Raw genomic sequence first — 72,089 nt, 5'->3', positions numbered from 1 at the left:
GAAGTATGGTCAGTACACATTGACCAGGGTGTTGAAGTATGGTCAGTACACATTGACCAGCGTGGTGAAGTATGGTCAGTCCACATTGACCAGCGTGGTGAAGTATGGTCAGTACACATTGACCAGAGTGGTGAAGTATGGTCAGTACACATTGACCAGCGTGGTGAAGTATGGTTAGTACACATTGACCAGCGTGGTGAAGTATGGTCAGGTCACATTGACCAGAGTGGTGAAGTATGGTCAGTACACATTGACCAGCGTGGTGAAGTATGGTCAGTACACATTGACCAGCGTGGTGAAGTATGGTCAGTACACATTGACCAGCGTGGTGAAGTATGGTCAGGTCACATTGACCAGCGTGGTGAAGTATGGTCAGGTCACATTGACCAGTGTGGTGAAGTATGGTCAGTACACATTGACCAGCGTGGTGAAGTATGGTCAGTACACATTGACCAGCGTGGTGAATTATGGTCAGTACACATTGACCAGCGTGGTGAAGTATGGTCAGTACACATTGACCAGCGTGGTGAAGTATGGTCAGTCCACATTGACCAGCGTGGTGAAGTATGGTCAGTACACATTGACCAGAGTGGTGAAGTATGGTCAGTACACATTGACCAGCGTGGTGAAGTATGGTCAGTACACATTGACCAGCGTGGTGAAGTATGGTCAGGTCACATTGACCAGAGTGGTGAAGTATGGTCAGTACACATTGACCAGCGTGGTGAAGTATGGTCAGTACACATTGACCAGCGTGGTGAAGTATGGTCAGTACACATTGACCAGCGTGGTGAAGTATGGTCAGGTCACATTGACCAGCGTGGTGAAGTATGGTCAGGTCACATTGACCAGTGTGGTGAAGTATGGTCAGTACACATTGACCAGCGTGGTGAAGTATGGTCAGTACACATTGACCAGCGTGGTGAATTATGGTCAGTACACATTGACCAGCGTGGTGAAGTATGGTCAGTACACATTGACCAGCGTGGTGAAGTATGGTCAGTACACATTGACCAGCGTGGTGAAGTATGATCAGTACACATTGACCAGAGTGGTGAAGTATGGTCAGTACACATTGACCAGGGTGGTGAAGTATGGTCAGTCCACATTGACCAGCGTGGTGAAGTATGGTCAGTCCACATTGACCAGCGTGGTGAAGTATGGTCAGTCCACATTAACCAGAGTGGTGAAGTATGGTCAGGTCACATTGACCAGCGTGGTGAAGTATGGTCAGTCCACATTGACCAGCGTGGTGAAGTATGGTCAGGTCACATTGACCAGCGTGGTGAAGTATGGTCAGTACACATTGACCAGCGTGGTGAAGTATGGTCAGTACACATTGACCAGCGTGGTGAAGTATGGTCAGGTCACATTGACCAGCGTGGTGAAGTATGGTCAGTACACATTGACCAGCGTGGTGAAGTATGGTCAGTACACATTGACCAGAGTGGTGAAGTATGGTCAGTACACATTGACCAGAGTGGTGAAGTATGGTCAGGTCACATTGACCAGGGTGGTGAAGTATGGTCAGTACACATTGACCAGCGTGGTGAAGTATGGTCAGTACACATTGACCAGGGTGGTGAAGTATGGTCAGTACACATTGACCAGAGTGGTGAAGTATGGTCAGGTCACATTGACCAGGGTGGTGAAGTATGGTCAGTACACATTGACCAGCGTGGTGACGTATGGTCAGTAAGCATTGACCAGCGTGGTGAAGTATGGTCAGTACACATTGACCAGCGTGGTGAAGTATGGTCAGTACACATTGACCAGGGTGGTGAAGTATGGTCAGTACACATTGACCAGGGTGGTGAAGTATGGTCAGTACACATTGACCAGAGTGGTGAAGTATGGTCAGTACACATTGACCAGCGTGGTGAATTATGGTCAGTACACATTGACCAGCGTGGTGAAGTATGGTCAGTACACATTGACCAGCGTGGTGAAGTATGGTCAGTACACATTGACCAGCGTGGTGAAGTATGATCAGTACACATTGACCAGAGTGGTGAAGTATGGTCAGTACACATTGACCAGGGTGGTGAAGTATGGTCAGTCCACATTGACCAGCGTGGTGAAGTATGGTCAGTCCACATTGACCAGCGTGGTGAAGTATGGTCAGTACACATTGACCAGCGTGGTGAAGTATGGTCAGTACACATTGACCAGGGTGGTGAAGTATGGTCAGTCCACATTGACCAGTGTGGTGAAGCATGGTCAGTACACATTGACCAGAGTGGTGAAGTATGGTCAGTACACATTGACCAGCGTGGTGAAGTATGGTCAGTACACATTGACCAGCGTGGTGAAGTATGGTCAGGTCACATTGACCAGTGTGGTGAAGTATGGTCAGTACACATTGACCAGCGTGGTGAAGTATGGTCAGTACACATTGACCAGCGTGGTGAAGTATGGTCAGTACACATTGACCAGCGTGGTGAAGTATGGTCAGGTCACATTGATCAGCGTGGTGAAGTATGGTCAGTACACATTGATCAGCGTGGTGAAGTATTGTCAGTTCACATTGACCAGAGTGGTGAAGTATGGTCAGTCCACATTGACCAGCGTGGTGAAGTATGGTCAGTACACATTGACCAGCGTGGTGAAGTATGGTCAGTACACATTGACCAGGGTGGTGAAGTATGGTCAGTACACATTGACCAGCGTGGTGAAGTATGGTCAGTACACATTGACCAGGGTGGTGAAGTATGGTCAGTACACATTGACCAGCGTGGTGAAGTATGGTCAGGTCACATTGACCAGGGTGGTGAAGTATGGTCAGTACACATTGACCAGCGTGGTGAAGTATGGTCAGTACACATTGACCAGCGTGGTGAAGTATGGTCATTACACATTGACCAGGGTGGTGAAGTATGGTCAGTACACATTGACCAGGGTGGTGAAGTATGGTCAGTACACATTGACCAGCGTGGTGAAGTATGGTCAGTACACATTGACCAGCGTGGTGAAGTATGGTCAGTACACATTGACCAGCGTGGTGAAGTATGGTCAGTACACATTGACCAGCGTGGTGAAGTATGGTCAGTACACATTGACCAGCGTGGTGAAGTATGGTCAGTACACATTGACCAGCGTGGTGAAGTATGGTCAGTACACATTGACCAGCGTGGTGAAGTATGGTCAGGTCACATTGACCAGGGTGGTGAAGTATCGTCAGTACACATTGACCAGCGTGGTGAAGTATGGTCAGTACACATTGACCAGCGTGGTGAAGTATGGTCATTACACATTGACCAGCGTGGTGAAGTATGGTCAGTACACATTGACCAGCGTGGTGAAGTATGGTCAGGTCACATTGACCAGGGTGGTGAAATATGGTCAGTACACATTGACCAGAGTGGTGAAGTATGGTCAGTACACATTGACCAGGGTGGTGAAGTATGGTCAGGTCACATTGACCAGCGTGATGAAGTATGGTCAGGTCACATTGACCAGCGTGGTGAAGTATGGTCAGGTCACATTGACCAGCGTGGTGAATTGTGGTCAGGTCGCATTGACCAGAGTGGTGAAGTATGGTCAGGTCGCATTGACCAGAGTGGTGAAGTATGGTCAGTCCACATTGACCAGCGTGGTGAAGTATGGTCAGGTCGCATTGACCAGCGTGGTGAAGTATGGTCAGTACACATTGACCTGCGTGGTGAAGCATGGTCAGTACACATTGACCAGGGTGGTGAAGTATGGTCAGTCCACATTGACCAGCGTGGTGAAGTATGGTCAGTACACATTGACCAGGGTGGTGAAGTATGGTCAGTACACATTGACCAGCGTGGTGAAGTATGGTCAGGTCACATTGACCAGGGTGGTGAAGTATGGTCAGTACACATTGACCAGCGTGGTGAAGTATGGTCAGTACACATTGACCAGCGTGGTGAAGTATGGTCATTACACATTGACCAGGGTGGTGAAGTATGGTCAGTACACATTGACCAGGGTGGTGAAGTATGGTCAGTACACATTGACCAGCGTGGTGAAGTATGGTCAGTACACATTGACCAGCGTGGTGAAGTATGGTCAGTACACATTGACCAGCGTGGTGAAGTATGGTCAGTACACATTGACCAGCATGGTGAAGTATGGTCAGTACACATTGACCAGCGTGGTGAAGTATGGTCAGTACACATTGACCAGCGTGGTGAAGTATGGTCAGTACACATTGACCAGCGTGGTGAAGTATGGTCAGGTCACATTGACCAGGGTGGTGAAGTATCGTCAGTACACATTGACCAGCGTGGTGAAGTATGGTCAGTACACATTGACCAGCGTGGTGAAGTATGGTCATTACACATTGACCAGCGTGGTGAAGTATGGTCAGTACACATTGACCAGCGTGGTGAAGTATGGTCAGGTCACATTGACCAGGGTGGTGAAGTATGGTCAGTACACATTGACCAGAGTGGTGAAGTATGGTCAGTACACATTGACCAGGGTGGTGAAGTATGGTCAGGTCACATTGACCAGCGTGATGAAGTATGGTCAGGTCACATTGACCAGCGTGGTGAAGTATGGTCAGGTCACATTGACCAGCGTGGTGAATTGTGGTCAGGTCGCATTGACCAGAGTGGTGAAGTATGGTCAGGTCGCATTGACCAGAGTGGTGAAGTATGGTCAGTCCACATTGACCAGCGTGGTGAAGTATGGTCAGGTCGCATTGACCAGCGTGGTGAAGTATGGTCAGTACACATTGACCTGCGTGGTGAAGTATGGTCAGTACACATTGACCAGCGTGGTGAAGTATGGTCAACCCACATTGACCAGCGTGGTGAAGTATGGTCAGGTCGCATTGATCAGGGTGGTGAAGTATGGTCAAGCAAATCCCTCAACCTCTCACTGGGAGACTAGCATGATGTTTTGTGTTTCTCACTCGTGAAGAAATACAATAAAATTACATTAAAACAAAAAAACAATCACGACGTTTCGATCACAACGCAAGCGATCTTCATCAGGTGTCAAGAACAAATCACGGAGGTAAATACAGCAAAAGATGAGAGACGAGAATTCAACAAACCTGAAACAACATTACGTGAAGCACATCCAGTCAGGCCAACAACACAGTTAGACACTTCCTGGCGGACCACGAATTTCAGAAGAGTGTTACATTTCGTGTTCAACCTTTGGATTGCACATAGCAGCATAGACAGAATGAAAAAATACGAGGTACACGGTCGGTATAAATACATATACAAGTCCACCAAGAGGTAAGGAGAATTCAACAAACCTGAAAAAACATTACGTGAAGCACATCCAGTCAGGCCAACAACACAGTTAGACACTTCCTGGCGGACCACGAATTTCAGAAGAGTGTTACATTTCGTGTTCAACCTTTGGATTGCACATAGCAGCATAGATAGAATGAAAAATACGAGGTACACGGTGAGTAGAAATACATATACAAGTCCACCAAGAGGTAAGGAGAATTCAACAAACCTGAAACAACATTACGTGAAGCACATCCAGTCAGGCCAACAACACAGTTAGACACTTCCTGGCAGACCACGAATTTCCGAAGAGTGTTAAATTTCGTGTTCAACCTTTGGATTGCACATACCACCTGATGAAGATCGCTTGCGTTGTGATCGAAACGTCGTGATTGTTTATTGTTTTAATATAATTTTATTGTATTTCTACATACGTGACTTTACCGAAGAAACCAATGAGTAATTTCATGCAGTCACGAAAGCTTTAATACTTTATTAAGTTCTGAATTGGCCCGTAGTAAGGTAGGGGCAACTGATGAGGGGTTGACAGCTGCGCCATCGAGAGGGAATCTTGATGGTGACGGTGTTTGTCTTTGTGGGTGAAGGACGCCAGTGGGAGAGCCTCGCCATGGACACGTCAGGTGACGAACTTGGCCGTGGTGGCAGCAGCAGCAAGGCCGCTTCTGACAGCCGGTGATGGCTCTGTGGTGATCGTGATGGGGTTGGTGGTGGTGATTGTGAGGGTGGTAGTGATGGGTGGTGATCGTAATGATTGTGGTAATGGTGGTGATCGTGAGGGTGGTTATCGTGATGGGGTTGGTGGTGATCATGATGATGGTAGTGATGGTTGGGGATCGTTATGGTGAATGTGAGGATGGTAGTAATGGTGGTGATCGTGAGGGTGGTTATTGTGAGGGTGGTTATCGTGATGGGGTTGGTGGTGATCATGATGATGGTAGTGATGGTTGGAGGTCTTTATGGTGATTGTGAGGGTGGTAGTGATGGTGGTGATCGTGAGGGTGGTTATTGTGAGGGTGGTTATCGTGATGGGGTTGGTGGTGATCATGATGATGGTAGTGATGGTTGGAGATCTTTATGGTGATTGTGAGGGTGGTAGTGATGGTGGTGATCGTGAGGGTCGTGGTGATGGTGGTGATTGTGAGGGTGATGGTGGTGATCGTGATGATGGTGGTGATCGTGATGATGGTGGTGATCGTGATGGCGATGATGTTCATGACGATGGTGCACGTGATGGGGAGGGTTATGATCCCGATCGTGGTCATCAGGGCCATAGAAAGTCATAGACGACAGTTAGGCAATACAAAAAAAAGATGTATTCCTGACCAGGGAGTATACATTTTGTGAAGTATAATTACCTTCTCAGGGAGTATAATTTCCAACAGTTTTGCACTATTGGACATTGTGCTCCCTAGTTGGATCGTATTCTCCCCGTACAGAAATTCACGATCACATTGTGTCTCGTACATTTTGTCTCCCACCTGTCACAATCCCAACACCAGGTACGATTCCAACACCAACTATGACCCTTCCACCCAATTATCTTCATCCGCCGAGGAAGCCTCGACCCTGCTCTCAACCCCCTTGGGCAGGCCCACCTCTGACGATCTGACAAACGAGCTGGAAGCACTGGTGCAGGAGATTAACGATAAACGCGCCAGGGACTTGGAGATGTTGAACGAGTTCCAGAATTCACTATTATTCGAGGTGAGAGGATGTTACTACGACCCAGGGTCGCCTTAATCTGGCTCTCTTGAGCCTCTGGGGCTTAACACCTGGGTCCTTAGGCGCCCTCATTCTGGCTTTGAAACTGTGCGAAGGATTTATGAAACAAGCCTCAGAGTTGTAACACTGAACCTGACGGGGAGCCTTCAGACCAAATTGAACGAGGGCCATTTTCAGGAAACGGTTGGCAAAAATCATCAATGATGATTGCATGTGAAAGAAATGCTGTGTCTTTAAAAAAAAAACTGACTCAAATCTGATGACTTGATCTCCCTTTTGTACATTTGGGTAAGCAACTTCCGTTGAGATCTTAGAAGTCACCTTTCTTGAGGTGCGCTCTTCAGATACCCAGTGGTCGCTCATGTAACCCACGTAGCAACAAACTCGTTTTTTTACCAGCTAGACCAGGGGTGGGCAAATTTGTTGACTCGCGGGCCACAGTGGGTTCTAAAATTTGACAGAGAGGCCGGGCCAGGAACAGATGGAGTGTTTGTGTGAACTAAATATAAATGACGTGTTAAAATCATTACGTGAAAGGATTTGGCCTTTAACAGGTAGCAAAGCATTCGTTTGCAAGGCAATTTAACAAGTTGCACGAATATAAACAATACAAAAACATAAATTTTGATTTAAAGCTTTCGTGACTGCAGTAATTCATATTCTTAGCTCTTTCGGTAAAGTCACGTTGAAGGGAAACAATAAAATAATAAAATATATATAAAACAATAAAAATTCTCACGACGTTTCGACCATAACACAAACGGTCGTCATCAGGTGCGTCGGTTTGCAGTAATTTACTTATTTTGAAATATATATATTTCATTATTTTATTGTTTCCCTTCAACGTGACTTTACCGAAAGAGCTAAGATTATGAAATACAAAAACGTGTCGTAACTCGCGGTCAAAGTGCGCCATCTAGTGGGAAAATGGAGGCATTACAGGAGAAGGAAAATTTAATATAATAATAATATTTGGACAAGTTCGGCGGACCGGATTAAAAAGCCCGTTGGGCCGTACACGGCCCACGTCTGAGCTAAACACAACTCTTTCACCATACGGCAGGATTCCTCACGTTGGCTATTAGGCCACGTGACATCACGCACGTTATCTCTGTCTTGGGGGAGCTTGGCTGCAATCTCGCTTTATCTCTTATCTCCAGCTATTTAACAACAAAAAAACACTCAGTGGGACACTCCAAGAGCATTTGACTTACAGCCCACCGGTTGCGCATTTACTTACTGTGACAATGTGTGTTTCCCTCAAGTTTAGTTCAAATAAATGTTTAACGAGGTGAGAACTCAAGGGACCAGGATAGTCTCATTATTCAAAATCGATCCCCCGAGTCCAAGGTTGACAAAAGAGTAAGCAACAAAGAAAGTACAGAAATTATCAAATAAAAAATCGGAAGAAAAAACAACAACAGCCGCCATTCACCGCTCCGCCACTAACTGGTGGTAATGTCACCAAATAGCTTACGCCTTTGAATCCATGGTGCCCGTTTCGAAGGCAAGAGGTCATTGGACAGGCCCAGATCATTGTGGGTTAACTGACAGAGGTAAATGGCAGATGCACGGCCTGTGAGCCCCACTGTGCCAACTTGTGTGTTTTAGCCGCCCACTGCTCCACTCTTGAGCGTCGCTCCTCCACCCTATGTTGATGCTTGCAGAGCGACTGCCTCCAACTGCCCAGTAGCATCCTTCATGAGCCTCCTCCACAGAGGCCGATCTTGACAACGCTGGTACCAATCCTTGGCAAGTCCAATCAGCTTTATATTCTCCTGTACCACAGCAGCCCCTGTGTTCTGTAGCTTGTACCATGACCATTCAGTCCCTTCTATCTGGCTAGACAGAAACTGATTGGGCATGCGGTGGCTGGGCATGTGGGCTATGTGACCCAGCTAACACACAGTCTAGCCTCATTGAGGAAGTCACTGGTGTGACTTTGTCCAGATCTTTCAAGAACATGTGAGTTCCTCACAACACAGCAGGGTGGATTGGAGGCAGGCCAGCCTGAATGTTTCAAACCGATGCAAAATGTTCCTTTAAATGTGTTCAGTTCCACGAAAACAAAACACGATCATATGAGGAATTGAAAACATTTCCCTCCATTATTGCTTGTAAAATTGCCCTTTCGCCCCCCCCTCCCCCCACTGTAGGTGTCTCAGGTGTGCGATGCTATCCGCTCCTCCATCATGTCACGTCACGAAGGCTACAATATCCGCTTGACCATGCAGTTTGGGGAAATGGCGACGGTGCTGCAACAAGCTCGACAACAAGAGGTAGCCCTCGCCACCTCGTGGCAAGCCCTGGACTCAATCATGCAGTTACAACAGAGGCCCTAGAGGGCATCAGTAATGGTCGTGTCAGACATGAGCCCTGGGGTGTTTATTTACAGAGAGAAAAAGCAACGTTGGAAGTTCACAACGCCCATGGCGGATTAACAACGGATTTGTTGGTTAAGTCACGTAAAATAGAAATAATAATAAAAGGAAATGAATAAAAATAAAACCTACGACGTTTCAATCGCAGCACAAGCGGCGATCGTCATCAGGGTTCATATTGGCCATGCCATGTTCTGACTGAGTTCGTACCAGATTGAGGCTTCACTTGAGCCTAATGAGGTGCAGAGTAATGGGAGAAAACTGGCAGAGGAAAAAAACCCTATAGAGGAATCGAGCCGGAGGACTCCACCATTTGTGGAGGTGCAGATGTGCGTGTTTGGCAGGGGGATTACACGAGGCCAGTACTTAAAAACATTCATATGCCAGGTTCCAAAACTTAAATACAAATTGTTGGCTAATCCTTCACGCACAACGCTCCTCCACACATGGAATTATATCACATTTGTATAACATCTAAACATGATCCTGGCCCACTTATTTTTTTAAATTATCAAGTCAAAGCTGATTTCCTGCTCAAATGTGCAATGGTGTTGTGTTTACAGCTCTTAGCCAGTGTTAGAAATGTCACATTTCAATGATGGGTGTGAGTCGACCCATAGGACAACCACTGTTTACTTCCGTACTTAGTGGTACTAATTGTATTGGCCCTTGAGGGCTCATAGGCTGAGTCAACCCCCAACCTTAGGATTTTATTGGTTTTTAATAAGCTATTAATTCCATAATTGGATGTTATAAATTTGAGCGCTTTTCAGATTTGTTGCATAGATAGTATGAGTTTTCAGATTTTAGTTAGACCTTTTCGGCAATGTTAATTGTAAAATGTTGTGAAATGTATTCTAATATATTCTTAGCTGTTACTGCAACCGCTTTTAAAATTGCTTTGTACTCTGGGCTTACACTTGGTTATAAAGTTAATACTGGTAGGAACCTCCTGGTTATTACACCACCAGCCCACAGGGGATTATTGTTGTGTCAGTCCGTCGTGCATCCAAAAATGGGAGGGGTGTGGCTGGGTGGAGATGGGAGGGTGGGGAGGGGCTGGGTGGGGAGGGGAGGGTGGGGAGGGGAGGGTGGGGCTGGGTGGGGTGGGTAGTGGAGGGGCTGAGTGGGGTGGGTGTGGCGGGGTGGGGAGGGGAGGGAGGGGAGGGTGGGGCTGAGTGGGGATGGGTGGGGCTGGGTGGGGAGGGGCTGGTCACCCCGTGGTGCCCTTATAAAACTCAACGTGTAACCTACTCACGCCGGCTCATGCCCGCCCTCACAGAATCAGGCCAGCAGCAGATGGGAAGAAACTGTTTTTATGGCGTGAGGTTTTGGTCCTGATGGACCGAAGCCTTCTGCCGGAGGGGAGTAGCTGAAACAGAGAGTGTCCAGGGTGGGAGGAATCGGCCATAATCTTCCTCGCTCGCCTCATGGTCCTTGTCGTGTGCAGGTCCTCGAGGGTTGGTAGATTGCAGGCAATTACCTTCTCAGCAGTGTGGATGATACGCTGCAGTCTGCTCTTGTCCTTGGCAGTGGCAGCAGCGTACCAGACGGTTATGGAGGAGGTGAGGATGGATTCAATGATCGCTGTATAGAATTGCACCATCATTGTCTTTGGCAGGTTGAATTTCTTCAGCTGCCGTAGAAAGTACATCCTCTGTTGAGCTCTCTTGGTGAGGGAGCTGATGTTCAGTTCCCACTTGAGGTCCCGGGAGAGAATAGTGCCCAGGAAGCGGAAGGACTCTACAATTTTGACTGGGGAGTCTAACTGGGTGATGGGGGGGGGCTGTATTCTTCCTGAAGTCCACAACCATCTCAACTGTCTTTAGAGCATTTAGCTCTAAGTTGTTCTGGCTACACCAGGTCACCAGGTTGTCAGCTTCCCACCTATAGTCAGACTCATCCCCACCAGAGATCAGCCCAATGAGGGTGGTGTCGTCCGCAAACTTCAAGAGTTTGACGGACAGATGATTGGAGGTGCAGCTGTTGGTATACAGGGAGAAAAGCAGTGGGGAAAGGACGCAGCCCTGAGGAGTTCCGGTGCTGATGGACCTGGAGTCAGAGATTTGTGTTCCCAGCTTAACGCACTGCTTCCTGTCAGACAGGAAGTCTGTGATCCATTTACAGGTGGTGTAGGGCAAGTTCAGCTGGAAGAGCTTGTCCTGAAGCAGGGCAGGGATGATGGTGTTGAAGACAGAGCTGAAGTCCACAAACAGGATCCTGGCGTAGGATGCTGGGGCGTCCAGATGCTGTAGGGTGAAGTGGAGGGCCATGTTAACTGCGTCGTCCACAGACCTGTTGGCTCTGTAGGCGAACTGAAGGGGGTCCAAGAGAGGCTCTGTGATGGCTTTGAGGTGTGCCAGGACCAGGCGCTCAAAAGACTTCATTACCACAGATGTAAGGGCGACCGGTCTGTAATCATTTAGTCCTGTTGGCCTTAGCTTTTTGGGCACAGGGATGATGGTGGAGGACTTGAGACAGGCTGGTACATGGCATGTCTCCAGGGAGGTGTTAAAGATGTTGGTGAACACCGGAGACAGCTGGTCAGCGCAGTGTCTAAGGGTCGCTGGAGAGACAGAGTCCGACCCGGCTGCTTTGCGTGGATTCTGCCTCTTGAAAAGTCTATTAACTTCTCCCTCCTGAAAGGAGAGAATCGTCTCTGTAGTATGGGTGGGGGGTGGGGCCTCTCGGGTGGGAAGGGGTGGTTCAGGATAGTCCAATTGTCTTTCAAATCTACAGTAGAACTCGTTCAGGTCGTTGGCTAGGCGGGAGTCGTTAGTGGTGTGGGGGGCTCTGGGTTTGTAGTTGGTGATCTGCCTGAGCCCTCTCCAGACAGAAGCAGCGTCGTTTGTAGAGAACTGGTGTTTTAGTCTGAGTACAGTCGTTTAGCCTCTCTCACCGCTTTGCTAAACCTGTTCTTCGACTCCTTGAATCTGTCTCTATCCCCACTCCTAAACGCTTCCTCCTTCTCCAACCTCAACCTTCTGAGCTTTGCTGAGAACAAGGGCTTATTGTTGTTAAAGTTCACCCTGGTACGTGTTGGGATACAGCAGTCCTCACAGAAGCTGATGTCGAGCATATTTACGGAATACACCACGTGGTGGTGCCGCCGTTGACCCTGGCCATTGACCGAGCAGCCCAACGTTCCTACTACCAGCTCCCTCCGCAGGAGAATGTGTTATGTTATCTTATCTCACACCACGGTTAATGGTATGGTTTACAAAATGGAGTATAATAGCGCCTCGCAGCTGTCTCTCACCCCTCCTCTGTTCCGACCATGGATGAACTCGTCCGTCTGAACGGGGCCCGTAGCTATCCGTGGTGCTAAAGTTGAGGGTAAGAATCCACCCATTTTTTCGCCATATAGCATTGTGATATATAACGACTTATTGTTGGTAGCTTAGCTGATTGGAGAATATAGAGTTTATTGATAACATTAAGGTAATTTATATTTTAGTTTTTTATTGGTTCACTATATAGTACTGTGAATAGCTCGGATGTGTAGGCCTTGACTTCAACATAGTCATTTCTGTGACCAGTCACTAGCTAATCACTCAGTTATTTCAATGCTAAATTCGCCTAGTTATTTCAATGCTAAATTCTCCTGTTTGATTTGTACTAAGTGCCTCGGTGAATGTGTATGCTCTGACTTTAATGTAGCTATTTCTGTGACCAGTTACAAGCTAATCACTCAGCTATTTCAATGCTAAATTCTATGCTAATTCCTTTGTCAAGAGGTGCCTCTGCGGATGTGTATGCTTTAACTTAGATATTTCAATGCTAAATTCTATGCTAATTCCTTTATCAAGGGGTGCCTCTGCGGATGTGTATGCTTTAACTTTTAACATAGCTATTTCTGTGACCAGTCACAAGCTAATCATTCAGCCATTTCAATGCTAAATTCTATGCTAATTCCTTTGTCAAGGCGCTTTGTTTCCTCTCACACAGCTTAAAGGTCGTGATCTGAACGTGGCTCTTTCACTCCAGCGCTGTCCTACCAGACAGTCTCGTCCCTTCACCTGATGAAGGCCGCTTGTGTTGTGGCCGAAACGTCGTGAGAATATTATTGTTATTTTATTTTATCAATTTATTATTTTATTCTCATTCTACGTGACTTTACCGAAAGAACCAAAGAAGAAGTATGTGTTAGCTAGAGTAGGTCGGTGGTCACCACCTTATGTGCAGTGTTATATTACTTACCGTTCTAATAAATCAGCGTTGCCTCCCAAGGAGTCGTGTGTGCACCTAATTCGAACCCACTACAAATGCAATACTACTGTAGAATTCAGTGGTAAATGCAATACTACTGTAGAATTCAGTGGTAAATGCAATACTACTGTAGAATTCAGTGGTAAATGCAATACTACTGTAGAATTCAGTGGTAAATGCAATGCAACTGTAGAATTCAGTGGTAAATGCAATAATACTGTAGAATTCAGTGGTAAATGCAATACTATTGTAGAATTAAGTGGTAAATGCAATAATACTGTAGAATCCAGTGGTAAATGCAATAAAACTGTAGAATTCAGTGGTAAATGCAATACTACTGTAGAATTCAGTGGTAAATGCAATACTACTGTAGAATTCAGTGGTAAATGCAATACTACTGTAGAATTCAGTGGTAAATGCAATACTACTGTAGAATTCAGTGGTAAATGCAATACTAATGTAGATTTCAGTGGTAAATGCAATACAACTGTAGAATTCAGTGGTAAATACAATAAAACTGTAGAATTCAGTGGTAAATACAATACTACTGTAGAATTCAGTGGTAAATACAATAAAACTGTAGAATTCAGCGGTAAATGTAATAAAACTGTAGAATTCAGTGGTAAATGTAATACTACTGTAGAATTCAGTGGTAAATACAATAAAACTGTAGAATTCAGTTGTAAATACAATACTACTGTAGAATTCAGTGGTAAATACAATAAAACTGTAGAATTCAGTGGTAAATGCAATAAAACTGTAGAATTCAGTGGTAAATGTAATACTACTGTAGAATTCAGTGGTAAATGCAATACCACTGTAGAATTCAGTGGTAAATGTAATACTACTGTAGAATTCAGTGGTAAATGCAATAAAACTGTAGAATTCAGTGGTAAATGCAATACTATTGTAGATTTCAGTGGTAAATGCAATACTGTAGAATTCAGTGGTAAATGCAATACTATTGTAGAATTCAGTGGTAAATGCAATAAAACTGTAGAATTCAGTGGTAAATGCAATACTACTGTAGAATTCAGTGGTAAATGCAATACTGTAGAATTCAGTGGTAAATGCAATACTATAGAATTCAGTGGTAAATGCAATACTACTGTAGAATTCAGTGGTAAATGCAATAATACTGTAGACTTCAGTGGTAAATGCAATACTATTGTAGAATTCAGTGGTAAATGCAATACTATTGTAGAATTCAGTGGTAAATGCAATACTGTAGAATTCAGTGGTAAATGCAATACTACTGTAGAATTCAGTGGTAAATGCAACACTACTGTAGAATTCAGTGGTAAATGCAATACTGTAGAATTCAGTGGTAAATGCAATACTACTGTAGAATTCAGTGGTAAATGCAATACTATTGTAGAATTCAGTGGTAAATGCAATAATACTGTAGAATTCAGTGGTAAATGCAATACTACTGTAGAATTCAGTGGTAAATGCAATACTACTGTAGAATTCAGTGGTAAATACAATAATACTGTAGAATTCAGTGGTAAATGCAATACTACTGTAGAATTCAGTGGTAAATGCAATACTACTGTACAATTCAGTGGTAAATGCAATACTACTGTAGAATACAGTGGTAAATGCAATACAACTGTAGAATTCAGTGGTAAATGCAATAAAACTGTAGAATTCAGTGGTGAATGTAATACCACTTTAGAATTCAGTGGTAAATGTAATACTACTGTAGAATTCAGTGGTAAATGCAATACAACTGTAGAATTCAATGGTAAATACAATAAAACTGTAGAATTCAGTGGTAAATGCAATACTACTGTAGAATTCAGTGGTAAATGCAATACTACTGTAGAATTCAGTGGTAAATGCAATAATACTGTATAATTCAGTGGTAAATGCAATAATACTGTATAATTCAGTGGTAAATGCAATAATACTGTAGAATTCAGTGGTAAATGCAATACTACTGTAGAATTCAGTGGTAAATGCAATAATACTGTATCATTCAGTGGTAAATGCAATAATACTGTATAATTCAGTGGTAAATGCAATAATACTGTATAATTCAGTGGTAAATGCAATACTGTAGAATTCAGTGGTAAATGCAATACTACTGTAGAATTCAGTGGTAAATGCAATAATACTGTATAATTCAGTGGTAAATGCAATAATACTGTATAATTCAGTGGTAAATGCAATAATACTGTATAATTCAGTGGTAAATGCAATAATACTGTAGAATTCAGTGGTAAATGCAATACTACTGTAGAATTCAGTGGTAAATGCAATAAAACTGTATAATTCAGTGGTAAATACAATACTACTGTAGAATTCAGTGGTAAATACAATAAACCTGTAGAACTGCACACGCTCTTGTGTGCCGGTTACCTAACATTTACAAACGGAAGCACAGTTAAATAAACATCCCCAATATCTGCATTACCGTATATGTTCAACAGTATGAACATGCAACTCTTTGTCGCTTAATGCAGATACTCTGCAATGGGTATACGGCACAGCGCTCGTACGTGCTGGTTTCTGTATGCACCGACACACAGGGCATAAAACGAAACAGGCTGCATCAAGTGTTTATTCGTATATCAACACGAAACGCATCATTAAACCTCCAAAATGTAAAAAGGGACAAACGCTCCCAACATTTTCTATTGAACACATGAGTACAGTATAACGTAATGGACACATCTTCCATTTTCTTTGGTTCTTTCGGTAAAGTCACCACCACGTAGAATGAGAATAATAAAATAATAAAATAACACGATAAAATTCTCACGACGTTTCGGCCACAACGCAAGCGGCCGTCTTCAGGTGAAAGGAACAGACCCGTCGGGACGACAGAGCTTCAATGAACGTTGTTAAGATTCGAAGCGACTTTTTAGCTGGTTGGGGGAAGTGAGGCACCTTGACAAAGGGGTTTACATATCAAACAGGAGAATTTAGCATTGATATGTAAACCCCTTTGTCAAGGTGCCTCTCTTCTCTAAACCAGCTTAAAAGACGCCTCGAATCTTAACAACGTTCGTTGAAGCTCTGTCGTCCCGACAGGTCTGTTCCTTTCACCTGAAGGCCACTTGTGTTGTGGCCGAAACGTCGTGAGAATTTGTTATTTTATTTTGTTAATTTATTATTTTATTCTCATTCTACGTGGTGGTGACTTTACCGAAAGAACCAAAGAAGATGAATCCTTGCAGTCACGAAAGCTTTAAATAGAAACATCTTCCATTCTTTCTTAGCTTTCTTCTTTTATATACGCGAGGGATTTGCCTCTCGAACGGTGGGGTTCACGTCGAAAAATATTTGACGCCTGGCACGCCCTAAGCCCTGCGGTGGGAATAGGCTATTCCTTTTTCACGTCCGTCACATTAAACTTTGGTTTTTGCACCACAGGTTTTGACTTCAGCATCGGTCCAAACGGACAGCTGTCTTCACCTGATGGTTTCCTCTGCTCGTGAATGAGACTGGGACTTCCCGGTGCAGTTCCAGTGGTATTTGAAACTGTGGGAGGCTGATGGAAAGGACTTGCGACCGCGGATTTTGGAGAACTGAGAACGGACTGAATTTGAGACGAGTTAGACGCTGATTTTACATTAAAAGGGTTTCCACTACTTGGTTTAGGACTCACCGGAGGTGGTGACTTGACAGAAAAAACGGCGTTCTTAGTCTCTGAATGACTCGACGCCACACTCACGCTAGATGGCTCGTCATCTTTGAACAAGACGCTTGGGAAACTGACTGGTCTGAATGGTTTCGGCTTCCACTGGTGAACTCGTGGTGGCTCAGTTACAATCACCTTCTTAGGCATGCCAGCACAACTGCCGGATCGGATGGCATCAAGCATGGCCAGACGTGCATCCTCGGGCCTACGCTCTGTACCTGTGGCCCCGTTACCCACAAGGATGACAGGAGGTGGTGGGGCTATGGGGACTGGAGGAGAATGCACAGGTGCAAGCCGTGGCCGCACTGTGGCTGAGTCGCCCAAGTCGGCTTCTCTCAACTGCTGAGACACCAGTTCTTCGTCTTCTGCTGCTGCCGCTGCTGCTGCAGATGGGGTCTATGGAAACCAGAAGACAGTAGAACACAGCAGTCAACGAGACACCAAGACTTGTGCTACCTGGGGTAACAACACTTCAAGTTCAGACAAATCACGCCATTGTTCGATGCCGTGCAAACGTACATCCTCAAGCTCAAAGAAAATTATGTTGAAGGACGTTTTTGTTAATGTATTAATGGGAGCAAGACAAATAGGCCCTAATATGCGTGATTCGTGTAATTTGCAACAGCTGTCAGGTTCACAAAAGTTCCATTATCCACGGCCCTATTCTTCCTATTATCCTCGATTATCCCCGACTTTCTCATTAGTCATTGCGGAATGGCTTCCTATGATCTGAGATTTTTGAAGGTAAGTGTCCCACGCGGGCACATACATCCCTATCGTAACTTTACCAAAAGAACTAAGAATATGAATTACTGCAGTCACGAAAGCTTTAAATCTAAATTTAATGTTTTTTTATTTTTTTCAACGAGTGACGTGAATCCATTTTCTCTGACAAAATCGTTAAAGTTCGCGCAAACTATCACGCTGTGTAAGAGCACTTGGGGGGTGAAAAAAAAATCGGGTTCTTTTCATTTACATCTTCAACACCACAAAGATGTCTTATTAAAATCCACAAAACGCAAAGCGTAGAGTAATTTTTGAACGCGGACGAATGGCACTCTTTCGCCGTGCTGTTCGGCATCTCCACGAGCAAGCAATTTGCAAACCAACGGATTTTCTCCGACGTGAACGTGTCATCAGTGCGCGGGTTGCTTCGAATAAAGGCAAACAGCGGGGCAGCGTTTACACTATGAGACCTCCTTTGCCAGGAACAAGATATAGCAATAGGTTTTACCCTTTTAACTGGCACAAAAAACTGACACCTGTATTCAAGGCATCGTGTCTGCAATAACCACAACACAAGCAGTCAAAATGCAAACAAAAAAGACAACTCTGAAAATAATATTGGCACTGTCCTTGAAGTTGATTGGTCCACACCCGAGACGGCTTTCTTTAGAGCCTAGTCTCCACTGGTATTGTACGCCTTTTGGCGTCTTCTGGTCCAACACCAGTGGAGACTAGGCTCTAAGAAAAGCCGTCTCAGGTGTGGACCAATCAAATTCAAGGACAGTGCCAATATTATTATCAGAGTTGTCTTTTTGTTTGCATTTTGACTGCTTGTGTTGTGGTTATTGTAAACATGATGCCTTGAATAAAGGTGTCAGTTTTTTTGTGCCCGTTAAAAGGGTAAAACCTATTTCTATAGCGAGGCAGTATTTATACTGCGAGGCCGTGGGGCTCCATGAATGAGGAGGCATAAAAGGCGTTCCCATCGTGATCTCAGGGCATCTGCTCTGGGGGTTTCGTGTGAAGTTTTTGTTCAACAAAAAGAGCTTTTGGCCAAGTGTGCTGTACAACAACCAGAATAAACACCGTGGCCAATGATGACATCTGGTCACCGTTACATTGCATTTATGGCTTTTATTTTGGTGATTTCGAAAAGTGTTTTTTTGTTTTGGTCATGTTTTTGTTTATTGTAGTACGGAGTTAGACTGATGGCCTTAATCTAAGTTGTCTTGTGGTTGTTGTTGTTGTTTGACTTGCATCCCACTGGGATTTTTGCACACAGCGTTGGTGGTGTACGGTGCTATTTCAGGAATATTTTGATGTTTTTTTCCTGGATTTTCTGTTTGCAAAGTCACACACAAAGTCACTTTAAGATGTTTTCTTGTTCATGTTTTTGTTTGTTGCGGTTGCACCCGATTCAAGAGCCGGATGGCTCACAGGGCTATACCACATAAATGAAACTATGGAACTAAATGAACTATGGAGAACAGACTTGCTGAAATGTACAAATTGTGCATGAAAAGAGTCAACTTACACGAACGGTAAGCAAAAGTACGAGTCCAACATTGGCAGAAGAAATTGCTTGTGAGTTTTTTTGACGTAATAAACATCAACTTGTATGCGCATTTGAAATTTAAATTTGTGCAAGCTTTCAGAATTTACGTGTATTTTAAATCAATAATGCTTCCATCAAAAGCGCAATTGATTAGCACCTCACATTATCACGTCTGGCTACGTACGGTGCGAAATAATTGCAACATACATACATTAAATATTGTTTGGATTCAAACAGAACGTCACGTTAATGTCAATCACGTATGGCTACGTACGGTGTGAAATAATTTCAACATACATAGATTAAATATTGTTTGGATTCAAACAGAACGTCACGTTAATGTCAATCACGTCTGGCTACGTACGGTGTGAAATAATTGCAACATACATACATTAAATATTGTTTGGATTCAAACAGAACGTCACGTTAATGTCAATCACGTCTGGCTACGTACGGTGTGAAATAATTTCTACATACATACGTTAAATATTGTTTGGATTCAAACAGAACGTCACGTTAATGTCAAACATACAATGCTTGACCTGTTTGTCCATTGGAAATCCAAATTCCAGTTTTACAAAACATCATCAACAACCAAACAATAAGGTAATGGTGTCGTTTAGAACATAGGTAGCCAATGAAATAAAAAATAGAGCACTTGGTGGAGTATCCAAGAGCTTTCATTCCGAAATCTATAACGTACACTCACACTACCACTTTAAACGAGTTGAATATGTTACGTTACAAGCACCACAACTGCCCTTTAAACAAAGATTCACAGCTCAAACACAGGTTGAAAACATAACATACGTACGTGTTCAACATATGTATGAGCAGTTGTGTAAGATGATATATCTTATGAGATTCCACAAGAGATGTTTGACAGCCAGTTATATGTGCCAGCCAAATAAAAGATTTTTAAAAAATCCAATTGGTTGTCCTTGTTAAAGAGCCGCTGAGCTCAATTGGCTTTGCCAGCTGGAATAAAGTTAGTCTGAAATTGCATGGAACATATGTAAATTAACAATATGTAAATCACTAATTCGAATGTTTTTTTTGTTGGTATTTTGGCAGGCTGTTTGCTCCACAGCCTGTCAACATTTTCGTGGAAAAATGAGGACCGGGAAGGTTAAAGGACTTTCAAAAGATCCTTCAATTAATCCACACACTTTCAAAGGAAATGGTGCCCCTGCTGCAAGGTTATGCAGTTGTTTTACCTTGTAAGCATTATTCTGCAGTATGAAAGTCAATTTTATATCTGAATTAACATGCCCTAAAAAAACTCTTAATAAATTACATATTTTATCAAAGTAGCGTAATAATTAGCCAATTGTCGGAACACGATTACAATTTTGATCACAAGATATCTAAATGAACAACCATTTAAAGAAACAGTTTATTGGATTAAAATTACTTCTGGCCTCCATACTGCTTATACAGAGCCATCTATTCCAATGAAGCCGTGCATTTTACAATATTTACCTTCTTCATTTTCATCCTTTAACGGTAAGCGCCCAGAACTTTGAGCGGAGGCTGAGAAACACAAAACAACATTTCCATACATGTGAATGCCATTCATTAGCATCAGCACATTTGACTTACCCATAACCGGTCAAGTGAATTCTTTAAGGTTCAAACAGCAGCTGGCTGTTAATATAAAACATGTTCGTCACATGCATGCACGCACACACACATACACATAAGTACTCACATACACTCACTCACAATCAAATATATACATATACACACTATGTACATGCTCACTGGACCAACTTGCTCACTGATTGGATGACTGTTGGATTGTGATGCCACCTGACTAACAAGAACACAACTGACAGCATGCAACTCCCATCACAACACATTGCACGGTACGATGCCATAGTGCGGCACATTTCTGTGTAATCTATCACAAGACAAGATTTCATCCATATAGTAATAGGTTTTACCCTTTTAACTGGCACAAAAAACTGACACCTTTATTCAAGGCATCATGTTTGCAATAACCACAACACAAGCAGTCAAAATGCAAACAAAAAGACAACTCTGATAATAATATCAGAGTTGTCTTTTTGTTTGTTGTGGTTATTGCAAACAAGATGCCTTGAATAAAGGTTTCAGTTTTTTGTGCCAGTTAAAAGGGTAAAACCTATTACTATATCTTGTTACTGGCAAAGGAGGTCTCATAATGTAAAATATTTAATCCCTTTTACTGGTCATCTGTGAAAATGAGCTTCACAGTTCATCAGATTTCTCCAGTCTAAATAAAGATTCTGATGGCACCCCAAAATTGCAAAATGTCTCTCTTCACAATAATAAAAAAAATAATTTCGTTTGGTCGATGAACAATTCATCCCGGCCAAATCTCTTAAACATAATTCACTATTGCTTCGCGAGGACATTAAACCCCGGAAACATTACTGGGTTAGGCACTTTAACATTCCACGACTTCAACCCTTCATTAAGCGTAACAATGATGATACATTCTGTGTTGATGTCCTCAAAAATAAGTCGCCAATTAAATATTTCACCTTGTCATCATATTACAAACGGTGCTTTGACTGACGACAGACATCGTGGGGCTCATAGACTCTTTGTGTTTCTTCGGTAAAGTCACGACGTAGGTAAAATAAAATAAATAAAACAACTACATTAAATCACGACGTTTCGGGGGCAACACCAAGCTTCCGTCTTCATGGGGAAACCGTCACGGCAAAATTGCTGCATCAACTCGATACATAAATTCAGGTGGAAACCGTCACGGCAATATTGCCGCATCAACTTGATACAGAAATTCAGGTGGAAACTATCACGGTAATATTGCTGCATCAACTTGATACAGAAATTCAGGTGGAAATCGTCACGGCAACATTGCTGCATCAACTTGATACAGAAATTCAGGTGGACACAGGTCACGGCAAAATTGCTGCATCAACTCGATACAGAAATTCAGGTGGAAATCGTCACGGCAACATTGCTGCATCAACTCGATACAGAAATTTAGGTGGAAACCGTCACGGTAAAATTGCTGCATCAACTTGATACAGAAATTCAGGTGGAAACCATCACGGTAAAATTTCTGCCTCAACTTCATACAGAAATTCAGGTGGAAATCGTCACGGTAAAATTGCTTGATACAGCTGTGACGGTTTCCACCTGAAGAAGGGAGCTTGGTGTTGCCTCCGAAACGTCGTGATTTAATTTAGTTGTTTTATCATTTATTTGTTTTTTAACTACGTCGTTACTTTGCTGAAAAAAAACACAAAGTGTGGTGAATCCTTGCAGTCACGAAAGCTTCAAATCTGGAAATAGTGGGGCTCACGAGGTAAATGTGTAGCAGCAGAGGTCTTGTTGAAAGAAGACAGTTGAAGCCAAACAAAACCGCATGCACGATTGGAACGTGTTCGCTTACCGTCTCCCCTGTGTAAACATGATGTTGACAAATCGGCTAGGTGATGATACTGTGTAGGAACCTCCTGGTTACTACACCACCAGCCCACAGGAGATTATTATTGTGTCAGTCTGTCGTGCATCCAAACATGGGAGGGGTGGGGCTGGGTGGGGAGGGGAGGGTGGGGAGGGGCTGGTGGGGAGGGGCTGGGTGGGGAGGGGAGGGTGGGGAGGGGCTGGGTGGGGAGGGGCTGCGTGGGGGGTGGGGCTGGCTGGGGAGGGGCTGGTCACCCCGTGGTGCCCTTATAAAACTCAACGTTTAACCTACTCACGCTGGCTTGTGCCTGCCCTCACAGTCGGGCATATTTACGGAACACACCACGTGGTGGTGCCGCCGTTGACCCTGGCCATTGACCGAGCAACCCAACAACGTTCCTACCAGCTCCTCCCTCCGCAGGAGAATGTGTTTAAGTTTAGGTATTGTGCCTAAGCAGTTCACTGCACTAAAAGCAATGGAATTTCACTTTTTGCTCCCCGAGATGCTTGCAGGTTGTTACCAAGACGAAACGAACAGAAGCTTTTTTTAGACATACTTTTTCGCTTAAATCAAAACGTTTGCCCGATGGCACAGCTTAAATTCCCGCATTTTGAACAGGGCCAAAAAGCGCCGCTCCGTCGTAAAAAAAAAAATCGGCCTTGAATCGATAGAACTATAAAGGGCACTTGATAAAAATAAAAAAAATGGAAAATGTGAGCACGTGAGAGCCCTCTCTCTCTCTCACGTGCGGAGCTGCTCCGCCTTCGACGCTCGTTCTCCACGCCGGGCTGCACAGGAGGAGTGGATCCAGGCTGCGACAACAACAACAACGCCGCCGGCCGCGCCTGTTCTGGGGCAGATCTCGGAAGCGGAGGCGGCGGCTCGGGGCCGGCAGCCTGCGTACCCCAGGCGGTGGTGCATGGGGGGGGAGGAGGAGGCGCACGGGGCTTGGTGCGACGCCGCAGCGTGCCGAGCGGCGACGTGGCTCCAGCGGCCCGGGTCGAAGGCGAGGCCAACGGTGCGGGAGGGGGTGACCGGCTTCTTCCGGTCTCCTGTGCGAGGCGCGGCTGGCCTGGAGGGCTCTGAGCAGGAGACACAAGGTTTACATCGTTAGACCTCCTTTGCCAGTAGCCAAAATGTAATAATAATAGGGGGTTTTTCAACCTTTTTTCTGGCAACAAAACTGAAACCTTTTACATTATGAGACCTCCTTTGCCAGAAACAAGATATAGGAATAGGTTTTACCCTTTTAGTACGCCTTTTGGCGTCTTCTGGTCCAACACCAGTGGAGACTAGGCTCTAAGAAAAGCCGTCTCGCGTGTGGACCAATCAAATTCAAGGACAGTGCATATTATTATCAGAGTTGTCTCTTTTGTTTGCATTTTGACTGCTTGTGTTGTGGTTATTGCAAACATGATGCCTTGAATAAAGGTGTCAGTTTTTGTGCCAGTCAAAAGGGTAAAACCTATTCCTAAAACTGAAACCTTTTTACGAGGATTCATGTCGCTGCATTAACCACAATGCACGCCTTTTGGCGTCATCTGGTCGAGCACCAATTTGGGTCGAGGCTCAAAAGAAAGCCGTCCCTTGGCGTGGACCAATCAGTTTCAAGGACAATGCTACATATTATCATAGTATTTTTTTCGTTTGCATTTTGACTGCAAGTATTGTGGTTAATGCAGTAGACATGAATCCTTGTTAAAAGGTTTCAGTTTTGTTGCCAGAAAAAAGGGGAAAAACCCCTATTAAAACACAAAGTTGTTAAGAGATATCCACCAAAGCCAAACCTATCTCCGGCACAATACTGTACAACTATTTAATACATTTTGATTTAAAGCTTTCGTGACTGCAGTAATTCATATTCTTAGCTTTCGGTAAAGTCACGTTGAAGGGAAACAATAAAATAATAATATATACAAAACAACGTGACTTTACCGAAAGAGCTAAGAATATAACTATTTACTAATGGTGGTGTGTTATGTAACAAAGAACTTTATTGAAATCCAAAAACTAATTCGTTGAAATTTTTTTTTTTACAGCTATTGGCCAAACATCCCTGTGCAGGACCCTCTTGAATAGGAGTCTTCAGACTCAGTGCAACTTTCCTGAACATGTAATTATTCTTACGGGTGTAACACATTGCCATGCTGGTCAGTGGGAGATTGTTGAAGTATGATTAACTTAAGTGCAATTTTAATTTTTGAATGATGTGAAATATTAGGTAAAGAGGTATATAAGAAATAATCGATTTCAAGGAGCATCTTCATGATACTCAGCTCGAGTATCATGCCAATAATGGAAACTATTTATATTCCAGACGCTACGTCATTGGTTGGCTATGCACGATGTGAAAGACGTTCAACATACTGCCAATGCATTAAACATATGCAGTATCACAATAAAACAGCATGTAAATGCCACAAAAACTTTGAAGGAGCCTGAAAAGGCTTCATAATTTTGTTTTTGAAGTGTGGTTGCTATAACAATTTTGTTAACAAAGAGATTAAGTAACCAAAGCCTTAGGTTTATTTTATCTCCATATATATGTAAAAGACAAAAAGGTGTGAGTATGTGTCTGTTCAAAATGTTTAGCGAACTTCCCGACATGCAACAAACTTTAAATTTGCCATGTGGGTACTTTACAGACTGTACACCGTGCAAACCTTATACAAATACACTTTTGTTTTAGTTTTTTGGTGGGGGGGGGGGAGCTCAATAATGTATTTGTTTTTGCACGGCAAAACATAAATGCTGTGACGTCAAATCTGTCACGTGACCCGCGCATGTGGAAGCCTAACGCATTGTAGTGTAGCATAGCCTGGCACAAGCGTCGTGGTGACGTCACCGCCACTTAGTGGCGAATGGCGGTTGTTGTTGTTGTGTATGTGTGTGTATGTGTGTGTGTATGTGTCTGTGTCTATGTGGAAGCGTAAAGCATTGTTGTGTAGTGGTTAGCGCGCTGTGTATGTGTCTGTGTGTATCTGTGTGTGTGTCTGTGTGTATGTATGTTTGTGTGTGTGACTGTGTGTCTGTGTGTGTATGTGTGTGTGTCTGTGTGTCTGTGTATGTGTGTGTGTATCTGTGTGTATGTGTGTGTATCTGTGTGTGTCTATGTGTGTGTGTGTAAGCCTAACGCATTGTAGTGTAGTGGTTAGCGCTACGCCGCGCTACGAACCCGGCGACCCCCAGTTCGATTCCCGCTCACTGCCACCGCCGGCGACGATTATTTCAACCGCTCCTGGGCCTCCCCTAGGTCGACTCAGCCTCAAACGAGTAACTGCCGTGTTGTGTGAACATCGCCACCGGGGAGACAAAGGCGGCCGGGCGTGGTGGACCCAAGTCCCGGGCGAAGCCGGCTAGTGACAGCTCAGCCCGTGACGTGTATATCCATGCCGTGACCGTACAGCTCATGCAGGCCAACGATGCCATTACCCTCTCATATCCCGACCTGCATCGCGTTGGCACAACGGTGCACAGTAAAGTTCACGCCAAAGGCCCCTCGTGACGCGGTGCTGCCCAACGGGCGTTTGCCGATGTGCTGCTCCACCCATTCAGTCGCCTGCACGTGTTCACCTACACGTGTTCACCTACACGTGTTCGCCTACACGTGTTCGCCTACACGTGTCCGCCTACACGTGTTCACCTACACGTGTTCACCTACACGTGTTCACCTACACGTGTCCGCCTACACGTGTTCACCTACACGTGTCCGCCTACACGTGTCCGCGCAGCGTCAGTAGGCTCCGAACGTTACTGAGCACGATATAGGTTGCAGTATTGAGAGGGGGGATATTGTTGAAACAGCACAATAAGTTGTGTCACGCTTTCTACAGGGTTGGGTGTGGGTGGGGTTGCACGTTCCTCCAGGGATTCAAGCGCTGTTCGTTCGGCCAATGCACACGGTGAAAGCAGACAAAGATACTGCTGCGCACTGCACTTCCATTTACTTCCTTTAGGTCACCGTCGAAAAAGTCTTGCTGGAGGGCAAATAAATAAAGAGGTTTCGATTTTAACCGAACATTAAACTAATTTTCAATGGTACAGTATCTTTTTTCCAAGTAGTGGTATCCCAAACTTTTCGCGGCTGCTTAAATTCCCTTTTCACACCATCGATATGTAAACTCCCCCTCGCCCCCTCGCCGGTCTGCACATGTTCACCCTCTCTACACCGTTCATCGTGCTAAGTCTGCCAATTAAATGCTAAATTCTATGCTAATTCCTTTGTCAAGGCGCTCTGTTTCTTCTCACACAGCTTAAAGGTCGCGGTCTGAGCTTGGCTTTTTCACTCCAGCGCTGTCCTCCAGACAGTCTCGTCCCTTCACCTGATGAAGGCCGCTTGCGTCGTGGCCGAAACGTCGTGAGAATTTTATCGTGTTATTTTAATTTATCAATTTATTATTTTATTCTCATTCTACGTGGTGGTGACTTTACCGAAAGAACCAAAGAAAATAAATGAGAGGCGTTTTTATTAACGGCTCGCAGCATTTAACAAAAGTCAGCTCACAACTCATCTATGGGATGTAGGGAAATAAAGATTCCTTTTCTGCTGGTGGACCCGTGCACGTTTTTTGTTTACAACCTTACTTTTAAGAGCAGCGCAACTGTAGCGTAAGGTTATTAATAATTTCTGGAAAAAAAAAACAGCAAAGGGCTATCACTTAAAACGGTTCACCACAATGGATGGTACAAAAAAAACCTTGATTGAAAGCTTTCGTGACTGCAGTAATTCATATTCTTAGCTCTTTCGGTAAAGTCACGTTGAAGGGAAACAATAAAAAAATAAAATATATATAAAACAATAAAAATTCTCACGACGTTTCGACCATAACACAAACGGTCGTCATCAGGTGTGAAAAAACCGTTTGTGTTATGGTCGAAACGTCGTGAGAATTTTTATTGTTTTATATATATTTTATTATTTTATTGTTTCCCTTCAACGTGACTTTACCGAAAGAGCTAAGAATATGAATAAAGAAAACCCTCATTAAACAAACACTTAACGTCATATAAATCGACAACAAAAAGCTTTAAGAACAGGATTTGCCAGTGGTCAGCGATAACATCGACAAAAATATTACTCACCAGCTCACTTTATTTTCCGATGGGTGTGGAGGGCAAGCGGCACCTGGCCACGTGGTCCCTACCCTACAACTCAAGTGCCAAGGCCTACGTGCTATGGTGTAGCGCGCAGGGAGACGTGCCGCTAACAAGTCTCCTGCTTTTGAACTAAATACGAGAGAGTAAGTTCTAAGAGGGGCAGAGTAACGGCAAATTCAAACGTGTGCTGAAATTTGGACCTAAAACCGCACCGGTCTCAGTCTGTGTCACGTCCTGTAAATCACAAACTGGAGAAGCCACGTTGATCTTGGCATTAAGCCTGCACACGCTTCGAATTGAAATGTACATTGCACTGTATGCACACAACATTACACCTGATGATGACCGTTTGTGTTATGGTCGAAACGTCGTGAGAATTTTTATTGTTTTATATATACATTATTATTTTATTGTTTCCCTTCAACGTGACTTTACCGAAAGAGCCAAGAATATGAATTACTGCAGTCACAAAAGCTTTAAATCAAAATTATTGGTGTTTTGTTGCTGCAAATATGGCGATGGGGTTCCTCCCCTTGCACATGATAAATGTATCATGCACGGTATTCATGCCACAGCCTGCACCCCGCTTGAAAGTTTTTTGTGCTTCCCATAGAGGGGCATACTTCCCACCCCCCGGGTTGAGAACCACTGTATTAACCTTTTAAATAGTACATTGTAATAACTGTTAACATATATACGCAAAAAACATGTCGCACCAACAATTTAAATGTGTATTGAGTGACACCTACAGCAACCAAGATACATCTGCATTAAAATAAACTGATACATTTGAATTTAAATATTTCAAAAGTAAATCAAGGTATGTGATAAATATAAACTTAAAATCGGCTGTAATTTAATCATTCAACAATCCAGTTGTACAGTGATCACTGAATTAACAGTACTTACCCTGAATTTGATGATTCTCAACATCAATGGAATCAGCATGAATCATACTATACAGCTAAATAAATCGCTAATGCTTCCAAAAGGGTGCACTGTCAGCTAAATTGGTCTAAAACATGTTTTACCAGTGAATAATTTCTGGAAAGTTGTTGTTTTGCAGTTTACACCTACACCTGTACAACTTATTCCACCAAGATAACTTACACAAATTCTCAAAATGGCATTAACTGATTTAGTTGATAGCTAAAATTATTTTCCAATACGATTCTAACAATAAAGTGAACCAGAAAACAAAGATAACGAACTATAGGACTACACTGCATAACACATTGATATTTTTGTGGGGACCTTATAAGCTCCCCACAAAATATCAATGCCACATTTTAAAATGTAAAAAGGGTAATTACGAGTGTTGTATTATATTTAAAAAAATGTCTTTCACGTTGAATTATAAGGTCGGCATGACGGAAAATTATCTTTTTCAACAGTTTGATGTGCAAAAAAATGCGTAACATTTTAATGACACAGTCTGCTTTAGCTTTGAAGCTATGAATCATGTTGACAGGTTTCAAGGTTTTTTTGCCAAAGGCAAGCTTTAATTTGAATCATAGCACCATAATTCAAGACAGTTCTTCAAGGGCAACTGAGTATTAAAAGGGAACGGGGTTAGCGCTAAAAAGTGATGGGCCTGTGCGACATTTACCGCTGTGAGCACAAGCATGAGGAATTATTTTCTGTTTAGCACTGCCGTTAGTATCGTTAGCGGGGCTGTAAACAGAGTTAGTACTTACGTCTCTGCTACTGTCACCATGCATTGAGCTGTTGGAACCACGCTCGGAAACATCATCATCATCACTCTGGGAAAGCCACAGCAGCAGAATGAGGACATGACACGCGGGTAAGCAAAGACAGCAAATACTCAACAATGCGCACGGGGGGAAGTTGTTAGAATAACCAAAACAGCTAGAAGTAGCTGGTTGCGTGTGTTAGTATCAACAGCAAGAACATGTCCCAACAGCGTTCAAAGCAAGCTTCTGCACGCAACGTGTTAGTATATTCAAATATAAGCGGAAATATAAAAATAAAAAGCAAATGCCTCCAGAATACATTTGAACTATAAACACACCGACTTGTTACAAATATATATTTTGTTACTGGCAAAGGAGATCTCATAATGTAAATGCTCACCCCGAGCCCTCAATACTCTGATGGTGCGCTGTTTTTGAGTTGTACGCCTTTTGGCGTCTTCTGGTCCAACACCAGTGGAGACTAGGCTCTAAGAAAAGCCGTCTCGGGTGTGGACCAATCAAATTCAAGGACAGTGCCAATATTATTATTATCAGAGTTGTCTTTTTTGTTTGCATTTTGACTGCTTGTGTTGTGGTTATTGCAAACATGATGCCTTGAATAAAGGTGGCAGTTTTTGTGCCAGTCAAAAGGGTAAAACCTATTACTATATCTTGTTACAAACATGTCTCCGTGTATCTACACATGACACTCCTCTCGACAAGAGAATAACACACCGTTTAATGAAGTCACAAGAGAACACCACGGCAAGAAAAAACACCGCTCAATTTCAAATACGCAGGGGTGCAAGTGTGTCACGTACTGACCTTCTTTATCTTTGGCCGCAAAAAGCTCCAAAGCCCTTTGTGTTTTTTCTCCGGGAGGTCTGCGTTGTCGTTCAGGCCATGGCCCAGCTCTGTAACGCAAAGAGAGCCACTCAATACATCCACAGGGTACTCTTTGGTTCTATTCGCTAAAGTCACGTAACAAGCAAAAAAATTAAAAATTCTCACAACGTTTCGGCCACAACGCAAGCGGCCTTCATCATGTGAAGGGACCGTGCTGTCACGAGGACAGCGTTGGAGTGAAAACAGCCAAGCCCAGGTCGCGTACTTTAAGCTGTGTGGGAGGCTGTTTTCACTCCAATGCTGTCCTCATGACAGCACGGTCCCTTCACCTGATGAAGGCCACTTGTGTTGTGGCCGAAACGTCGTGAGAATTTTTCAATTTTTATTTTGTTGTTGTTTGTGACGTGACTTTACCGAATAGAACCAAAGAGTATGGATCATTGCAGTCGCGAAAGCTTCAAATCTAGAACATCCACAGGTGAAGGTTTCCATTACCTGAGCGTTAATGTGCATATAGCAACAGGGATGACACGCAGCGAATTCGCTTCACAGTGAACGGTCCGTAGTTTTTGCAGATGCAACACAAAGTTAAATTATCATTAGACCTCCTTTGCCAGTTCCAAAATGTAATAATAATAGGGTTTTTCCCCTTTTTGATGGCAACAAAACTGAAACCTTTTTACAAGGATTCATGTCTACTGCATTAACCACAATACCTGTGCACCAATCAGTTTCAAGCACAATGCACCATATATTATCATAGTATGTTTTTTGTTTGCATTTTGACTGCAGGTATTGTGGTTAATGCAGTAGGCATGAATCCTTGTTAAAAAGGTTTCAGTTTTGTTGCCAGAAAAAAGGGGAAAACCCAACTATTATTAAAGTTAAATTAATTAAGCCTTTCAATACGTGGTCTATTTTTTTATTAATTGTACGACGCTTGAAACCCAAGAAACTTCAAATTGCAAAAGGTGTACTATTTTCACGCACGTACCAAAATTATCAAGGTGTTTATTAAATGTTGATAAAAAACATGCATATTACACCATACTTGTGTATATATTTTTTTTTAGGTACACCTCTACGGAGCGTTCACATTGTTCATTGTAACAATACTTCTCCACTAGATGGCAGGATTGTAAAAAAATTAAAATATTTTACACTTAAATTTCGATTTAAAGCTTTCGTGACTGCAGTGATTCATATTCTTGGCTCTTTCGGTAAAGTCACGTTGAAGGGAAACAATAAATAATAAAAAATATATATCAAACAATAAAAATTCTCACGTTTTCACAACTGATGATGACCGTTTGTGTTATGGTCGAAACGTTGTGAGAATTTTTATTGTTTTATATATTTTATTATTTTATTGTTTCCCTTCAACGTGACTTTACCGAAAGAGCTAAGCTTATATATTTTACACTTCTTCAATTTCCCACCGGGTGGCGCTGGTGGCACACAAAATGCAGCAAAGCACGCAGCAGAGAACGGCGCTGGTTGTGCCAAGGGGTTGAAACTTGCAGCCCGTCACGGTAACCATGGAGCTGTCCAAGCACGGACATTCTAAGCCTCCCAAGCCATTATTAATGCGGCCAAGAAGTCAGTTCACCCACATGGTGGCCGCACACGGGACGTGTGAACATTCCGTGCTCGATTCCAGCAGCCAGCAAGCCCAAACATGCAGCTCATAAACTCGCACGCACGCACAAACAAATAACACGAACAATCCTCTGCATTAGTAATAGGTTTTACCCTTTTGACTGGCACAAAAACTGACACCTTTATTCAAGGCATCGTGTTTGCAATAACCACAACACAAGCAGTCAAAATGCAAACAAAAAAGACAACTCTGATAATAATATTGGCACTGTCCTTGAATTTGATTGGTCCACACCCGAGACGGCTTTTCTTAGAGCCTAATCTCCACTGGCGTTGGACCAGAAGACGCCAAAAGGCGTACAACTCAAAAACAGCGCACCATCAGAGTATTGAGGGCTCGGGGTGAGCATTTACATTATGAGACCTCCTTTGCCAGTAACAAGATATAGTAATAGGTTTTACCTTTTTAACTGGCACAAAAACTGACACCTTTATTCAAGGCATCGTGTTTGCAATAACCACAACACAAGCAGTCAAAATGCAAACAAAAAGACAACTCTGATAATAATATTGGCACTGTCCTTGAATTTGATTGGTCCACACGCGAGACGGCTTTTCTTAGAGCCTAGTCTCCATTGGTGTTGGACCAGAAGACGCCAAAAGGCGTGCAACTCAAAAACAGCGCACCATCAGAGTATCGAGGGCTCGGGGTGAGCATTTACATTATGAGACCTCCTTTGCTATGCATGGGTAGCCAAAGGAACGACAGAGAAATCCAATCACGGCGGCTTTAGGTTCGAAGCCAATTCATGCGCTTTGCCTACTGACACAAATTAGCACGAGGCAGAGGCGACTAAATTTCGATTTGAAGCCTTCGTGACTGCAAGGATTCTTCTTCTTTGGTTCTTTCGGTAAAGTCACCATCAATAAAATTCTCACGACGTTTCGGCCATTCTACGTGGTGGTGGTGACTTTACCGAAAGAACCAAAGAAGATGAATCCTTGCAGTCACGAAAGCTTTAAATCGAAATTTAACCTCTACGGGGAGGGATTTCACACAACCTTAAGCACCTGAAGACGGCCTCTTGCGTTGTGGCCGAAACGTCGTGAGAATTTTATCGTGTTATTTTATTATCTTATTATTCTCATTCTACATGGTGGTGACTTTACCGAAAGAACCAGAGGCGACTAGACCGAGAGTGAGCAGACTGAGTTTGCCGGGCGGACTGATTTCAAGCAATGCTCACATCAGCATCTAACTAGAGATATTTGAGCAGGTGCCACGTGCACTATTTACTTTTAAAATGCTAGCAGTTATGAACACTGTCACAAAAGTAGGCACAGCAACTAGAATATACTTGTAAGAGACCTCTACGTGGATAGCAAGGTTATTTATTATAGTGGAGGGGGGGGGGGTATCAAAACTGAAAGTCAGATGACCATGAACACATACACACATATATACATACGTCTAAAACAAATTGTTATCTTAAAAGTCATACCGATAAAATAAACAATTCTAGGTCAAATTTCGATTTAAAGCTTTCGTGACTGCAAGGATGCATCTTCTTTGGTTCTTTCGGTAAAGTCACCACGTAGAATGAGAATAAAATAATAAATTAACACAATAAAATTCTTACGACGTTTCGGCCACAACACAAGTGGCCCTCTTCAGGTGAAAGGAACAGACCTGTCGTCTGACCTTTATTGTGTTATTTTATTTTATTAATTTATTATTTTATTCTCATTCTACGTGGTGACTTTACCGAAAGAACCAAAGAAGATGAATTCTAGGTCAATAACCAGGAGGTTCTATTGACAAGTCTAAAAGAAACTGCAGGGAAGGTAGGCTTTAAGCCAGCCTTATAAAGGACCGCCATGATAAAACGAATTTTTTATTCTTTGGTTCTTTCGGTAAAGTCACCACCACGTAGAATGAGAATAAAATAATAAATTGATGAAATAAAATAACAAAATAAAATTCTCACGAAGTTTCGGCCACAACACAAGCGGCTCCAGCGCTGTCCTCCTGACAGTCTCGTCCCTTCACCTGATGAAGGCCGCTTGTGTTGTGGCCGAAACGTCGTGAGAAATTTATTGTGTTATTTAATTTTATTAATTTATTATTTTATTCTCATTCTCCGTGGCGGTGACTTTACCAAAAGAACCAAAGAAGGATGAATCCTTGCAGTCACGAAAGCTTCAAATCGAAACGAATTTTTTGTTCTTTTCCATCAGCTCAAAAGTAACGTTAAAACAAAACCTCTGCTCCTGTCGACGGCGTACACCTCCTTGACGCCGAGCTCGGACAGCGAGCACGACGTATCGAGCAGCTCCGTCTCGCTGGCGTCCCCGAACAGCGCCGTGTGGTGGACGTCAAGCTCGCACTCGTTGCAGATGTCGGGCAGCAGCGCTTGCAGGGCCACGCGCGGGCTCGCCAGAACTACGGTCTTCTTACGCGCTCGCGAGTAGTTCACCGTCAGCCGCACCGTTTGCTGAAAAACAAATTAAGTGATGTAATACTCTTTGCTTCTATTCGGTAAAGTCACGTAGGTAAAAAAAATCACGACGTTTCGGCCACAACAACACAAGTGGCCTTCATCAGGTGAAGGGACCGTGCTGTCACGAGGACAGCGTTGGAGTGAAAACAGCCAAGCCCAGGTCGCGTCCTTTAAGCTGTGTGGGAGGAAGCAAAACGCTTTGACAAAGGAATTAGTATAAACATGAGCACGATGTACGTAGGAGGTGCATGGGCCATGACCTGAGCTTGGCTGTTTTCACTCCAACGCTGTCCTCATGACAGCACGGTCCCTTCACCTGATGAAGGCCGCTTGTGTTGTGGCCGAAACGTCGTGATTTTTGTTATTTTATTTTTTACCTACGTGACTTTACCCAATAGAACCAAAGAGTATGGATCCTTGCAGTCACGAAAGCTTCAAATCTAGAATTAAGAGATTTAAGTAGAGGATCGACGAATTGAACGCTGTCGTTAACAAATCCTGTCTTCGTTTACCCTCTTAGGATCCAGCTGTCAACGTTCATCAAATTTCTCCATTTAAAAATGAAATACTGGGCTAGGCTGTGGATTAAGGGGGACTAAAACTGGGTTACACTTGGTCTGAATTACAGTATAAAACCTCATGATGTGCTGTAGTGGAGGTTCAATGGGACAGGAAGCCCACCTCTTCACACAAATAACAATGTTATTGTATTTGTCTCTCAGCCAATGGGGCCTCTGCCTTTGCAGGAAAACTCTGCACCAGTTTCGACCTTGTGGATTGCCCTTTTAAACAAATGCTGTTTCCAGCTGTTGAGAACAGCAGCACCATTAAAGCTATGGTGGATTTAGCAGCAGAAAACAGAAAAACTATACACAAACTCAAGTTTGTGGTGGAGGATCATGGGTAATGAATACATAATACACAGACTGTAAAATTATGTTTTGTCTTTCTGTTCCCCCCCTTGTACTGTGACTCTGTACTGGGCTCATGCTCAGTCCCAACAAAAACCTTTTTGTAATGATGTTTCATCCATTCTGCCTATGGACCTTCCAGACCAATATTTTCCAGCAGTGCAGACAAAGCATGATTTCAGAAAGTAAGCTGGTTTCGAATTTCTGGATCACATCACCATTATATAACCTGCTTAACAAATGATGCTGTGTAATATTCCATATATCCTGGATGACAGGATGCATGCATTTGTACCCCTGGGGAGAGCCTCTAACTAAGCAAATTCATTGTGTAACTTGTATGATTCACGATAAAGGTTTTTGGGTGAGATCGCGTTATTTATAAATGTGTCGTAAAACCCTCCACCACCCGACATGGCCAAAGCAGTAAACATGTGTCACGTTCACAAAAGACAAAATATTCTAGATTTGAAGCTTTCGTGACTGCAAGGATCCATACTCTTTGGTTCTATTCGGTAAAGTCACGTAGTAGGTGAAAAAATAAAACAACAAAAATCACGACGTTTCGGCCACAACACAAGCAGCCTTCATCAGGTGAAGGGACCAGCCTGTCTAGAGGACAGCGCTGGAGTGAAACACAGCCAAACTTAAAGGTCGTAGTCTGAGCGTGGCTGTGTTTCACTCCAGCGCTGTCCTCGAGACAGGCTGGTCCCTTCACCTGATGAAGGCCGCTTGTGTTGTGGCTGAAACGTCGTGAGAATTTTATTGTTTTATTTTTTTACCTACGTGGTGACTTTACCGAATAGAACCAAAGAGTAAAGACAATTAGTTCACTACTTTAGCCCATTTGCGCGTAGAAGAGTGAATCCACAACATAATTTACAACATTGTGAATACGACGTTTCGCTGGTGATTAGATCCAGCATCATCGGGCAATTCGCCAGAATGGTGAAGCCCTCTCCGCTTGCTCCCGGTCTTAAATAGAGCAGCAGTAGGGTGACGTCATCATTTAACTCATATCAGGCGCAGCGATTAGAGGTGGATAGGGGGAGGGTATTGTAATTATATAATAGATTGGTAATTATTCAATTGTTATTAATTACTAGTAGTTTCCCCTATAAGGAATTGTAGTTGCAATATATTTAATTTAACAATAAGGGTTACGACACGTTTATAAATAACGCGATCCAACCCAAAAGCCTTTATTATGAATGATATTGGTCGCGAAAGCCTACGTGTTAAACTTGTAAGATGAAAATAAATGCACCAAAGGTTATCGGTCTGTATCCAGCTATATGCCTCTGTGTCTAGTATACAATAAACAACCATCACAAGATAAAATCTAAGACGTTTTGTCATTTGGTAGAATATCAACTAATGTACCATGGCCTCTGGTACAATTGGGCTTTCACAACATTTACATACTCGCTAAACATTCCAAACTAGCCCCTGATCCTGGTGTACAATGCAAAGCCACCACAGGAGAGAAGATCAAGGCCTTGTTCACTGATCCCCAGGATTAAAGCACCTGCAGTTGCTAAGCATGCTTAAATTACATTTCAGACTAAACAATGCAGAGTAGAATTGGAAATACGTAATAGATTTGGATATCATGGAAAACACATGTCTCTAATTACCAATATCTATCCATATCTCTGTTTAAGAGCATTTCATTATTGTAATTTAATTGTACTTGTGTTGGTGTCAATAAAGTAGGAAATATGGAAACAGTTGCATAAAACTATGACAGTATAGGCTGACCTGGCTATAAATCAAAAGTAAACGCATCTATGCCTCTATGTAAGGAACGAGACAGGAAGACTTCTCCACAGATCTGGATGTCGCCTGATGAAGCTGGTTGTAATTACTGGCAAAACGTCGTACTCAGATTGTAAATGTTGTGGCTTGGCTCCCCAACACACCGGTGTGCTGTACTAGTACACTACACTATAAACTACACTATACACTACACTACTATACACTACACTATACACTACTAGACACTACACTATACACTACTATACACTACACTATACACTACACTACACTATACACTACACTATACACTGCTATACACTACACTATACACTACTATACACTACACTATACACTACTATACACTACACTATACACTACACACGAGTGCTGTACTAGTGACGAATCGTCCACGTTCTGTTTACGCGACAGCCCTTACTAGTTGGCTGTGTCGGGTGGTGGCGGGTTTTCACGACACAACATTTATATATTTATACGCGGTCTAACCCAAAAACCTCTATGATGGATATTGGTCGCGAAAGCCTGCTACGTGTTAAACTGACCAACTCCAACTCTGCCTGACCACGACAGTCCTACTCAAATAGTCACACAAAGTGGCTGCATCTTAGCCCTTCGTATTATTCATAAGACTGCCAGTCTCCTTTTACCAATTGAAATCTTACTCCAACCATTCACATATTTCCAAGAGGAAATTTGACTTCCTCATTACTACCAAGTAACGAGGCAGTCAAATTTAAAAGATTTAACAACAAAAAGCATCGTACGCTTTTCGAAGCAGACTTCAACTTTGCACAGAAGAACGGAACGGTCCAACTCTATCTTCTCAATAAAGCCAAGTATGGCGCGTAAATACTTTGATCTAAAAGCAATCCATCCTTTTCACTGAATGTAAGTGATAAATATAATCACAGCCGGTGAAGTGACGAGAGGGAAATATTTTCCTTTAAAATTAATTAGGTTGCAATGTTTATACAAGATGCTTAAAAGTAAAACATTTTTAAAATAAGAATGTTTACATAGCATATTCCACCCATGGATAAGTATTATCATCATCATCTGCATCATCATTCAGTATAAATTTTCTACTGGATGAATGCTAAGTATAGCCTGGTAAAAACATGATCTGCAGGCGAACTGAGCCAAAGCAAAATGTAGTTACTCTTTGTTTTTTTATCAGTAAAGTCACGTATAAATAATAAATAATAAAATAACATAATAGCGTACGACGTTTCGGTTGCAACACAAGCAGCCATCATCAGGTACAGAAGAGCTAAGTTTACGAGAGAGAGGGGAGACACAACCTCAGATGTATACACAGACACCCAAGTAGGGGGGAACTAACACAGATACAACAGGGGACACAGAGAGAGAAGCATACCAGACAAACAGGGTTTAGCAACATTTGGAAACCATATAAAGCAACACAGTCGGTCGGTCAAAACACAATCAACGCGTAGTCCGGTTGATCACGCTATTTCAAAGATTGATAAATTGCAAGTTGTAAACTGGCGGGTCACACCAACCGGTGCATCCAGTGAGGCATGATGTGATAATGGCATTTCATCATGTTTCATTAGTCAAGATACCAAAATCCAACCAAATCCAGTCTCACAAATATTTCCATTCATAAGTAGATTTGACCCGAAGGGGTCAAGGTTTCCCGATGATAACTCATCGCGTGACGGTGTAGTCGGCAGCATGCGTGCAAGGTTCAGAAATGAATCCGGCACATTATCACAAAGGTCAAATCGGAGAGCCATGTATATAACATGGTAATCCACAGATGGACCCTAATACAAAACTGTACAAAATCCTTTTACCTGTAACAACACGTGAGACTTTCTACAAAGTGTCAACAAGCACGACACGGCCGAGGAAATGTGTGAAAGACGCCTAATGCAGAAGCTAACCAATTGAGGCAATGACGTCTAAAATGTACTTAAGGAGAATTTTACTAAAATTGTGTACTGACAATGTACACACATGCTGTGTTAACACACACCCATAGCCACACCTAGCTCAAAGTGTAGTTTCAAACTCTTATAATTCATCTAATAATAGTTATTTGCATGTACGCATGAACCGGGCCACTTTGCTTACACGTCCATTTTTCTAATCAGCTTTGTCACTCCGAGATCTCTACGCAGGTTTCAGCGTGTTTCGACTGTACAAAGTCTTGTCTACGACGAGGCCGCGTCAGCGAATCAACGCTTTACCTCCGGGACAACGGGCTGCATCGGCTTCCTGAGTCGGTCATCAGTGGCGGGCCGAGGCTTTTTAGGAGGAAGCCCGTCACTCCAAGATCTCTACGCAGGTTCCAGCGTGTTTCGACTGTCAAAGTCTTACCTACGACGAGGCCGCGTCAGCGAATCAACGCTTTACCTCCGGGACAACGGGCTGCATCGGCTTCTCCAGTCGGTCATCGCCGGCGGGCCGAGGTTTGAGGAGGGCCGTCCCAGCACCGAGGGCCCCCAGCGGTGTGCTGGGCCCGTACTGTAGAGGCGATGCATCGTCCCTCGATAGCAGCTCCAGGGTGTGGCCGTCAGGGCTCAACCGGTAGGGACCGCAGAGTTCAACCAGGAGGTCCGTCACCGTCCTGCTGCTCACACAGCAACACGTGGGCAGCAGCAGCAGCTCCAAGTCAACGTCAAAGTGTGAGTCGTGCGTAAGGACATTTGTTGTTCCCGACTGAGGCCCGACTCGTAATTTAGAAACCAGAAAATTGTTCAAAAGATGCAGCGTGATATTCTTACAGCATGGCTATGAACGCTCGCGGATGCGTTTGTGTCATGTTTACATTCGATGTGTGGAGTGTAATTTAAATTACTGTTTACGGGGCCGTAGCAATGAGTATGGAATGTAAGTAAAAAATTGTACACAATGCATCTTCAAAACACTCACCATCCTAACGTATTACAAGGAGGGGGATCAATCATACGTCTTGTTCACACTCATGGATTTCAAACACGGCTTAACAAGTTAAAACGTGTTGCATGGATACAAAATATACTTTTAATGTTGTATTCAAAATGACCGTAAATGTTTTCCAAGAAATAAAATGGCGTGTTTATTATATCCATAGCGATTATTTGCGCATTTAACAAATCCCAAAAAAAATAACACACCGGCAGATGCAATCACCCAAAAGATGACCACATTACAGACAACTGGAAATAGCTCATTATAAAATTGCTTGCAAAGAGGGCAATTTGACCTCGCGGCCATGAAGATTTATGCTTCGTGAAAATAACACATTTATTTTAATGCATTTAAAACCCGCTGTGTGAGCACAGAAACATTCCACGTGGAGCCAGTTTTACCTGGGATCATTCGCCCACCCACGCAGCACGTCCACCACTCTCATTAAACTCCACTCACCACTCTTATTAAACTCCACTCACCACTCTTATTAAACTCCACTCACCACTCTTATTAAGCTCCACTCACCACTCTTATTAAACTCCACTCACCACTCTCATTAAACTCCACTCACCACTCTCATTAAACTCCACTCACCACTCTTATTAAACTCCACTCACCACTCTTATTAAACTACACTCACCACTCTTAATAAACTCCACTCACCACTCTTATTAAACTCCACTCACCACTCTTATTAAACTCCACTCACCACTCTTATTAAACTCCACTCACCACTCTTATTAAACTCCACTCACCACTCTTATTAAACTCCACTCACCACTCTTATTAAACTCCACTCACCACTCTTATTAAACTCCACTCACCACTCTCATTAAACTCCACTCACCACTCTTATTAAACTCCACTCACCACTCTTATTAAACTCCACTCACCACTCTTATTAAACTCCACTCACCACTCTCATTAAACTCCACTCACCACTCTTATTAAACTCCACTCACCACTCTTATTAAACTCCACTCACCACTCTTATTAAACTCCACTCACCACTCTTATTAAACTCCACTCACCACTCTTATTAAACTCCACTCACCACTCTTATTAAACTCCACTTACTACTCTTATTAAACTCCACTCACCACTCTTATTAAACTCCACTCACCACTCTCATTAAACTCCACTCACCACTCTCATTAAACTCCACTCACCACTCTTATTAAACTTCACTCACCACTCTTATTAAACTCCACTCACTACTCTTATTAAACTCCACTCACCACTCTTATTAAACTCCACTCACCACTCTCATTAAACTCCACTCACCACTCTCATTAAACTCCACTCACCACTCTCATTAAACTCCACTCACCACTCTCATTAAACTCCACTCTCACGCCTTTCCAAATTGACATTTCAATGCTTGTGTAGCACCACAGATGGTACTACGGTACCACGTAGTGTAACACCACAGATGGTACTACGTAGTGTAACACCACAGATGGTACTACGTAGTGTAACACCACAGATGGTACTACGTAGTGTAACACCACAGATGGTACTACTCGTGTAACACCACAGATAGTACTACTAGTGTAACACCACAGATGGTACTACGTAGTGTAACACCACAGATGGTACTACGTAGTGTAACACCACAGGTGGTACTACTAGTGTAACACCACAGATGGTACTACGTAGTGTAACACCACAGATAGTACTACTAGTGTAACACCACAGATAGTACTACTAGTGTAACACCACAGATAGTACTACTAGTGTAACACCACAGATAGTACTACTAGTGTAACACCACAGATGGTACTACGTAGTGTAATACCACAGATGGTACTACGTAGTGTAACACCACAGATGGTACTACGTGGTGTAACACCACAGATGGTAATACGGTACCACGTAGTGTAACACCACAGATGGTACCTCGTAGTGTAACACCACAGATGGTACTACGGTACCTCGTAGTGTAACACCACAGATGGTACTACGGTACCACGTAGTGTAACACCACAGATGGTACTAGGGTACCTCGTAGTGTAACATCACAGATGGTACTACGTAGTGTAACACCACAGATGGTACCTCGTAGTGTAACACCACAGATAGTACTACGGTACCACGTAGTGTAACACCACAGATGGTACTACGGTACCAAGTAGTGTAACACCACAGATGGTACTACGGTCCCACGTAGTGTAACACCACAGATGGTACTACGGTACCACGTAGTGTAACACCACAGATGGTACTACGGTACCACGTAGTGTAACACCACAGATGGTACTACGGTACCTCGTACCGTCGGGGTGAAGGGCTACGGGGCTTCTAGGATCCCAGACAGCTGAGCCCCTCACTGGGCAAGGGGCATCAAAGGGGACCTCCCCCAGCCGATCTGGGACCAGTTGAAGACCGAAGCCGAAGACCGGTAGCAGCCAGACAGGACCCTGGGGCCCCTTGCAAGGGCCCCGGGGACGCCGTGCGGGCCGGTGGTGAGACTCTGGGCCGGTGGTGGGACTCTGGGCCGGTGGTGGACTCTGGGCCGGTGGTGGGACTCTGGGCCGGTGGTGGGACTCTGGGCCGCTGGTGGGACTCTGGGGCCAGTGGTGGGACTCTGGGCCGGTGGTGGGACTCTGGGGCCAGTGGTGGGACTCTGGGCCAGTGGTGGGACTCTGGGCCAGTGGTGGGACTCTGGGCCAGTGGTGGGACTCTGGGCCGGTGGTGGGACTCTGGGGCCGGTGGTGGGACTTTGGGCCGGTGGTGGGACTCTGGGCCAGTGGTGGGACTTTGGGCCGGTGGTGGGACTCTGGGGCCAGTGGTGGGACTCTGGGCCAGTGGTGGTGGGACTCTGGGCCAGTGGTGGGACTCTGGGCCGGTGGTGGTGGGACTCTGGGGCACTGGTAGTGGGACTCTGGGCCAGTGGTGGGACTCTGGGGCCAGTGGTGGGACTCTGGGCCAGTGGTGGGACTCTGGGCCGGTGGTGGGACTCTGGGGCTAGTGGTGGGACTCTGGGCCAGTGGTGGACTCTGAGGCCAGTGGTGGGACTCTGGGCCAGTGGTGGGACTCTGGGGCCGCTGGTGGGACTCTGGGGCCAGTGGTTGGACTCTGGGGCCAGTGGTGGGACTCTGGGCCAGTGGTGGGACTCTGAGGTCAGTGGTGGGACTCTGGGGCCGCTGGTGGGACTCTGGGCCTGTGGTAGGACTCTGGGGCCACTGGTGGGACTCTGGGACTCCCCGGCCCTACGCCCTTATAAGGGCGAGGTCAGAGGAAGCCAGAGTGTAGACCCTGGGTCGGGGTCAGGGGTCAGGGGTCAGCCCCCCCCTAGGGTGATCACAGCGGAGAAGCCGAGAGCGTTGCCAGCGTCACGGCACGCCGGGAGTAGGCCGTGTCCCTAGGGCTGTAGCAGCCCATCAGGACTGTCGGGGAGCGCTGTGTTGTAATAAAGGAGTTGTCTATACGAAGGTGTGTCTACGGAACCCATTACGCCTGTGCCAAACTTGGGCGGCCATAAAATGCTTACCCATCCATCGCTTGATCCCCGCAGGAATGGAATGAGTGTGCGTGTGTGTGTAGCGGTTAGCGCTACGCTGCGCTATGAACCTGGCGACCCGGGTTTGATTCCCGCTCACGGCCAACACCGGTGACAATTATCTGAACGGGTCCCGGGCCTCCCCTAGGTCGACTCAGCCTCAAATGAGTACCTGGTGCGGTGGATAAAAACATTGCCACTGGGGAGACAAAGGCGGTCGGGCGTGGTGCTGGCCACCCACCCCCTCGTGTACCGTTCCGGCCTTCATAAGTGCTCGCTAACAGCACTTGCCCAACAGTCTGTTAAGGCTACACGGGGGATCTTTGTCTTTGTGTGCTGCTCGCTAACAGCACTTGCCCCTACAGTCTGTTACAGGCTACACGGGGGATCTTTGTCTTTGTGTGCTGCTCGCTAACAGCACTTGCCCCTAAAGCCTGTCACAGGCTACACGGGGGATCTTTGTCTTTGTGTGTGCTCGCTAACAGCACTTGCCCCTACAGTCTGTTACAGGCTACACGGTGGGGGATCTTTGTCTTTGTGTGTGCTCGCTAACAGCACTTGCCCCTACAACTCTGTTGCAGGCTACACGGGGGATCTTTGTCTGTTTATCTTTGTGTAAATAATCCAAGTGCACGACAGGCACCTCCCGTCGACTCGGGCCACGTGGTGCGCCCCGCCCGGCAGGATGACGTTGAGCTCCACATTGTCCACTGGGGGGCCGTCGCCACCGTCCGGTGGGTCTAAGCTGGGGGTCCCAGTCTGGGACTGGGACCGCATCAGCGGTGGTACCGGCGCACGGGGCTTCATCTTCCGGGCTGCTGCGGAACGACAACAAAATAAAGAGCAGTGGGACGTTGCGCTGCTAGGCCGTTTTAAGGATTTATATTGTTACATCAACAAGGGGGGTTGGGTGTGCAGTCAGGGTTGATGCAGGTACATTCGTTAGGTCAAGGCGAAGCCACTCATTCTCCAACGTCGGTGGACTGGCGTTTTGTTAGGAACAACGAATGATCGGCCACTTAAGAGATCACAAGGCAATGGGGATCAATGCGTCAACATTCAACCCTGACTTAAAACTGCAATTAATCAAGTGATAGGCGTGTGACCGCCCTTACACACATCACTTTCAGATTTCGCATGGCCACGTGCACCTATATTCACAAATTGAAAGGAAATTAATGCATTCATTTAGTGGTTAGCAGCAGTAATGGATGATCATGATGCTTTAAATAAATAAAACATTTCATAAAAACGAAGCAGATGGAACCATTATATTACAAACACAGTAGCTCCATGTGATGCTTATGTAAAACGCAATATCTACGTAAATGCAATTGCCAGTTCAACGTAACACGTTTGCTACTTTGTTGCATGCAATTTCACGTTCACTTAAAATTGGGCAGTGCTCTTTGAATACATCTTGCACTGACTGTGCAAGCCCTGTACCGCCATGAAATTACTACACAGAGAAGTGATATTAAATCACTCTTGACAACAGGATGTTGATGAGTGATTAGCACGTGATGAGTCATTCATTGATCCGTTCATTTTTTTTAAATCATCTATCAGTATGGTGGGGGGAGGGGGGTGTGGTCACTCCGTCAAGTAACCAGTTAACATTATCAAGACACACCTTAGTACATGACTTAAGTGAGTTTAGGGGTGTGATCAGTATGTACGATATAATTTTTGTTTGGGTGAATAATTATCCCGAATGTTTACGATCTGACCACTTACTGCATTCTTGGCGTAATGTAGTAAGAGTGTGAGTGTGTGTGTGTATGTATGTGTGTGTCCGGCAAAACAACCCCCTACCTCCTCGCGGTGCCGGACGGGCAACTCTGTCGTGGACAGCGCTGTGGGGGGAGATCCAATTTTGATTGGCTCCTCCCCTCATGGCATATGTGTCCACCACAGGGGCTAAACGGGGGCTCTGGACGGGTGCGAGGGGCTGGTAACCCCTCCACCTTAAATTCATTACCACGAAACCACGAATTAAACTGAAATATGTAACAACTAAGCTTGTGCCGGAGGCCCCGGGGGGCCAGGCGTCTATGACGTCTCCTGGCCAAACCCCAATTGGCGGAGCCAGGAGATTGAATACCTACCCTCGGGGCTACTCCAGAAACAACGAAAAGCCACTACGGGTGGCCACGTGGAATGTTCGAACGCTCACTGCAGAGGAGAGGCTGCCACTCCTCTGTCGGGAGCTGGACCGGTACCGCCTGGATCTATGCGGCATTCAGGAGGTCCGGTGGACCGGCTCTGGCTCCTGCCACCATGAGGGGTGGACAGTCCTCTACTCGGGGCAGCAGACTACCAAACAACAGGGTGTGGGTCTTCTTTTGAACAAAAGAATGAAGGGGGCGTGGGAGCGTGGCGGTGAGGTGTGGGAAGCTGTAAGCCCCAGGCTACTTTGGGCTCGCCTTCCCATCAACCGGAGGTGTGGAATGGTGGTCGTGGTTACTTATGCCCCCACCGAAGATGAACATCCGTGGAGGGATGCAGGCAAAGCCGATGAGTCAGATGCCTTCTATGACCTCCTGTCACAGGTGCTGGCTAAAGTGGCCCCTCGGGATAGAGTCATCATGTTGGGTGACTTCAATGCCCGAGTTGGTCATGATACTGGCACCTGGTCTGGAGTGATTGGAGGGCATGGGCCAGATCAGCTCAATAACAACGGTAGGAGGCTGCTAGATTTTTGTGCAGCCCATGGGCTTGTAATTACCAACACGCTGTTCCGGCATCGGCGCATCCACACAACATCATGGATGCATGCCGGGTCCAAGCAAGAACATCTGCTGGACTACATAGTGACGGACCAGCGAATGCGAGCCCATGTCCTTGACACCAGGACCTACCGTGGAGCTGATCTGCCCTCTGACCATCGACTAGTCATCTGTAAGATGCGCCTGCCATTCTTCCACTCCGGTGGTGGGTGTACACCCAGGACCCCATTCCAACCTAAAGTGGCCTGGTCTCAGTTATCTGATGAAAGTTGCAAGCGAGAATTTCATCATCGCTTGCGGCTGGGATTAGCATCGTCCCCGACTCCTCCTGATGTCGAGGGTAAATGGGCGAGGTTTAGGACTGTGACTCATGCAGCTGCAATGGCTGCTCTGGGTACGTGGTCCAGACCTCCCCAGACACCCTGGATGACAGAGGAGTTGTTCAGGATGGTTGAGAAAAAGCGACAGGCCCACTGTCATCGGCTACAGAATCCCACGTCAGAGAATGAGGAGGCTTACCGCAGCCTTCGCTCGGAGGTTCGGAGAGCCGTGAGGCGCTGCAAGGATGGGTGGTGGTCGCGGGTTGCTGAGGAGATGGAGTCTGCCTCAGTGGCCCGTGATCACAAATCTCTATTTAACTCCATCAAAAAAGTAACCTGCAGCGCCACACCTATTACCATCATTAGGGGAAAAAACGGTGATCCAATTTCCGACCCCCAGGAACAGGTTCGCAGATTTGCTGAGCATTTCTGTGAGGTCCTGGGGGAGGGAAAATCCCTCAGCCAGGAAAACATCGTGGCACAAAGTGAGGATGACCCTGCTGAGGCTGCGGTGCCTCAAATATTGGATGAAGTCACCCCCTGTGAGTGGCTGGCTGAGGTGCCATCTGCTGAGGAAGTATTGAAGGCGATCCGGAGTCTGAGACCAGGAAAGGCAGCGGGCAGAGATGATCTCCCAAGCGAAATGCTGAGGGAGGGTGGCGTTTGTGCACAGACTGCCCTATATGACATCATAACAACAGTCTGGACCACTGGACGGGTTCCGCAGGATTGGAAGGATGCCCTGGTGGTCCCCCTTTTTAAGAAGGGGGACCGCACAGACTGTAACAACTACAGGGGCATCTCACTCCTCAGTGTGCCGGGAAAGGTCCTGGCAAGGATTATTCAGCATCGCCTTGCCAGGCACGCTGAGGAGAGGCTTGCGGAGCCCCAATGCGGTTTCAGGAAAGGGCGGTCCTGCACAGATGCCATATTTTCTGTCCGTCTGCTACAGCAGAGGTGTAGGGAATTCCAACAAGACCTACATCTCTGCTTTATTGACCTGGTCAAGGCCTATGATACCATCAGTAGGCCTGGGCTCTGGGTCGTTCTTCGTGCTTTTGGAGTACCTGACCCTCTGCTCACGATCATTAAGGACCTTCATGATGGTGAGCGGGCCCGGGTAAAACTACGTGGCCGGGAGTCAGAGCCATTCCCTGTACATCTTGGGGTGCGACAGGGATGTCCTCTGGCTCCCACATTATTTAACATCTATTTTGACCACGTAGTTCGTGAAGCCTTCAATAGCTGTACCGGGGGAATCTCCATATGGTACAGATATAATGGGAGGCTAATCGATGCCCGGGTGCGGTCAAGGGATGGCTCCCTATTGCTCAACCACGTTATGTATGCTGATGATTTGGTAATAGCTGCTCAGTCAGAGGAGGAGTTGGAGACGCTGCTGCTGAGACTGGAGCGTGCCACTAAGAGGTGGGGCCTTACCATCAGCCCCACCAAAACTAAGCACCTGCCTGGGTATTTTGTACCATCGGACACTCCACCCCCACAACTCCCAATCGGTGATGGGGCAGTTGTGGAGAGAGTGGAGAGTTTCCCATACCTGGGCAGTGTGCTTATGACTGGCTCCAGTTTAACAGCAGAGGTCTCACTCCGAATCAGTCGAGCGGCAATATCTTTTCATCGGTTGCGTAACGCTGTGTGGAAGCTACCTGGTCTGTCGCTCCGCACTAAGCTTCAGGTCTTCTCGGCCACGGTCATTCCCTCCCTTCTCTACGCTTGCGAGACGTGGACCCCCCTGGTGGAACATCTTCGCCGGTTAGAAACATTTAGGCTGGCCTGCCTACGATCCATCCTGGGTTTAACCAGACTGGATTGTGTGAGGAGCTCACAAATCCTTGAAAGATCTGGGCAGGGTCCCATCGGTGAGCTCCTCCGGCAGGCAAGGCTGCGATGGCTGGGTCATGTAGCCCGCATGCCCAGCCACCGCATGCCGAAACAGCTTTTTTTTGGCCGGATTGAGGGGGCTGGGCGGGCGCGGCACGGGCTAGAGAAGAGATGGAGTGATGTGGTACAGGAGGACGTGGAGCTGAGTGGACTTGCCGATGACTGGTACCAGCGGTGTCAAGATCGGCCTCTGTGGAGGAGGCTCGTGAAGGATGCTACTGGGCAGTTGGAGGCAGTCGCCCTCCAACAACAACGGAGGGCGGAGGAGCGACGCTCACAACAGCGAGCGGAGCGCCGGGTGGCTAAAGCACAGCAGGTTGGCACAGTAGGGGGCACAGGTGGTGCATCAGCCAATCATCTCAGTCAGTCGACCCGTGGCACCTGGGTCTGCCCCGTGACCTCCTGCCAGCGGGCGTTCGACACTTCACGTGGCCTCAGGGTGCACATAGCCTGGCACAAGCGTCGTGGTGACGTCACCGCCACTTAGTGGCGAATGGCGGTTGTTGTTGTTGTTGTATGTGTGTATGTGAGTGTGTATGTGTGTATGTGAGTGTGTATATGAGTGTGTATGTGAGTGTGTATGTGAGTGTGTGTATGTGTGTGAGTATGTATATGAGTGTGTATGTGAGTGTGTGTGTGTATGTGAGTGTGTATGTGAGTGTGTATGTGAGTGTGTATGTGTGTATACAGTCTGTTAAGGTAATATGGGGGATCTTTGTCGTTGTTGTGTATATGTGTGTATGTGTATGTATGTGAGTGTGTATGTGTATGTGAGTGTGTGTGTATGTATATGAGTGTGTATATGAGTGTGTATGTGAGTGTGTATGTGTGTATGTATGTGAGTGTGTATGTGAGCGTGTATGTGTATATGAGTGTGTATATGAGTGTGTATGTGAGTGTGTATGTGAGTGTGTATGTGAGTGTGTATGTGAGTGTGTATATGAGTGTGTATATTAGTGTGTATATGAGTGTGTATGTGTGTATGTATGTGAGTGTGTATGTGTGTATGTATATGTGTGTATGTGAGTGTGTATGTGAGTGTGTATATGAGTGTGTATATGAGTGTGAATGTGAGTGTGTATGTGAGTGTGTATGTGAGTGTGTGTGTATATGAGTGTGAATGTGAGTGTGTATGTAAGTGTGTATGTGAGTGTGTATGTGTGTGTATATGAGTGTGAATGTGAGTGTGTATATGAGTGTGTATATGAGTGTGAATGTGAGTGTGTATGTGAGTGTGTATGTGAGTGTGTATGTGTGTGTATATGAGTGTGAATGTGAGTGTGTATGTGAGTGTGTATGTGTGTGTGTATGTGAGTATGTATGTGAGTGTGTATGTGTATGTGAGTGTGTACATGAGTGTGTATGTGTGTGTGTATGTCAGTGTGTATGTGAGTGTGTATATGAGTGTATATGAGTGTGTATATGAGTGTGTATGAGTGTATGTGAGTGTGTATATAAGTGTGTGAGTGTGTGTGTGTTTGTACAAGGATGTTGCAACCTGCTGTGTACGGTGTACACTGAAGTTCTTCTATGTGTAAGCACCTTGGCAGGAGTTTCAAAGGGGGAGGAACAACAACAACAACCTGCTTGCACACACACGGACACACACGGACACACACACGGACACACACACAGACATACACACACAGACACACACACACGGACACACACACACGGACACACACACGGACACACACACACAGACACAATACAACAATGAGTACACACGTGTCAGCCAGAGTGAGCGGACACTGCTCAGATGGATCAACGTTTTCCATCATTAGACCTCCTTTGCCAGTACCAAAATATAATAATAGTGTTTTTTCCACTTTTTTCTGGCAACAAAACTGAAACCTTTTAACAAGGATTCATGTTACTGCATTAACCACAATACCTGCAGTCAAAATGCAAACAAAACACATACTATGATCATATATGATGCATTGTCCTTGAAACTGATTGGTCCACACCAAGAAAGCCATCCCTTGGTGTGGACCAATCAGTTTCAAGGACAATGCATCATATATTATCATAGTATGTTTTTTTTATCATAGTATGTGGTTAATGCAGTAACATGAATCCTTGTTAAAAGGTTTCAGTTTTGTTTTGCCGAATCGATTGTTAAAAAGCCACTCGCCATAACAATTACGTCATCCATTGTGATTCACAGCATCTCAATACTACATTGTTCAAGCGTTATGTAACATGCCCGTATTTGTATTCAGCAAGTTATTTAAACATGCGCTTGAGTGTCATAGATTTTACACGTATGTAGAAAATGCAAAGAAATGTGTCAGGCATATTATCACACGTCCTATTAAACCGCTCCCACCGTCTGTACACACACACGGTGGTGGTGGTACTTTATACTGTAAAACACAGCACTTATAATACACCTTTATAAATGACCGCAGTCGTAAATCGGCCACGTGTATTAACCACGTGGAGCTCATTAACACAGCCACGTTAGCCACGAAAAATCAGACACAGTCGTTCACTCGTAACTTAGAACTTGTAAAATCTATACACGTTACTTTTAAACTACGAATAAGAGTACTGTAATTACGGCAAAAATACATTAGAGGTGCTGTATATCAGAACAATAAATCAAACAATAACACAGCCACGTAAACCACAAACGCCAAAGGCCCCGTTCACCACCACCACAACTTGTACTAAAATATTCTTGGTTCGTTCGGTAAAGTCACCACGTAGAAGGGAAACAATAAAACAATAAAAATATAAAACAATAAAATAATAAAAATATAAAACAATAAAATTATTATTCTTGGTTCTTTCGGTAAAGTCACATAGAAGGGAAACAATAAAATAATACAAATATAAAATAATACAATTCTCACGACGTATCGACTGCAACACAAGCAATCATCATCAGGTGTGAAAACCACAACAAAATATTCTTGCTGTGGTTTTCACACCTGATGATGATTGCTTGTGTTGCAGTCGAAACGTCGTGAGAATTTTGTGTTATATTTTTATTATTTTATAGTTTCCCTTCTACGTGGTGACTTTACCAAAAAGAACCAAGAATAAGAATCCCTGCAGTCACGAAAGCATAAAAATCAAAATGTAACTTGTGCCAAGTTATCAGAGTTACTCATCAATCCGACTTGTTCAACGTATAGCTGCTACGGCTTCAAAGATTATCACAAACAACAATCATTAAACATAAATAAGGGAGCCCAGAACACCCCACCACCAACAACCACGCCATCATCAACGTATAGCTGCTACGGCTTCAAAGATTATCACAAACAACAATCATTAAACATAAATAAGGGAGCCCAGAACACCCCACCACCACCACCAACAACCACAACAACCACACCATCATCACGGACGACATAAACTTGTTTACTTCACACCACGCAACAACTTTACAAACTGTTGTTGTTTACGAATGCGACCTCGCAGAACCGCAAGAGTTTGTGACGCTGTGCAAGCAAGCAGCAGCATCACCATCTATTTATAATTAATATCGTGAACAAAACAAGTACAAACTTCTCCGTCTCTCTCCACTTCCACACTTGCAACCAACCCCACTTCCTCCACGTGCTGCTGCTGCTGCTCACACAGACAGCGACAACAGCAGCAGCGTGCGACAAAAGGTAGCCATTACCACGTGCTGGTGATCACGTGCTGGTGGTGGTGGTGCTGGTCACGTGGTTGTTTGTAGTCGTGGATTTTGTCTTAACGGGGTCTCCAGACAAAACCTTGTAACTCCACAGGCTGCTGGCTGCTGCTGCTGGCTGCTTGCCGTCTCTCACTCCTCCCTGGAAGCCGGGAGGCGGGCGGGCGGGGCGGGCGGGAGCGTGAACAGAACTCGACGGCAGTGTGGCCGGGACCTCGGTTACGGTCGGTCTCAGACGGGCCCCGTCACCGCTGCGTAGTCCCGTCGTCGTGTGCGCGAAGGGGCCCACGGAGCGGATGAGCGAGAGAAGGGGAGAGAGAGAGAAGGAGAGAGAGATTATGGGAGCTGTGAGAGAGAGAGCGAAGTGGAGTTGATGAGAGCGGCAGGAGGAGGGGGAGGGGAGGGACGAGGAGGGGGCGGTGCCGTAGTGGGCGGGGTCACACTACGGCACCGCCACCTCCTCGTCCCTAGTGTGACCCCGCCCACTACGGCTGAGACTTGAAGCCAACTCGGTGTGTGGGGGTGGGTGGTTACTAAAACAAACATTCAGATTTATTAGTGCAGCAAAGCGCTTCATAAACTCAAGCCGTGTTTAATTTTACCAGGGTAAGGCTCACTGGGCTCTGTTAGATCTGCTTTAATTTATTTCTCTTTCCAGAAGAGATCTGCATATCGTCGCAAATGATGGGTCAACCAAATTGGCTTATCGTGGGTAAATTTGTAAGACGCTAATGCAGGGTGGTTTAAAAAAATGTGGACCCAATTTCAAAGCGGTATATTTCACGATGGCAACAACACGTTACAATTACACAACAAGTTACAAACGTAACAGTAGGGGTCTTCCCCCTTTTTTCTGACAACAAAACTGAAACCTTTTTAACAAGGATTCATGTCTACTGCATTAACCACAATACCTGCGGTCAAAATGCAAACAAAAAACATACTATGATCATATATGATGCATTGTCATTGGTGTGGACCAATCAGTTTCAACGACAATGCCACATATATTATCATAGTATGTTTTTTGTTTGCATTTTGACTGCAGGTATTGTGGTTATGCAGTAGACATGAATCCTTGTTAAAAAGGTTTCAGTTTTGTTGCCAGAAAAAAGGGGAAAAACCCCTATTGTTACATTTTGGTACTGGCAAAGGAGGTCTAATGAAGTTACAAACGCTTTAATGAGTTATCAAGATTTACTAACCATTTTATAAATTCTCTATGTGCCCTCCACCAACATCGAGACGATAGTTGAATTCGTCCCAAACGCCTCTCAAAGCGAAGTCTTCTCTTCCACTGAAGTCACCGCTTGCCGTGATTCTGTTTTTGAGGTCATCCAGATGAGTCGCTGATGGTAGCACCAAAATCACTCTACGGGTCTTTGACGTATCACCACAAGGACAAGTCGCAGGGTGTGGCCGGTGAATGACTGAGGCTAGGGGATGTTTGTGCGCTGGCAGAAGCATCTAGCGGTTATCATTTTAAACTCTATGCCCCGCCGTTTCAAGTGGTATTGCCCGATGACGTTGGATGTAATTACCAGCGTAACGTCACAGTACTAATCAAACTGTAAATGTTGTGGATTCACTCTTCAACCACCACCGGTGTGGGGCTAAAGTAGTGAACTAATTGTCTTTTTTCAACGTGACGCTTTTTTTTGCTGATTGGCCGTGTCAGGTGGTGGAGGGTTACGACACAGTTATAAATAACACCATCTAACCCAGAAAACCTTTATTGTGGATTATTATGAAGAGTTCGTGGTTTGCAGAGATGTAGCGATTTCAAATCGGGTCAATGTATTTGAAACACCCTGCTCTAAAATCCTGACCCGAACCTTAATAACAATACGATTATATTAAAACATTATAGCAATGCATTGATAAAAATTACATATTTACAGTGGTGGTAAATATTCAACATGCAAAAATAATGTGCGGTGCTTCGAAAAGTATTGCATTTGCATCTTCCGGCATAATTATGAAGACAACCTAGACTGGATCAGCCCATCATCTGTCGGGGGTAGATACAATAGGTAACACACTGTGGAGGAGAAGTCAACAGTGGTTGCCTTTATGTGTTTACTTGCCCCCGCCATAGTAACGTCGAATTTCCACCACGTGGCTCAGAGCTCTTAAACGGGAGATGAGCACCGCCTAAATGCTCACTTTGTAAAAAAAATATTTTTGAGATCAGAACGCATCAGTACAAATACAATATTACAGTAGAGTTCACATTGCAGCAGTACACAGACAAGTCACAATCATTCATTGTTATTATTTTATCCAGGCGAGATTGCAGGATTCAATCCATGCAACCTATCTTGGCCACGGATCAGTAACGAAGGGATGGGGAACCTTACGACTTCGGCTGATTGTTGATCCTTCAACAACAGCCTTGTGCCATTGTAATGTTTTTTATTTAACGTAAAGGCATTTATAATGTTTTTTAACTTTATATTTTGAAAAGTAATGTCCGTTTGTGTTGACCCTGCAACCACAGCCTTCCGATTAATTATTAGACGGTTGGCTATTTTATCATTCGTTATTTTACAATAATTAACTTTACTTCTGAACAATCACTTCGCTGTCTCCTGTAAATCGTTCATTGAATGTTTTTGATCTTTTTATTCTGAATCTGCTCGTGTAAAATCGATGTTTTCATTTTATTAAAAAATTTGAGCAATGCATCAATGCGTTTGTTTTTGTCAATTTCCCCGTGTCTAATCGGCACCAGTGATTCTGTCAAATTCGCTTCAGAACGATGGACCCACAAATCAACTTTGGTTACAGCCTGCTTTGTCGAGTCTTAGAAGATGTGCAGTTTGTGGATTAACGCTCCACGATTAATTGGTGATGTACAGTGGGATGATATATGAAGAAATATTTCATACTGTGGGAATTGCAGGTTAAACTTCACAGACTGTACCCAGTCTTTGGGGGGTAGGGGAGGGAAAATGTCCTTCCTTGTTATAGTAATAGGTTTTACCCTTTTAATTGGCACAAAAACTGACACCTTTATTCAAGGCATCATGTTTGCAATAACCACAACACAAGCAGTCAAAATGCAAACAAAAGCGACAACTCTGATAATAATATGCACTGTCCTTGAATTTGATTGGGTAAAACCTATTACTATATCTTGTTACTGGCAAAGGAGGTCTCATAATGTAAATCTTTCCTTGTTGTTAAACTCCAACCCTCGCTGTGACCCTGTTGAAGCAACGCTGGATGGCGCCCTATTCCCATTGTAGATCCTGAACTCGCGCTGTGCAGAGTGGTCCTGATGTCTTGTGACTCCCAAAATTAATTGACCCCTAACATATTTGTCATTTGCATGTTAAATGTTGGGTTTTAAATAAAGCCTCCCATTACAATATTAAGCTTTAGAGAATTCAATTAAGAACGCGAGACATTTGGACCACCCTGTATCTGTAGCCTGGAATTCCACGTTGCTGATGGTGGCCAGTTTACATTGGTTGGCTTCTCACAAAGTGATGCTCAATATACACAATAAATATGAAAATAATGGAAGATAAAAACATCTCGCATTCTGAAGGATTTCAGCTCAAAGTTCAGCTTTAAATGTGACCTGTTTTGTTGCCAGAAAAAAATGGGAAAACCTATTCTCATATAAATCAGCTAATGAACTGTCATTCCACTGAATTTGTATCTGAGATATAGACAGGGTTTTCATAATAAATTGATGGTGGATAAAACCAGCAAGTGGCAAATTCCGCAACAGGTTACTTTATAAATTTCTATAAATCTCGGAATGAAATGTGTGTGTGTTGCGGTTTTTTCTGTTTAATTTTTGTTTTAAAAAAATTGTTACTTATTAACTTTGTACCCAGTGGTGTTGACAAGAATCAATGATCAAAGTTAATGACACACCCACAAATGAAAAGACGGCTGATAAGTTAAAGAGCCAAGCTCCATACTCTTTGGTTCTATTGGGTAAAGTCACGTAGGTAAAAAAATAAAAGAACAAGCCAAGCTCCATTGGAAGTCGACAGTGACCAGTCATTTTATTGTCGAGATACGTTACGCAAGTACGCTACTTGGCGGGCTGCAGGCCAACAGTAGCCGTTCAAGATGAGATCAGATTGCTTCATTGATGTTTTGTTTCATCATTAGACCTCCTTTGCCAGTACCAAAATATAATAATAGGGTTTTTCCTCTTTTTTTCTGGCAACAAAACTGAAACCTTTTTAGCAAGGATTCATGTCTGCATTAACCACAATACCTGCAGTCAAAATGCAAACAAAAAACATACTATGATCATATATGATGCATTGTCATTGGTGTGGACCAATCAGTTTCAAGGACAATGCATCATCATATATTATCATAGTATGTTTTATTTTTGCATTTTGACTGCAATATTGTGGTTAATGCAGTAGACATGAATCCTTGTTCTATGGGAGCCTTTAACATTGAAGTCTATGGGAGCCTTTAGCATTGAAGTCTATGGGAGCCTTTAACATTGAAGTCTATGGGAGCCTTTAATATTGAAGTCTATGGGAGCCTTTAACATTGAAGTCTATGGGAGCCTTTAACAGTGAAGTCTATGGGAGCCTTTAACATTGAAGTCTATGGGAACCTTTAACATTGAAGTCTGTGGGAGCCTATAACATTGAAGTCTATGGGAGCCTTTAAGATTGAAGTCTATGGAAGCCTGTAACATTGAAGTATATGGGAACCTTTAACATTGAAGTCTATGGGAGCCTTTAATATTGAAGTCTATGGGAGCCTGTAACATTGAAGTCTGTGGGAGCCTTTAACATTGAAGTCTATGGGAGCCTTTAACATTGAAGTCTGTGGGAGCCTTTAACATTGAAGTCTATGGGAGCCTTTAACATTGAAGTATATGGGAGCCTTTAACATTGAAGTCTATGGGAGCCTTTAACACTGAAGTCTATGGGAGCCTTTAACATTGAAGTCTATGGGAACCTTTAACATTGACGTCTATGGGAGCCTTTAACATTGAAGTCTATGGGAGCCTTTAACATTGAAGTCTATGGGAGCCTTTAACATTAATGTCTATGGGAACCTTGAACATTGAAGTCTATGGGAGCCTTTAACATTGAAGTCTATGGGAGTCTTTAACATTAATGTCTATGGGAACCTTTAACATTGAAGTCTATGGGAGTCTTTAACATTGAAGTCTATGGGAGTCTTTAACATTGAAGTCTATGGGAGTCTTTAACATTGAAGTCTATGGGAGCCTTTAACATTGAAGTCTATGGGAGCCTTTAATATTGAAGTCTATGGGAGCTTTTAACATTGAAGTCTGTGGGAGCCTTTAACATTGAAGTCTATGGGAGCCTTTAACATTGAAGTCTATGGGAGCCTTTAACATTGAAGTCTATGGGAGCCTTTAACATTGAAGTCTGTGAGAGCCTTTAACATTGAAGTCTATGGGAGCCTTTAAAATTGAAGTCTATGGGAGCCTTTAACATTGAAGCGTATGGAGCCTTTAACATTGAAGTCTATGGGAGCCTTTAACATTGAAGTCTATTGGAGTCTTTAACATTAATGTCTATGGGAGTCTTTAACATTGAAGTCTATGGGAGTCTTTAACATTGAAGTCTATGGGAGTCTTTAACATTGAAGTCTATGGGAGTCTTTAACATTGAAGTCTATGGGTGCCTTTAACATTGAAGTCTATGGGAGTGTTCTATGTTGAACTTCTTTCGCTCCGTACGTGGCCAGCCATGCAAACCCGCTGGCGGCATTCACAAAACAGACTCAACTCCCGTACCTCTGATTAGCACGGTTGGCCACGTAGGGTGTGAAAGAAGTTCAGGGCACGTACAGCCCTCGCGACAGGGAGCGTCGAGGCGCGATGACGGCGTGCCGAACGAACGAGGAGCCTCTTCGTCGTCAGGGCTGTCGTTTGCGGCATGGCCGGGTAGCTTCTGAAAAACAGCTGCACGGCTCGGTGGGCATCAGGCAGTGAAATAAACAAAAAGTCTCCAGCGAGCAGAGAGCGAGAGGAGAGGCGAAGAGGGACGGACGCTCAGGCGCGGCGTTCGGTCTCACGACAGGATGGTGGCGGGCGGCCACACCGAGCACTCCATGTACACCGCCTCTCCCTCTCTCGCCCTGTACATCCTGTCTGGCTCCGACAGCATCGACGGGGGGCTGTGTTGTATATGTAGGTGTTATGAAAATTGATGAAAATAATGAAAATTAAATTAAATTTGAGATTTGCATAATTTATCCGAAATCATGTTAATCAGTGTAATTATGTGCATAAATTATGCTGATTCGAGAGATAATCGTATTTATTTATGCGAGTGGGCGTGGTTATGCTAATGCAGGTCGTTATGGATTATAAGGTCGAGCCTCGGTGACGAGGATTGTGTTATGAATTGGAATAACGCAATTAATCGTATGCAGTGACGCAGGCGTTGTGAGCGTGAATGAGAGAGAGTCGATTCGACTCTGCTCTTTAATTCCGTATTATCGATAAGGATACGATTACTCTCGATTGAACATTATGAATTATGTGTGTTAATGATTATGTGTGGTGATAGTGCGCTTATGATAGGTCCCCAGGATTCAGATCTCATACGCAGAACAATATTATGCAGAATTTCAGGAAGAATCACACAAACCTTCTGCTTTGATCAATTTTATTTTCTAGCTAACTTTAATTTTTGGATAATATGAAAACTCAATCTCGGGATGTTGGAATTTCAACACAGCGTTAACATGATACCATCACGATTGCGTTGTTTCACCTCGATAGCGGCACCTGTGGTTAATTCCCGACGCGTAACGCAATCGATCGGTTGTTGAGAGAGAGATTAAAAACAGGCGAACTATTCTATCAAAACCTTAACCTTATAATATGCAAACTCGTATTCTTGAATGATTACACAACACGGCACTCGGTCTTTGATTTGTATCCAATCCTTAACACATTGTGATATGCGAAATTATTATGCTTGAAATCGTCAGCACAGTACCACGGCGATGTTCGTTCATTGATTCATCAACGATTATGCAATTAAAGCGTTCGACTGAAATAATTCTGATTGCCTCATCAACGTAACTCAATGGGTGGCGATATTTTTCGTTATCAGCTAATAGTTGACGCAGTTATCATGAGTCTTGTATGTTTAATGGGAGGGTTGTTGATTTCTTGCGTTGAGCAAACGCCTAGGTTGATTTCCTTGTCAAAAAAAGTTTGTTCGTTGTGTAGCGGTGGGGGAGTGAGAAGGGAGTGTGGGGGAGGGGCATACGAACGACTGCCAGTTTCTGTCCACCGCTGGCTGGATGAGTCAGCACGACGCTCGCCGTCGTCGCGCCGATGGGTGTTGAGTGCGGGGCCGCTGCCCTCTCAGCGCTGGTGACGCGAAGTGGCGCGCTGTAGCACGCTGGTGGCATGCTGTTGGCACGCGCTGGTGCTGGTGCTGGTGGCACGCTGGTGGCGCGCTGTTGGCACGCGCTGGTGCTGATGCTGGTGCTGATGGCACGCTGGTGGCGTGCGCTCCCTTTCCTTGAAGATGCGCGAACGCGTCCGTGCTGGTTCGCTGATAGCAGTTTCTCTCCACTGATGGCTGAGCTGCTGCACGCTCTTGCTTGGCGTTGCTGGCCGTGCTCTTTCTCCTTGAAGATGCGCGAACGCGCCCGTGCTGGTTCGCTGATAGCAGTTTCTCTCCACTGCTGGCTGAGCTGCTGCACGCTCTTGCTTGGCATTGCTGGCCGCGCTCTTTCTCCTTGAAGATGCGCGAACGCGCCCGTGCTGATTCGCTGACAGCAGTTTCCTCCACTGCTGGATGAGCTGCGCCGGTGCGCGCTCTTTCCGCTGCTGTAGTATCTGACGCTGTGCTCGCGGGCGACAGGTCAAGTTTTTCTTCTGCTGAGTGAGCCGAGTCGCACGCGCACTCTTTGTTGAGGTTGTTGGCGGCTCTCTGACAGCAGGTTTCCTCCACTGCTGTATGACTCAAGTCGCACGCGCTTGGTCACTGGTTTGCTGAAGTTGTTGGCGGCTGCTCGTGCTTTTCTGCTGCTGGTTGAGCCACGTTGCACGTGCTTTCTTTGTGGAGATGCTCGAGCGCTCTCAGCGCTGATTCGCTGATACTTTGTTGGCGGCTGGCCAAGCTTTTTCTTCAGTTGAGTGAGTTGAGTCGCACGTGCTCTCTCTGTTGAAGTGCGCGAACGCGCCCGTGCTGGTTCGCTGACAGCAGGTTTCCTCCACTGCTGTATGACTCACTTTTGTTGATACATCGCGACTCAGCGATCCTCGCTACTCAGCGAGGCTCGGAGCCAGCCGCTCCATGCGACTGCTCGTCCTGTGGACGTCTTGACTCGCTGATCTGTCTTGACTCTTGACTTAACTTCACTGACTTTTGAAAATGCGGCTGACCGTTATATTCAAAGACAATTCTCTCTGCGCAGTGGAAAAGGGGGGGGGGGGCGGGGTCTGTGTTTGTGAGTTCGTGTGTGTGTACAGATGGCTCCTGCGATAACGATCTGTTTGCCCTGGCGTGAAATTCCTCCCTCGCGCTCTTCGGGAGAGACAAAGGTGATCGGGAGTACCTATCTCTTTATACTTTCGACTTTATATTTCTCAAATACCATTTGGTCCCATGTTCGCCAAGACTCGTGTTTGTAACTACGTCCTCCCGACACCCCTCTCGGGTTACCGAGGTTCGCATTGATATGATGGAGTTATTAGAAAGAAAAATAATTTTCATCCTGAGTTTAAGAGGTCCGTTTCCAGATTGTTGGAATCCATATCCCTTGGTTCTGTAAGGTTATATAATGGAATATCGTTTAAGGTTCACACGTTGTTATTATTAATGTTATATTGCAATTTTCTTTAAAACTTTGTTTGCCTGGTTGCCGTGTGTGGGGTGGGGTGTGTCTCCTCATCAAACCCGGCTGGCTTTTCCAGATGACCCCTTGTGATAAGGTGTAATTCCTGCTTCTCCGCGCTGTGAGAGAGACAAAGGTGGTCGGGGTTGCTTGGGATATTGTTCAAACTCTTTCGTAAGTTTGCCCGTTCGCCTCATTCCTTCTCGATAACCTTTGATGTGACTCGGTATTTTGTCTCCAAGCTTTGTTTTAACAGTAAAAGTATTTAAGGTGAAAATCATTTGATAGCGAATTATTGGATAATAATTCACTGATGTATCTGGTGGCCTGGTCTTGATTGGAGTGAGCGCGAGGACCACTAACTTTAGCTTATTCTTGTTATTGCATTTTAAATTTGAACCGTTGTTTTAATGACAAAGGAAAAACAAATATATGGTTTAACCCGTGGGCGTCCTCGTTTCTGGCTTGCGGAGGGCTTCCCTCTGCGTGACCTCCCTTAGGGCACATCAAACTCTTGTTCATCTGGAGATCTTCGCAGATAGCTGCTTCTATCCTCGCCTCGAGAGTTTTATTATTTCTTTATTTTGAATGGTCTATTTATGATCGACATCTGGTTTTTCGTGTGCCTGGCTTACGGGTTTTATTGATTATTTTTTTTGTTTGTTAAAAAATATTATATATAACGCAAATATTGTTAATATCAATTTTGGAAAAGGCTCATATACAACATGGTGGCTGGCGGGACGATGGTGGCCAGGGCCTCGACGTACATCTCGATCGTGATGGAGCTCGAGGCGTAGCAGCGGATGCCGTTCTCGCGCAGAGGCAGGGGTCGCTGCGCGCTCGGGGGGGTTGGCCTTGGAGCAGAGGCCCTAGTGGGGGGCCTCGTGACTCCAGGCAGATTGGCAGCTGCGACCTTTGCGTAGGTGGCCATTTTGTTCCTGCTGCCTTCAATTTCTACCTGACTGTGGTGCTGCGCTTCTGTACAGAGCTCCCCTTGAGAGAATGTAAACTGAGGATGAATAAAGAATCCTCGTTTAAGAAACTAATGAAAGGAAAAAAAGAAAGGAAAGAGATATATTTATTCAACAAACTATTTTTATTGAATAAATTATGAAGCAGTAAATGAAAAAAAATGATAGTGATATCTAACAATAAATTTGCGTGTTAAATAAATGAATGTATTTTGCAAACATCTATTTTTTGGATAAATGTGTTTATTAAATACATTCACTCATCATTAAATAAATATTACTTACAGTCCTTGCACACTCGTGGAGGCAAACAAAAAAAACGCAGTGTGTTAGGGAATCATTAACTAATAGATTGCTTTAGCCTCAAGGTAAACAATTGCTTTTGTGGCCTTAAATTTGTGCGCTACAGTGTGGATGCCTCCACGTGGCTCACACAAAATGTAAGTTTTAACAAATCTCAAATAGTTTGAGATTCGTAAACTGAGATTAAAAACATAAGCAGAAGAATAAAGGAACAATAAGTAGAGTATAAAAAAATAGCTGTAAAGTATGAAAACGATGCTTTAATTCACTATGGGATTGAGCCAATCGCCTAAGAAACACCACCGTGTTTCAAAAGGCTTTGGCCTCACCCTGAAACTGTTTAGCTTAAAAAACAGTAAAGAAAAATGAGCAACACACAAAAAATACTACTTGTGTGTGCAAAAGGCAGAATACTTACTCATGATAAATAAAAATTTGAAGAAAAGAAATTAATTAGAAGAGGGTATGTTAGATTTATAAAGTTACAACGGGGAGCTCAAACGAAGCGCGTTCTCCTCTCTCTCTCCTCTCTCCACTCTCTCGGCCGAGTCTCTGCCACTTGTGGTTCTGAGTGTCGCACGCTTGGGATCGATCCTTCTTGCCCTCCTCTGCGGTTCTGTGTGTGACCGATGACGTGTGTGGAGAGCTGAAGGGTAGCGGTTAGCGCTACGCTGCACCACGATCCTGGCGACCCAAGTTCGATTCCTTTTTTTATCCTTTATTACCCAGCAGCAAATGCTCTGGCGGTTTCGGTTTTCACACAGCGAGAGTCACCAATAAACAGAATCCAATACACAAAGTCCGTGCATCCCCTCGCGCGAGCCGTCAAAAACAGCCACAGTCAGAAAAAAAAACGCGTCACCATCAACGCAAGCGTGCATTCGTTACAAAAAGAAAAAATCGTATCGTAATGACACTAAAACGGGAAACAGAAAATCCGTGGCCAGGTGCGAACCACGCACCGCCACAAGACACAGGTGAGCCCAGCCACCAACCCAGAAACAGGTCCTCGCGCGTCATCGCGTGCGCAGCAAAAGAAAGTTCGATTCCCATTCACATCCAACACCGGTGACGATTATCTGAACTGGTCCAGGGCCTCCCCTAGGTCGACTCCGCCTCAAATGAGTACCTGGTGCGGTGTGTAAACATCGCCACTGGGGAGACAAAGGCGGTCGGGCGTGGCGTTGGCCACCCACCCCCTTGTGTGCCATGCCGGCCTTCATAGGTGCTGCTCGCTAACCGCACTTGCCCCTACAGTCTGTTAAGGCTAGACGGGGGATCTTTGTCTGTGTGCGGGACGGTGAGTGTGTGTAGCGAGTGTCTCTGCTGGGCATATCAGAAGGCAACGAAAATAAGGACAACTTGGTAGTCACACAGACACAGTGACACACACGCGCAGAGACAGACACACACATGCAGAGACACATAGACATACACACACAGAGACAGACACACACATGCAGAGACACATAGACATACACACACAGAGACAGACACACATACGCAGAGACAGACACACACATGCAGAGACACAGACATACACACGCAGAGACAGACACATACGCAGAGACACATAGACACACACACGCAGAGACAGACACACATGCAGAGACACATAGACACACACGCGCAGAGACAGACACACACATGCAGAGACACAGACATACACACGCAGAGACAGACACATACGCAGAGACACATAGACACACACACGCAGAGACAGACACACATGCAGAGACACATAGACATACATACGCAGAGACAGACACACACACAGAGACACATAGACACACACACGCAGAGACAGACACACACACGCAGAGACAGACACACGCAGACACACACACGCAGAGACATAGACACCCGCAGACACATAAACACACACGCAGACACATAGACACACACACGCAGACACATAGACACACACGCAGAGACAGACACACAGACACATACAGAGACACATAGACACACACGTAAAGACAGACACACATAGACACGCACGCAGAGACACAAAAACACGCAGAGGCACATAGACGCACACGCACACACCGATACAGACACAGACACATGCAGAGATACAGACACACACCGATACAACAACAACAACAACAACCGCCATTCGCCACTAAGTGGCGGTGACGTCACCACGACGCTTGTGCCAGGCTATGTGCACCGTGAGGCCACGTGAAGTGTCGAACGCCCGCTGGCAGGAGGTCACTGGGCAGACCCAGGTGCCACGGATCGACTGACTGAGATGACTGGCTGATGCACCACCTGTGCCCCCTACTGTGCCAACCTGCTGTGCTTTAGCCACCCGGCGCTCCGCTCGTTGTTGTGAGCGTCGCTCCTCCGCCCTCCGTTGTTGTTGGAGGGCGACTGCCTCCAACTGCCCAGTAGCATCCTTCACGAGCCTCCTCCACAGAGGCCGATCTTGACACCGCTGGTACCAGTCATCGGCAAGTCCACTCAGCTCCACGTCCTCCTGTACCACATCACTCCATCTCTTCTCTAGCCCGTGCCGCGCCCGCCCAGCCCCCTCAATCCGGCCAAACAAAAGCTGTTTCGGCATGCGGTGGCTGGGCATGCGGGCTACATGACCCAGCCATCGCAGCCTTGCCTGCCGGAGGAGCTCACCGATGGGACCCTGCCCAGATCTTTCAAGGATTTGTGAGCTCCTCACACAATCCAGTCTGGTTAAACCCAGGATGGATCGTAGGCAGGCCAGCCTAAATGTTTCTAACCGGCGAAGATGTTCCATTAGGGGGTCCACGTTTCGCAAGCGTAGAGAAGGGAGGGAATGACCGTGGCCGAGAAGACCTGAAGCTTAGTGCGGAGCGACAGACCAGGTAGCTTCCACACAGCGTTACGCAACCGATGAAAAGATATTGCCGCTCGACTGATTCGGAGTGAGACCTCTGCTGTTAAACTGGAGCCAGTCATAAGCACACTGCCCAGGTATGGGAAACTCTCCACTCTCTCCACAACTGTCCCATCACCGATTGGGAGTTGTGGGGGTGGAGTGTCCGATGGTACAAAATACCCAGGCAGGTGCTTAGTTTTGGTGGGGCTGATGGTAAGGCCCCACCTCTTAGTGGCACGCTCCAGTCTCAGCAGCAGCGTCTCCAACTCCTCCTCTGACTGAGCAGCTATTACCAAATCATCTGCATACATAACGTGGTTGAGCAATAGGGAGCCATCCCTTGACCGCACCCGGGCATCGATTAGCCTCCCATTATATCTGTACCATATGGAGATTCCCCCGGTACAGCTATTGAAGGCTTCACGAACTACGTGGTCAAAATAGATGTTAAATAATGTGGGAGCCAGAGGACATCCCTGTCGCACCCCAAGGTGTACAGGGAATGGCTCTGACTCCCGGTCACGTAGTTTTACCCGGGCCCGCTCACCATCATGAAGGTCCTTAATAATCGTGAGCAGAGGGTCAGGTACTCCAAAAGCACGAAGAACGACCCAGAGCCCAGGCCTACTGATGGTATCATAGGCCTTGACCAGGCCAATAAAGCAGAGATTTAGGTCTTGTTGGAATTCCCTACACCTCTGCTGTAGCAGACGGACAGAAAATATGGCATCTGTGCAGGACCGCCCTATCCTGAAACCGCATTGGGGCTCCGCAAGCCTCTCCTCAGCGTGCCTGGCAAGGCGATGCTGAATAATCCTTGCAAGGACCTTTCCCGGCACACTGAGGAGTGAGATGCCCCTGTAGTTGTTACAGTCTGAGCGGTCCCCCTTCTTAAAAAGTGACAGACACAAACAGACACACACAGACACACAAACACGCAGAGACACATAGACACACACGCACACACCAATAGACACACACAGACCCACGCAGAGACACAGACACATACCGATACAGACACACACCGAAACAGACACAGACAGACACATAGACACACGCAGAGACACAGACACACAGACACACGCAGAGACACGCACACACCGATACAGACACACACAGACACAAACACGTAAACACACACGCGCGAAGTTTCACCGGGTCGGCAGCGACGAGTCGCGCGCGACGCTCCCCGCCTTCTCGAGCCGCTCGCGGCATCCGTGCGACGCCGGCGAGCGCCGCTACGAGGCGGCGATAGGCAAAGTTCCCTTTCGTCTTCGTCCCTCCGACTCTCACGGCGTCCGCGCGACGCCGTGAGCACGGCCGCGAGGTACGTGACGGGGCCTGCGAGCATTTGCGGACTTGGGTAGCGGTAGGCCTAGGGTCGGCTCGTAGAATATTCCCTCCGGGCGGTGCGGGGTTTGCGCCACGAATAAAAGTTAGCAGAGAGCATCGGTGTGGTGCGCGGCGAGAGCGAGGGCGGAGCCGCGGCCGGAGCTCGCGCGTTGAGATCATCGCCCGTCGGCGTGGACGCGAGTGGGCCGTCGCGTGCTGCGTCAGCGTCAGCCGTAGTGGGCGCGCGGCGTGCACGGACGCGCGTTGAGATAATCGCCCGCAGGTGCGAGACCGTTCGGGCCCCGTGTTAACGACGGCTGCGGTGCGCGCGGATGCTCGTTTGAGGTAATCGCTCGCCGGTGTAGGCGCTAGCGTGCCGCTGTCCGCTGCGTTAGCGATAGCTGCGGTGCGCGCGGGGGTGCGTGGGTTTACTCCGTGCGGCCGTGAGCCAGCAGCACGAGTCTGTCCCTCGAAGAGGGCGCTAGCGCAGGGGCCCCGATCGCTCGGTCGGCGGGGGCCCGGCGGGAGCCGACCGACGCGGTGGAGGAGGCGGCGGAAGGGGCGGACGTCGCGCCCCACCTGCCCAGCGAGGGCGGTGGGGTGGACGTCGGCCCCCACACCGCCATGGCCCTGTACACGGTAAAGTATTGAGCACAAACTCAAGGAGCAGGGAAAATGGTAATGTTGCTTGGATTTAATTTTAATATCATTGCAACTGTATAATTTTGATATGTTTTATTGAAAAACATTCACGTGCATTGGCATGTCCCTCTGTCTCAAACATTAATAATGTATCATCTGCAAATGACCTTTAGCAATGTAAATGTTTGTTCAACATTGGTATGCAGCTTGAAGAATGACGGAGTCTTATGACTGTAGACACTTCGGATTTTCAATCAAAATTTACAAATAAACCACTCTACCATAAACATGCTAAATTCCAGCTAAAGTATAGTAGTATATTACTGTAAAGTAGTATGGTGAATAGCACAGATATTTTGTACAAATCCGGTGAGATGGGAGTGCTGCTTTGATGCATTACGCTTGGATCCGATCTCATTGGTTCAATTCAGGTTAACCCCTAAGGGTACAATTTTATTTTTACAGTTTCAATCGGACCAAGTACCTGGGGAGGTTTATCCCAAGTCAACATGGCTTAAAATCTGCCATGCTGAAATAAAATAGCTGGACGTTATTGCTTCTGACGTGAGTGCAGGACTCGCTATCCATGCCAAGGTGCGGAGGCTCATTTGGGCGACCAAAGGAATTCCGAATGCATGTTACAATAACATTAATTTCAGATGACTGGATTCATTGGTAGAGTGCTCCAACTTGGGCAGAGATATCTGGCTGGAAAGTGATGTGGTTAAAACGTTTGTCTCGCAGTTTTAAAGGTTGCAATTTCAAAATACAGTTTGGGCATCAGAGCTCAATAAATTGAGTACTACTCTGTGTGAGGTTAACAGGAGTCATCCAATGGAGAGACTGGGCTACGCCATATAAATGTGGAATTTATATCAGTTGACAGGTCAAACGTAAAATTTAGATTTAAAGCTTTCGTGACTGCAGTAATTCATATTCTTAGTTCTTTCGGTAAAGTCACATTGAAGGGAAACAATAAAATAATAATATATAACAATAAAAATTCTCACGACGTTTCGACCATAACACCTGAAGACGACCGTTTGTGTTATGGTCGAAACGTCGTGAGAATTTTTATTGTTTTATATATATTTTCTTATTTTATTGTTTCCCTTCAACGTGACTTTACCGAAAGAACTAAGAATAGGTCAAACGTACTCATTGTCCTTTTTGGTCACTTTATTATTATAGGCTAGTGGTGTTTGTGTGTTTTAATCACAGAGATGGGGGGGGGGCATTGCACCTCGCTACACCCATCCACTGCTGATGGTAGATGTTGTGTCACACAGACACAGTGTAAACACACACAGTGTAAACACACAGTGTACACACACACAGATTGTACACACACAGAGTGTACACACACAGTGTACACACATACACACAGTGTACACACACAGTGTACACACACACATAGTGTACACACACAGTGTAAACACACACAGTGTACACAGACACAGTGTACACACACACAGTGTACACACACACATAGTGTACACAGACACAGTGTACACACACAGTGTACACACACACTGTACACAGACAGTGTACACACACACACAGTGTAAACACACATAGAGTGTACACACTTAGTGTACACACACAGTGTACACACACACAGTGTACACACACAGTGTAAACACACAGTGTACACACACAGTGTAAACACACAGAGTATAAACACACACAGAGTACACACACACACAGTGTAAACACACAGAGTGTACACACACAGTGTAAACACACACAGTATAAACACACACAGAGTACACACACACACAGTGTAAACACACAGAGTGTACACACACAGTGTAAACACACACAGAGTAAACACACAGTGTAAACACAGTGTAAACACACACAGAGTGTACACAGTGTACACACACACGCATTGTGTACACACACAGTGTACACACACATTGTGTACACACACACATTATGTACACACACACCTTGTGTACACACACAGTGTACACACACACACAGTGTACACACTGTGCACACACAGTGTACACACACACAGTGTACACACACACACAGAGTATACACACAGTGTACACACACACACACAGTGTACACACACATACAGTGTACACACACAGTGTACACATACAGTGTACACTGTGTGTGTGTACACACACACAGTGTACACACACACACACAGTGTACACACACAGTGTACACACAGTGTACACACACACAGTGTACACACACACACAGTATATACACACAGTGTACACACACACAGTGTACACACAATAATGTCCACGTTGTTGCTGTAGCTGAGCTCACACACCAAAGGGAGGGAGCAATGGAAAATGAATCTAAATCAACTTAAACTCCAATCTCGCTCTGTGACGTCACTACTCAGCATTACTTCATCGGCGTGAAACGCCAGGAAGAGGTGTACCTCGCTAGTGACGTCATGTCACCAAGGTATTACACCGCGCTCAGGAACGTGACGTCACCTCCGCCTGTGTCACTGCCGATTGCGTTCCAGTGCCAATCCTTATTTGGGCAAAGCTACGCCCAGTGACGGGAACTCATTAACATAATTTATTCGTTAAAGCCGACGAGTTCATTGCCCACGACACATGGGACAAGTAACATTAATATAATTTATTCACTATTTTAGTTACGGAGCCGCTCATTGTGGGAGGAGCGTGTATCGTTCCCCGGATGTGACGTCATGTCACCTGCTGCCGCGTGACGTCACGAGGCAACACTGCACTGAAATCCGAGGTGAGAACTTCTCATTGCGATTGTGGTTGTTGTGGTGGCGGTTGTGGTGATGGTTGTTGTTTACCAAGGTAGAGCCTCGCTCTCTCTCGTAGGGATGTCAGTTGAGTAGCAGCGAGCATGGGAATCGATGTCCAGGTTGGAACTTTACAACGCGGGGCCTAGCCACGCGGGGCCTTGCCTCCTGCCCTCGCCTGATTGCGTTTACTTTAATTATCTCGCTTAAGTTTAATTTGTCTTCACCCGGCTCGCCACTTTGTAACTTTGTTTTATTGTAAATATTCACGCAGTTTTTATTTTTTTCACCAGGCCAAGCCCGCTTGAGCTGCTATACCGCTCTTGTTATCAGAAGCGACCTGCCCACAACAACAATAACAAGGTGGGACTTGATAATTGTTTTTTTACCCTTTTATCTGACAACAAAACTGACACCTTTTTTTACAAGGAGTCATGTTTACATTGACCACAATACCTGCGGTCGGAACGCAAACACAAAACAACAACTCTGATAATGTATGTGGCACTGTCCTTGAAATTGATTGGTCCACCCCCGAGACGAGGCTCTAAAGAAAGCCGTCTCGGGTGTGGACCAATCAATTTCAAGGACAGTGCCACATACATTATCAGAGTTGTTGTCTTTTGTTTACGTTCTGACCGCAGGTATTGTGGTCAATGTAAACATGACTCCTTGTAAAAAAGGTGTCAGTTTTGTTGCCAGATAAAAGGGTAAAAAAACAATTATCATTTTGTTACTGGCAAATGAGGTTTCCAATGGTGTAAGGTGGGGCTTGTCAACAGCATGGTGGTGTTCACTCTAGACGCGTGGCGGTGTTCACTCTAGACACGTGGTGTTCACTCTAGACGCTTGGTGGTGTTCACTCTAGACACGTGGCGGTGTTCACTCTAGACACGTGGTGGTGTTCACTCTAGACGCATGGCGGTGTTCACTCTAGACGCGTGGCGGTGTTCACTCTAGATGCTTGGCGGTGTTCACTCTAGACGCTTGGCGGTGTTCATTCTCTACATGTAGAGGAGAGACCGGGGGATCGGGAAGGAAATCCACACGACCACGGGGAGAGAGAGAGAAACGCAGCCTCGGCTGTGTTGATTGATCCTCAATTAACTACTTGGTGGAGTGAGGAAGCATTAATACTGAGCAGGTGAAGGTGGCCAGGCGTGGGTCTGGACACACCACCACCTGTGAACCATGCCAGTGTGTGACAGTGGTGGAGCCAGTGGGGGTGGAGTGGCACGTGCCCCCCCAACGATCCGATAGAAATCCCTAATTTTGATAGGATCATTGGGGTTTATTAGAAACGAGCTTCACTACCCAGCTTCGCCCGGGACTTGGATTCTTGTCTTTGGTTAACTTCGCATTCCCTTCTATTTCACTGAAAAACCCTGGAAAAAGTTGATGCTTGCAAGAAAGAAAAAAGCCGAAACAAATCAATTTTAGATTTAAAGCTTTTGTGACTGCTAGGATCCATACTCTTTGGTTCTATTGGGTAAAGTCACGTAGGTGAAAATAAATAACAAAAAATCACGATGTTTCGGCCACAACACAAGCGGCCTTCATCAGGTGAAGGGACGAGACTGTCTGGAGGACAGCGCTGGAGTGGAAGAAGCCACGCTTAGATCACGACCTTTAAGCTGTGTGAGAAGAAAAACACAAAGCGCCTTGACAAAGGAATTAGCATATAATTTAGCATTGAAATGGCTCATTGAAATAGCTAAGTTAAAGTATACACATCCGCAGAGGTACCCCTTGACAAAGGAATTAGCATAGAATTTAGCATTGAAATAGCTGAGTGATTAGCTTGTAACTGGTCACAGAAATAGCTATGTTAAAGTCAGAGCATAGGAAAGAGGTGGTGTACGTGCCGTTTGGCGCAGGGGGGAAGGGGGGGAGGGGGACTTTACCTATTGATGGTGTAAAAAGGGTATTTATAAGAGCTGCGAAAGTTTGGGGTACCACTACTTGAAAAATATACTGTACCATTGAAATTAGTTTAATGTTTAGTTCGGTTTAGAACATCTTTCCAATGGTTGCTTA

The 72,089-nt window shown here is 45.2% G+C and overlaps 1 protein-coding gene across 1 annotated transcript; it reads right to left on the bottom strand.

The window, feature by feature from the left end:
* Positions 1-17,536: 17,536 nt before the first annotated feature.
* Positions 17,537-52,746, bottom strand: LOC142921857 (uncharacterized). Its single transcript, XM_076063192.1, has 7 exons — positions 52,346-52,746; positions 39,713-39,929; positions 34,406-34,637; positions 30,523-30,611; positions 29,701-29,766; positions 23,591-23,988; positions 17,537-17,597 (listed from the first exon to the last, which is right to left on the bottom strand). Exons 2-7 carry the CDS (start codon positions 39,731-39,733, stop codon positions 17,537-17,539), a joined length of 867 nt encoding a protein of 288 aa, XP_075919307.1. The 5' UTR covers positions 39,734-39,929; positions 52,346-52,746.
* Positions 52,747-72,089: the final 19,343 nt, after the last annotated feature.

This window comes from Petromyzon marinus, unplaced genomic scaffold (genome assembly GCF_048934315.1).
Source record: "Petromyzon marinus isolate PM22_M1 ecotype Great Lakes invasive population unplaced genomic scaffold, UKy_Petmar_22M1.pri1.0 PM_G_Scaffold_9, whole genome shotgun sequence".
NCBI lineage: Eukaryota > Metazoa > Chordata > Hyperoartia > Petromyzontiformes > Petromyzontidae > Petromyzon > Petromyzon marinus.
The sequence above is the reverse complement of the archived record's forward strand: the minus strand, read 5'-3'. Positions and strand labels throughout refer to the sequence as shown.

Bases quoted from the DNA above. Each gene is read 5' to 3' on its own strand.
- LOC142921857 (XM_076063192.1), bottom strand. From the start codon at position 39,733: ATGCAGCCCGTTGTCCCGGAG. The intron at 23,989-29,700 runs GTAAGTACTAAC...TCTCCTGCTCAG, and splicing joins ATGGTGACAGTAGCAGAGAC to AGCCCTCCAGGCCAGCCGCG. The intron at 17,598-23,590 runs GCCCTTTATAGT...TGGTTTCCATAG, and splicing joins TTTTTTTATTTTTATCAAGT to ACCCCATCTGCAGCAGCAGC.